Source organism: Chiloscyllium plagiosum, unplaced genomic scaffold (assembly GCF_037043375.1).
Source record: "Chiloscyllium plagiosum isolate Xiang-an unplaced genomic scaffold, Cpla_swu_hap1 HiC_scaffold_51, whole genome shotgun sequence".
Classification (NCBI taxonomy): domain Eukaryota; kingdom Metazoa; phylum Chordata; class Chondrichthyes; order Orectolobiformes; family Hemiscylliidae; genus Chiloscyllium; species Chiloscyllium plagiosum.
This window is the reverse complement of record NW_028270189.1, coordinates 27,358,085-27,430,173: the sequence shown is the minus strand read 5'-3', so window position 1 is coordinate 27,430,173 and position 72,089 is coordinate 27,358,085. Positions and strand designations below refer to the sequence as shown.

At 43.1% G+C, this 72,089-nt stretch overlaps 1 non-coding gene across 1 annotated transcript; it reads left to right on the top strand.

The window, feature by feature from the left end:
* The first annotated feature begins 53,177 nt into the window (after positions 1–53,177).
* trnar-acg (transfer RNA arginine (anticodon ACG)) lies at positions 53,178–53,250 on the top strand. Its single transcript has one exon. It is a non-coding gene; the product is annotated as a tRNA-Arg (tRNA).
* The last annotated feature ends 18,839 nt before the right edge of the window (positions 53,251–72,089 follow it).

Genomic DNA, 72,089 nt, shown 5'->3' with positions numbered 1-72,089 from the left:
CGAAACCCTCCTGCACACATTGGACAAAGACTGACCAATCGGAGCTCCTCAAACAATAACATTTCCAATCAATATTTGGAAAGTTAAACTTCCCCACCACAACTACCTTGTTACTTCCGTTCCTATCTAGAATCATCTTTGCAATCTTTTCCTCCATATCTCTAGAACATTTTGGTGGTGACCTGAACTTGCCTGATTTTAATCTCAGCCCATTCTAGTTCAGCAGATTGAGTCAGGTCCTCACTAAATATTCTTTCTGCTACCATAGTACTGCCTTTGACTAAAAATGCCACATCTTCCCTTCTTTAACGACTTCCCTGTTCTGACTGAAAAATCGAAACTGAGGTGCCAGGAAAAACCATTCATTTTTATCCACTCAGGATGTTGGTACCCTTCCGGGTCAGGTGAAGACAATCCTGTTTATGGAGATCCAACCGAATCCAGAATGCTCCCCAACTCTCCAGATATCCAAATCCCTATCAGCTACACCATCCTTACAACCACGCGTTCATCTGCTCTCTCCCTATTTTTTCCCTCACTCCAACGTAGCATGTGTAACAAAGCAGAGAGAACAACTCTGTTTGATCTAGATCTAAGATGTCACCCTGGATCCCTGAATTTCTGCCATACATCCACATCACTTTTATTACATATGTTGTTAGTGCATATGTGAAACATGACCTCGGGCTGCTCCCCCTCCCCTTAAGGATCCTGAAAACACGCTGCGAGACATCACAAACCTTGGTAAACTGGAGGTAACACATCAATCATGAGCCTGCCCTGTACCCACAGAAACTGCAGTCTGTCCCCCTTACTATGTATTCCCCAATAATTATTGCTCTCCTCCCCTCTCCCCTACCCTTCTGATCACAGGGACAAACACTGTGCCAGAGTTCTGTACCCCATGGCTTACCCCTCATATGTCATCCCCCCAAAAAGTAACAAATACGGTATGCTTGTTACAGATGGGCACAGACAAAGTGGATGCCTGCACTGGCTGCCTGTTCCCTTATCGTCTCCCGACTGTATCCCATCGACCTTTTTCTTGTACCTGAAGTGTAACTGCCTCCCTATAACTCCTCTCAATTCACCTCAGACTTCCGAAAGATCCAATGTCCAGCTCCAGTTCCCTAAAGCTGTTACCAAGGAGATGCAGTTGGGTGCACTTCCCGTCGATTCAAATGTCAGAGACATTACTGAAAACTCTTCGCTCACACATTATACAGGAATAACATTCAAATGGCCGACCATCCATTCCTAATATTCTGAATTCACACACACGAACACACATATTCGTGTGTGTGTGAATTCAGAAAATTTGGAATGGATATATATATATATATATAAATGTGTGTGCGCATGCATGTATGTGTGTGTGTGCATATATATATATGTAAGTTGCAAAAGAACATTGAATAAAACAGCATTTATTCAAAAAATATCTGATTTTGTGGAGTGTTCTGTCCTTGGGAAATACCTCAGTTACTTAAGACCAGCCATAAAGACACCCTGAGTGAATATCCATCACTCACTAGAGATACAGAGGTGATTTGTGAAGTCGATGACGTTTCTCATGTCGCTGATCCTGCGCTGTGTTAAATTCTGGAAAGGATGTTTAGCCCGTATCATATTTCTGATATTGCTGCAAACTCGCACAGTCCATTAAAACAATCCAAAAATTATTAGGCTTATCTCATTGGACATTTTGCTTGTTATCAGAAAAACTGGAATAGAAATGACAAAGATGTTTTTAAGTACTGCTATGAAGATTACAGAATTCAAACAGGAATTTTTTTCGTGCCTTGTCACTAGATATGGTTGGGGGAGATGAGTGAGCTGCAAATGAACTCACTCCCTTCTCTGGGATTGCAGCCAAATTTTCCAATGCAACAGATGAAAGAACAAGGGTGCATCACATCGGCAGGTCAGTTCCAACTCACGATAGTATAGTTTCACTTTGATTATCGCCACCGTCTAATTTATTAGCTGAGTTGGGAGATCAGGATCCTGACGGTATGCTGAGACATTGCGCAAATTATTCCCACACTGTTGGCATCACTTTATATCATAAACCAGTTATGCAGCAGACTGAGCTAACCGGCTTCCCTTTAATGCTGAGCTAACACAAACTGCTCAGTTCTTTTAAATTTATAGAATTTCACGTAGAACAAGCTGCTCAACCTTTCCTCACAATCAGCTCATTCTACACTTAGTCGTGCTCAGTTGCAGGAGTTATGAAGTTTCTTTCCAATTAACGTTAACCAATTAGAGAGTGTGCACCTTTTGTACCCATTCTAGCCGCCCAGACTCCATATCCCGGTGAAATTCACTCCTTGTGTGTCTTCACGCGTCTTTACAAATGTTTTAGAATCAGCTTCTGAATAATTTTTCCTGAGAAAAAGTAATCATTTTCGAATTCAATAGCTGTAGAAAGAAAAAGAATGCGAGCTCCAAACTTCTCTTTATCATTCATCGCTGGTTTTCAAGTTCTGTACTCTAGATTTAGATCTATCCGAATGAGGGAATTTCCCTCCTGTTTACTCTCACCAAATTCATATCGCCTAGAAACCTTCTATACGGACACAACTCAGTTTTACCTGGTTTCACGCCACATGATCTATTCGTCTTTTCCACCATCCCATGAAACCCCGCTTTGTCTTTTCAAATGGCATTCTCCCCCACTACATCGTTGGCTTCCTTTCCATGTTTCTGTTTCCAAGTAAACGCTGTCTATTCTTCCTGATGTCTTTTCATTCCAGTCATCGCCATCCATGTCTTTTATCATCTCTTTATGTCCCAGTATAGTCCATGTTGAGAAAGGATGCTGGGGCCAAAACAACACATGAAAACCCGCTGTAATGCTGTACACTACAATTACCAATGTAGGGAAAATGGGAGCTAGTTCAGTCAAAAGTGAATCCGTTGGTTGTTGCACAATGGATCAATCACTGATTTGGTCGTGCCTGTTTTTTCCTCACTTTTCTCCCTTGTCTGAACATGTGCTAAAGCAACACAATAAGGGAACATGGAATGCCTACAGTTCAGAAATTGGCTATTCGATACAACAAATGCACACCAATCCTCCGGGAATTAACCCTCACAGAACAATTCCTTACCCTTTTTCTCTTTATTTGCTCCTGAATAAGGCACCTTACTGACCGTCGACCAGTTGTAGGCAAATCATATCTCTGGCGCCATGAGGCAGCAGTGATAACGAGTGAGCCACCTTGCGGCCCTGCACAATTATGCAAGGCACATGCGGACGCGTTTGAAATGTCAAAGACGCTCACTTTTGTTGTTGCCCTTATCAGAAACAATAAATCCAGATTCGCTGACCAAGAAATTAACCCAAACCACAGCGGTGAAAGCGCTGTATCGTAACCACTGGTCGACCAGGAAGGACGGCATGTGCAATAGCGTCTTCTCTTAACAGCATAGGTTTCTTTTCCTGCGATGAGAAATTCCTTCCAAGAAAGAGTGTTTGTGACACCGTCCTTTTACAGCACAGAATAATACATTATGTCAGTGCCAGTCATCAAACATCCAAATATTCTCGTTTCCAATTTCCACTAATTGGCCCACAGCCTGACGTCTGAAATGTTTATCTGAATGAGACTTTCCCTGCAAAGTTTTAATCTCAAACGAACCAGTGAATGACACTGAAGTCAGATACCGTCAAATTTGTTCATGAATTGCGGGACAACTGAACCCCATTTTGACCCATAGAGGGAACTAGACAGACACATCTTTTGAAAGTGACGAACGTCTCAGGAGAGCCCAACTTCCAAAAAATGACGAATTGACCCGTTTGGACTATTCTTTCTTCATGACTCGCTTTAAAACCCGATTCTGTTTACCTAAGCAGAGGGGTAAACAGGCGGGAGGCTGTCCCTCAAGGATTGTCCTAATCGGCAATAATTGATACCAGCTGAATGTTGACTTCTCCAACTCTGAGGCAGCCTGGCAAGCTGTGGTCTTCCAACTTCCTGCCTGTTTAAATGGATTCCAGCAGATTCATGTCTCTACGTAAGGAACAGAAGCATTCAACCACATCCCTGTACGTTTTCGTCCCCCATTGTTTCACCGTTACTTTTCTGCTTTTCATGAATCACATTGTTCTTCCTGCCAAACGAAGACATTCTTCGCATCAGAAGCTTGTCATCCTCATGTTCCTCGAAAGAAAAACACGTATGTGGACTTCCAAACTGAAACAAATGGGGCCGCGGGTGGGGGGGGGGGGGGGGGTGGAGGGCGGTGTGTGCCTATAAAATGACTTCCAGCTATTCCTTCAAAAATACTTCCTAACAACATGGAGAACGCACCTTCGGATGCTTGCTGCAATAGTTTCAAGGAAATTCAGCAAGGCTGTAGTGTGAATCGAGTTTACAACCCCGGGCTCGAACCACTGAGCTATGGCAGCACTAACGTATGAAGAGTTTTGAGACTGACAAAAGATGATGACCTCTAGCAGAAAAACTTCGGTGATCTCATTTTTGTGATACAAGCTTCGTTTTGTGTGACAAAATACGATTTGAAACCCACTTCTTTGATCACTTGTTTGATATAACATATAACACTTTGTCAGCTTACCAATATCTCATAATGTGACAGGGATCAACATTTGTTTAAACTCACACAAAGTAAAAGCTTTGAAGCTTCTTTTATATAAAAGGCACGATGTAGTATTGATACCAGTTCATTACCCTTGATTTCAGCATGTATTGCAGTTTTTCTCAATCACTTGGTGAGTAATTCCTTTCCTTTTGCCTGGTGCGATTTACGTGGCCACGGGAATTCATAATTTATGGCCTTGGCAGGTGACGTTTAGGCACCAAACGTGAAACAGTTCAAATCGAACATGCTCCGGAGCTTGGAATTCGAGGCAATGCAGAATATCTGAGAGTGCACTTTAAAACATAATCTTGGGTGTCGTGTCCGCTGGCTGGGTTGGCATACTATTGACCAGCTCTATTTGCTATTGAGTGGGCTGGAGGACATGACAGTGATAGATAGAAGGAAGACAGTCAAGAGATTTGTAGAAAATGATGAAAAATTTGAAATTTTGCCGCCCGGTGATGGATGAGCAACCCTTGTTGTGAGTACTCCCACATGCTGGAGAGGTATTGGAAGACCTCAGGATTACATCATTGGGTGAATAACCTGCAACTCCTTCCCTTCCACCCTGTGGGAACCCTTGTGGAAAGATAAAGCTGCGAAGGACGCAGTGCACGTCTGGGAAAATGGGCGTTCGTAAAAATGCCATTCAGATAATGCACAATGAAACAGTGAACAGAACGCAAGTACACCCTTGAATAGAAGCAGTGGGAGTTAGACCATAGAACATAGAACATAGAACATTACAGCGCAGAACAGTCCCTTCGGCCTTCGATGTTGCGGCAACCTGTCATACCAATCTGAAGTCCCTCTAACCTACACTATTCCATGTACGTCCATATCCTTGTCCAATGACGACTTAAATGTACTTACAGTTGGCGAATCTACTACCGTTGCAGGCAAATCATTCCATACCCTTACTACTCTCTGAGTAAAGAAACTACCTCTGACATCTGTCCTATATCTATCACCACTCAATTTAATTCTATGCACCCTCGTGGTCGCCGTCACCATTCTTGGAAGAAGGCTCCCCCTGTCCACCCTATCTAAACCCTCTGATTATATTATATGTCTCTATTAAGTCACCTCTCAACCTTCTTCTCTCTAACGAAAACAACCACAAGTCCTCACCCTTTCCTCGTAAGACCTTCCCTTCATAACATGCAACATACGAGTAAATCTCCTCTGCACCTTTTCCAAAGCTTCATCATCCTTCTTATAATGTTGTGACCAGAACTGTATACAATAGTCCAAGTGCGGCTGCATTAGAGTTTTGTCCAGCTGTAGCATAACCTCATGGTTCCAGAACTCGATCCCTCAATTAACAAAAGCTAAAACACTGTATGCCTTCTTAACAAACTTGTCAACCTGGGTGGCAAATTTCAAGGATCTCTCTACCTGAACACCGAGATCTCTCTGCTAACCTACACTACCAAGAAACTTACCATTAGCACAATACTTTGCATTCCGGTTGTTCCGATCAAAAGGAATCACCTCTCACTTGTCCGCATAAAACTCCATTTGCCACCTCTCAGCCCAGCTCGGTAGCTTAGCTATGTCTCTCTGTGAACTACAACATCCTTTATCACTATCCACAACTCCACCGACTTTAGTGTCGTCTGCAAATTTACTAACCCACCCTTCTACGCCCTCATCCAGGTCGTTTATAAACAATAACGAACAACAGTGGACCCAACACCGACCCTGGCGGTATACCACTGGTAACTGGACTCCAGGGTAAACATTTCCCATCAACCACCACCCTCTGTCTTCTTTCAGCAAGCCAATAACTGATGCAAACTGCTGGATCTCACAAAATCCCATTCCTCCGCATTTTGTGCAATAGCCTACTGTGGGGAACCTTATCGAACGCCTTGCTGAAATCCATATACACAACATCAACCGGTTTACTCCAATCGACCTACCTGGTCACCTTCTCAAAGAAATCAGTTAGGTTTGTGAGGCACGACCTACCCTTCACAAAAACATGCTGACTATCCCTGAACAAATTATTCCTTTCCAGATGGTTATAAATCCTATCTCTTATAAACTTTTCCAACAATTTACCAACAACTGAAGTGAGGCTCACAGAGTTAAAATTAACAGGATTGTCCCTACTCCCGTTCTTGAACATAGGAACCATATTTGCTATCCTCAGGTCTCATGGCACTATTCCTGTAGACAATGACGATTTAAAGTTCAATGCCAAACGCTCGGCAATCTCCCACCGGCTTCCCAGAAGATCCTAGGATAAAGCTCATCCGGCCCAGGGGGCTTATCTATTTTCACATTCGGCTGGATTTCTAATACCTCCTCCTTGTGAACCCCAATCCCACCTAGTCTAGTAGCCTGTATCTCAGTATTCTCCTCGACAACATTGTCGTTTTCTAGACTGAATACTGTTGAAAAGTGTTCATTTAGTGCTTCCCCCATCTGCTCTGACTCCACACACAACTTTCCACTGCTATTGCTGATTGGGCAAAATCTTACTCTCGTCATTCATTTATTCCTTAAATACCGTTAGAAAGCCTTAGTGTTGACCATGATTCTATCCGCCAAAAACTTCTCATGTCTCCTCCTGGCTCATCTGAGCTCTCTCTTTCGGTCTTTCCTGGCTAACGTGTAACCCTTAAGCGCCCTAACTGAGCCTTCGCCTCTCATCCTAACATAAGCCTTCTTCTTCCTCTTGTCCAGACAGTCTACTTCCTTCGGAAACCACGGATCCTGCTCTCGACAGCTTTCACTCTGCCTGACAGGTACATACTTATCTCGGAAACACAGTAGCGTTTCCTTGAATAAGCTCCCCATTTCTAATGTGCCTATCCACTGCAGTTTCCTTCTCCATCCTATGCTTTCTAAATCTGGCCTAATCGCATTATAATTGCCTTTCCCCCAGCTGTAACTCTTGCCCAGTGGTACACACCTATCAATTTCTGTGTCAAAAGTAAACATAACAGAATTGTGATCGCTATCACCAAAGTGCTCACCTACTTCCAAGTCTAACAACTGGCCGAGCTCATTACCCAGTACCAAATCTAATGTAGCCTCGCCCCCAGTTGGCCTGTCTACATACTGTGTGAGAAAGCCCTCCTGCACACATTGGACAAAAACTGACCCATTTATAGTACACGCACTATAGTGTTCCCAGTCAATATTTGGAAAGTTGAAATCCCCCATAACAACTACCCTGTCATTCTCACTGCTATCGAGAATCATCTTTGCTATCTTTTCCTCTACATCTCTGGAACTATTTGGAGGCCAATAGAAAACTACCAACAGGTTTACATATCATTTCCAGTTTGTTACTTCAGCCCATATTACCTCGGTTGACGAGTCTCCAAACATCTTTTCTGCAACTGTAATACTGTCCTTGACCAACACTGCCACAGGTCCCCCCTCTTTTACATTCTTCTCTGTTCTTACTGAAACATCTAAATCCTGGAATCTGCAGCAACCATTCATATCCCTGTTCTATTCATGTCTACGAAATGGCCACAACACCGAATTTCCAGGTACCAACCAATCCTGTAACGTCATCGACCTTACTCCAGATGCTCCTGGCGTTGAAGTAGACATACTCCAAACCAACGTCTTGCTTCCCGGTGCAATCTTGCGACCCTGAAACTTGTTTTGGACCTCCCTACTCTCAAACTTTTCGATACTTGAACTACAATTTTGGTTCCCATCCCTCTGCTGGATTAGTTTAAACACACCCCTATAGTCTTAGCGAATTTCCCCCCAGGATATTGGTACCCCTCTGGTTCAGATGAAGACCATCCTGCTTGTACAGGTCCCACCTACCCCAGAAAGATCCCCAATTATCCAATAATCCAAAACCCTCCCTCCTGCACCATCCCTGTAGCCACGTGTTCAATTCCACTCTCTCCATATTCCTTGCATCACGAGCACAACAGCAGGGAGGAATTTGAAAGGACGGATGGAAGTGTATTATGACCGTGACTTCCAAAAGAATAGATTAGAATTTGAGCTGCAGAAGAGCAGAGACGTGGAAGAGTTAATGATGTTAATGAAGTGCAAGTCGGCTGACATGGTGATTTTGGGGATATGTGGTTAAAAACACATCAGGAAGTGAAGTATGTCACCATGGTTATGACGTGCCTGTTCAGACTCAGGCAATTACCAGCAAGGAGATTGAATCAGTGGCGAGGCATTTTCTCCGAGGACTTGGTCGATGATGCCTTCCAGCTCATGTCATCCACTTCCCTCAACTCCGCTCCCAAAACTCCTCTCACCAACTGAGACTAGGACGGAACTCCCTTCAACATCACTTTAAAATCCAGCACCCTCTGGAGACATCATGTCATCCTCCGGTATTTCCGTCAGCTGCAAATGAAACCCATCAACTAAGATATGTTTCCCTCCCCACCCCTACCCACTTTCTGTAAATATCATTCCCTCTTCGACTTCCTGGTGGTGCACGCCCCCGCCAAACCACCTTCCCATCCGCTCCTAGCAAACTTCTCATTCCAACTCGGGATTTGCAAAAGATCCATCCACACCTCCGCCCTCAACTCTGTCCAAGACCCCAAAGGACCCTTCCATGTCCATCAGAGTTTCACCTGCATTTTCACGCATGTCATTTACTGTATCCATTGTTCCCTTTGCAGTCTCCTCGACAATGAGGAGATCGGATGCCTAATTACAGACCACTTCGGAAAGCATCTCCGGGACACCCGCACCAAACAACACCACTGGCCTCTGGCCAAACATGTCAACTCTCCCTCCCACACAGCCAAGTTCATTCAGGTCCAGGGCTTCTGCCGCTCTCATGAACTGTCCTGTCTGTCCATCTTCCTTCCCACCTATCTGCTCAACCCTGCGCTGCGACCGATAATCATTACCCCATCTCCATCCTCCTATCACACTCTCAGCTACTTTGTCCCAGCCACACACGCTCTCATTTTTCTCTCTACCCGCTCGCTTCACGAGCCTCTTTCCTGATGAAGGCTCGAGCCCGAAACGTCGATTGTCTTCTCATTGGATGCTGCCTGCCCTGCTGTGTTCTTCCAATATCACACTTCCCACTCAGTGGCGTCGAGGCAGTGGATTTTGAGTTCGGGACTGAAGTCAGATGCTTGAGTTTTGCAATGATTCAATTGTACGGAATGTCTGCTCCATCAGGACTGGATGCCAGACAAGTCAAGACAGTGTTTGACCTGGAGGGAACAGGGAGGTGATCGTGTTCATATCCACCTGCTGACCCGCTGGTCTCTGTGGTGGAGGCTGTGTGCATGAAAGATTCTGACATCATTCTCTTCAAATTCTTCGTGCCGAAAATCCCTTACCTTCAGACCTTATCTTCCGACAGAATCTAGAGTCTTGTGAAAGACGGTTTCACACTCTCATTTTTCGATAACATCAGATTTGCAGGCTTTTAGAAGGGGAAGATTTACAAACCAACCTCCCCACTATAATCTGAGGAAGCCGCGCAGTTTATCCCAAATACAACTTGATCAGATATCGAACATGAAATGAAAAAGCTCTGGTTACAGTAGGAGAGAAATCGTTCACTTATCGTGTGCTTGGACGAGGCTTCTACCTGTCATCAGACCTGACACACCTCAATTGCAGTCATACTGAGGAAAGACTGGGGAAACGTGGGGATCCACTCCCTGTCTGAGCTGAATTCCCGTGGACGCAATGATACCAGGAACAAACCATTCACCTCTCAGAGTGTGGGAAGGGATTCACTCTGTCTCTGACCTGCTGCGACACCTACTCATTCAAAATGATGAGAAACTATTTCAATGTCTGAACTGCGGAAAATGCTTTAAAACATCCAGCGATTGGAGAACCGAACACCTCGCTCATACTAATGAGGAGCTTTTTATCTCTCCGAACTTTGGAAAATGTTATCAACTCTCTATATGCTTCATCTTTGAGAAATATGCTCACATTAATAAGAGTCCATTAAGAATCATAAAGACCTGACGTGTGATCCACGTGCTCACCCGGAGGAGAGACGTCTCCAGTTCCAAATCTGTGGGACATGCTGTAACGTCCGACCGACCGGATGGCTCATCACCTTTCACATAGCATTAACAGGTCTTTCTAAATGCCCTAACTGCGGGAAGTGCTGCAGTCTTTCCTGAATACTAACGTGTCATCAACGTGTTCACACTGAAGATAGATATTAATCACTACAAACGTTCCTGGGGACAGTATATCATGAACGTCTTCACATTGAGGAGAGACCTTTCAAACATGTAGTTTGTGGAATGTGCTCTCTTGTCTCTGTAGTACTGATGTCCTATCGATATTTTCGAATTGTGAGAGACGTTTCAAGTGTATTTATTCCGGGAATATGTTCAAGCAATCATCTCAACTCTCAGCACACCATCTGTTTTGCAGTTGTCAGCAAGCATTTACCTGCTCCATGTGAGAAAAACAGTTAGGTCACTCATCGACCCTGCTGAGAGAGTAGAGGGATCCCACTGAGGGATGGAATTCACTCACTCATCGACCCTAAAGAGACAGCGTAGAGTTTACATATCTCAACACCGATTGAACTTTGTTCATCACATTCAGGTCTGAAAGCAAAGTTTTAATATTCTAGATAACAATCAAATAAATCAGCTTTGTGTTAAACACAGTATCGAAGGTCATTGGAAGGATGGGATTACAGAGTACGAGAACAATCAGCACAGGTTGTCAAGGAGAAATCACATTTGACAAATATATTATAATACTTTGAGGAGGTAATGAGCAAGTGAGACGAAGTCAAGACTGTGGAGGTGACCGGCTTGAATTTCCATAGACATATGTCGAGGTGCAGTATGGCAAACTGCTAAATAAGAGTCCATGGATTGAGGCTTGGCTGACTGGCAGAAGGCAGACAGTTGGATGAAGAGGTCTCTTCCAGGATGGCAGCCCGTGACTAGTCGAGTTCAAATGAGTCAGGGTTGGCACCACAGCTATTCACATTATGTATGAATGATCCATTCAAAGGAACTGAGGGTGTTGTTGTTCCATTTGAAGAAGACACAATGATAGGTGGAAGGCCAGATCTTATTGATGAAGCGGGCATGCTGCAGAATGACTTGAAAGGAGTGAGTGCTTCGAAAAACGTTGTAGTTGCCATACTTTGTGGAAAATATGAGGTGGGAAGAGTAGAGGCACAGACAATTTTCTGAAAGCAGAAAGAATTCCAAGTTCAATTTTCTCTTATGTTTAGCATGCAGTTTCAGTTGATGTTTAGGAAGGCAAATACAATGTCGGCGTTCAGTTCAAGCAAATTAAAAAGCATGGGCAGAGGTTTAGGCCTCAGTCAATAGGAGTCTCTGGAACATTGCATTTGGAACCTTGAGAGTTGGATTTGGCCCCATATCTAAGTGATGGTATGTTTTGAGTGGTGGATAGGAGGTTTATAATGGCTGACTCAGTGGTGAGTACTAATGTCTTGCAGCCTCCGCGATGTTTGTTCAATACCTACTTTGGACGAATGTGAATTTGGAGTTGGCACATCCTGTCCGTTTCAGCCTGCGTTTCCTCCCCAGACTAAAGATGTGTGGCTGACGTTCTTTCGTCATGGGAAATTCAGAGTTACAGGAATTGGGTAGAGGTGTGAGTTGGGTGCGATTCCCTTCACATGATTAGTGGGGGTTTCTTGGTCCGAATGTCCGGTTTGCACATTTTAGGTATTCCATTAGAACAACATTGATCGCAGGGATTTAGGCCTTGTCATAAGAACTTTTAACGGAGGTGACACCTTCCATATAAACACATGGTTTCAAGTGAACGTCTTGAACGATATAAGGAGTGGAGGGACATTCTTGAGGAGGACATCATAAAGATCAATGGAGAATATTAAATAGCCTCAGACCATAAAGTTAAGCATGATCTAAAGAGATTCTGCAAGTACATTAAGAAATTTAGATCAAATAGGATCACTTAAAGATGAAAAAGCTCTTGATGTCTTGATCCTCAGCAGGTGGAGAAACATATAATGTTCATTTCGCATCAGTTTGCACTGTGGAGAACGAAATGGCTGATACACCTAAATACTGATGTTTTGAAAGTAGTTCACATTGAAAAGGGGAAGTGCTGGAGGACCTGGAAAATATAAAGTTGGATATTTCTGTGGTATCTGATCTCCTGTATTCCGGAAACTTGTGGGAAGTTAGGGAATGAAACTGTTGGGCCCTTCGTAGAAATATTTTTATCATCTATTATTACGAGTGAGGCACCGAATGACTGGGGGATAGCTAATGTTGTGCCTTTGTTTAGAAAGGAATTCATGGAGAATTCTGGGATTGATAGACCTGTGTGTCAGGTTATGGTCGTGGGTAAGTTGTTGGATGCAATTCTAAGCGATAGGTTTTATTTGAATTTTTAGATACAAGGAATGAATCGGGATAATCAGCTTGGTTTTGCACAAAATTGATTGAGTTTTTTAAGGGCGTAACCAAGAAAATCAATGAGGACATAGTGGTAGAGTTTGCTCACTTGGGCTTTAATAAAAGCTTTTACACTGTTCCACATGGTTGACTAATTCATAAAGTTAAATCGCATAAGTTCAATGTAAGGATTCCAATTAGATATAAAATTAGTTCGATACCAGGATGCTGAGAATGGTGGTGGAAGGTAATTTTCAGACTGGAGGACACTTACCAATGGTATTCCCACTGGCTGAGCGCACATTCATTTTATTTTTCGTTTAAATAAATGAAGTACATGGGAAGATAGAAAGCATGGTAAGTAAGTTTGCAAAATTGGTAGTAGAATGGACAATAATAAGGTTCTGAAAGGTTGTGAAGCGATTTTCTCGTCAGGTCAGTTTCTCTCTGGCCTCGAGTTTAAAAAGCGTGTGGGGGAGGAGTTGTGAAGGGCCATTCGTCCATCGTGAAGCGTACGTTATCAGGCATCCATCTATTCTCGTCACAGTTTGCAGCAATGAGATTGTCTATGTGATCTGAAATGACATAACAATGGTAATGAAGGTTGACCTGGTCACACTGTTGTAACCCCTCTGAGGAACGTATTCTCATGTTCAAATACAGACGCAGTCACGCAGGCACATTCCCCGATAGTGACAGAGTCCTCAGGATTATAACCATTCCATGTGCTTTATGTCTACAAGTATCTCCGGAGAAAGGCGGCTTTAAGTGGAATACAAGGCACCTCGCCAGAAAATCTGCACCGTTGCTGTGGATACTGAGCTGAAATGGTCCCACACGCTTCTCATGTGAAACTTTCAATAACACAAATCCCACCAAAACAAGCCCTCTGGCTCCTGGGACCTGACAGGTTAGCACCCAGCAGACATTCCTCACTAAAAACAGCGGACACACGGCAAAATCTAAGCACTTTCATGTCTCGTCTTGTTCTGTTTCTGTCGCTGACACACCTCCAGCTTCCTCTGAACGACTAGTCCCAATGTCAATGAGCTGTTTGATATAAACACAGGCACATCGAGAAAGTAATCTTTATTTCAAAAGCAGAGCCAGGGAATGTAAGCTGCAAGGGCTTGCTCTCTGCTGGGTCATGAAACATCACGGTCTCGTTGTCCTCATTATCATATAGACTGATTCCACAAATATGCAACACAACCGTTATTACCAATTGAAATGTCCTAATGAATACCGTGACTGACAGAAAGATCAGCGGAGAGTAGCTTCGATCCCTTCCTCGCCGAGGGACATTTTGCAAAGAATATCCTGTTACTTGACAAAATGAACTCCTCAAAGCTGGCCATGGAAGTGTCTAGCACAATAATATCCTTTGGCCCATATGTCTGCACCAGTCCAACACAATCCCCTGAACTGTTCTTATCTCATTTGGCGTCAATTGGTTCAGTGGGGCAAGTGTATTCAGTCATGGAAGTGTACAACTAAATGGGTCTTACCTGCTCTGAAGTTTTCTACCTTTTCCATCCTGACAGGCAGTTGGTTGCAGATTCCTTACGTTCCTTATCTGAGTTATCCGCATTTCACTTAATCCTGCGATTTGAATTTCAAACAAGAAAGCAGAGAACAAGCACTCTTCAAGTTCACTGTCGGCTCTCAGTCACAGTCAGCAAAATGCTTAACTGCATGAGGAATCCACATTGCATTTAACGCCCATCGCCTAAACCAAATAGCCACATCTGCAGAAGCGTGCTACTAAGCTGGTTTCAAGTACTCCCTCCCTGTGGAGCTGAGGGACAGGCAATCATTGTTCGGTTTGTTTGAATTCAATCACCACAGTTTCGACAGCGTTAAATGTCAGGACATGTTTGGTCTGTGTAATCAATCTCGATGGTTGAAATGGTCATTCATTTCAAAAGAAAGGGAGAGATTGCTGGAGAAACTAAACAGATCTGGCAGCATCTGGGGAGAGACAAATAGAGACAACGATTCGGAGCTTCTCCAGGAGTTTTTTCCGAACTGTTTTCTCCGACAGATACTGGCAAAACTGCTGAGTTCCTTCATCAGTTTCTGTTTTTGTTTTAGATTCCGAGTGTCCACAATTAGCCAGTCAACAATACAATAACGCATTTGTGGTTCCTCACTGGATTTGGTTTCCGTTTGTATGCATATCCCTGACCCTATTAAAAACCCGAAAGTGCACAGCAAAGGACTCGGATGGATAAGAACACCAGCCGCTCCATGCGTGGGTACACTTTCTCGGTTAACAGCCAAACGAGAGGACGAATTGTTCCACAGAGACTTGGTAGTCCCTTGTAGCAGGCCGCTTGCAGGATCTCCTAAAGCAGACTGTCAGTGAATTCAAGCTTTCGCCTGCCCTTCGCAGAATGAAAATTGTCCCCAATTGGTTAAAGTTTCCAAAATGAATACTGGGGCATTCGTTGTGGACAATAGGAACAGTCTGATCTCATGCTTTGCAAACACACACATGTCACCGGGATATAGCTCTCCTAAAACGGGGAACTTCTCCCTTTGAGCTTTCTGAGGAACATTTTCCTGACGTTGGTAAAAACCCAAAACTGTGCGGACAAAAAACAACAGATGGTGTGAGAACAGTTGTCGCTCTGTTCTTGGGTCGTAGGAGAACAGCAACCTGTCAGTGAAGAGCCGAACGCACTGACTAACATCGTCACAGAGACTGATGAGCCAACGGTTTCAATGACCCCCGAATGCAAGCTGCAGCCTGCTCCTCCCATATTGACAATCATCCTTAATTAGCATTTTTTCCTAAATAAATCCAGGGAAATTCACGGTGAATTCATGGGAATAGTCTGATCCCACCCTCTATAGACGCACCCATGACACCGGAACCAGTTATTCTCCAACCGGGATTGTCTCACTTCCAGCCTTTCAGTGTCCTATCTGTTCCCGCGTTTTCGGATTGCCCTGGAGCTGAGATGAGGTTTGACATCCTGACGTTCAGGAACGAGAATCCTTCACTATCATAGATCATTTCATGTCCAGAGAACATCAGAGTAAAAGTACCGGCCTCCGAAAGAACGGAAAGATTTCTAAACGGTCTCTGCCCAGTTGGCCATTTCACCCTTCACTTTCCACTGAATCCGCGGCCCAAGGATTATCTGAAGATTCAGAAAGCTCGAGTCTGGGATTTCTGTTTTGCTTGTTGACAGTTTTCCCACTTGACAAGTGGCAACATGTTCCCAGAATCTTTTGACAATCCTCTGCTTTGCACCATGTACAGAGATTCACGACACTGGGAATGGTTTGTTTGGAGCAAAGAAGATTAATGGGAAATTTCTTGGGGACGTTTATAATGATGTGGGAGAAAGAGCTGTGGATGGGCGGATTAATGGTCAGGAGGAACTGCTGCCTCTGACCAGGGTAATTGACCAGAGGACGAGGAGTGAAGACGTTTAATGGAAAAAGACAACTTGTTTCAAATAAACTCAGTGAAACCTATATCCCATGCTTTTTCTTTTAGGTCAGGTCCGTTTCTTGTTCAGAACGCAAGTTTCCTGCATGTCAAGAAATGAGCAGACCTGAGAACATATCGAGTTGTTTAGGCGAGATTTCTGGAGTTGCAGCGATAACTCTTCCAACAAGAAAACATGTAAAATCAACTGTGAGGGAAATGTGCTCGGTATTGATGAGAGATAGAATGAATATGAAGGATCCCTTTTCATGAGCAGAGAGATTCACGGCAATGGTCGATTAATAAAGATGCACTTCTGTCGCGCTTTTCAGCTCCACTTTAATCACAGGCACTGAAGCACCTGTGAAGCAGATATGTCATTGTCAATAATAATGTACTAATCAAGGCAGTTCGTTCAAACAGAGGTGAAAAACGAAAACTCAAGACTGGCACTGGAAACGCCAGGGAGATTATGTTTTACTTTAAAAGTTTGTCCTGCTCTTGTTTATATCCAAAATAGTGCAGGATCAGTGATCCTAATCTCAGGGGAAGGCGTTACCCTCTTAAGAAACAAATAAGGAGGATGTTCTCACATTCAGTGGGTAGCAAGTGTGTAGAAGTATTTACAACCAAGGCCTGTCAAGACTGGGTATGTTCAAGGCTTCAATTATCTCTCTGTTAATAGCATGGAGCAAGTGGCAGTGTGAAATGTGTCCAAATTTGCTGACAATACACTCGTGGGAGCGCATGTTATGATAAGATCATGGCAATATGCATAGGCATATAGATAGATTAGGTGAGTGGGGACAAACTATTCAGGTGCAGTTTCATGTCTGGATTATGAGGTCATGCACTTTGGTCGGAAGAGTCAAAAGAGAGACTACTATTAAAATCGAGAGAAAGTAGAAGAAACATGTGACGCAGAGGAATATTATACACGGCACAAAGTTTAGTAACATATTCTTTCCCTGACTAAAAGGATGGCTTCCTTTCCGAATGCTAACAATGAAAGAGATTGTTTCCCAGGAAAGAAAAATAACTGAAACTAATAGCTTAATCGAAAATTTAGAAAAGACTTGAATCGTTCCAATGGATGACGTTGATGTTTATGGCTCGCTAACATTTGTTTCCAATGGGGCTGGGAGTGGGAGTTAGGGGACCCGGGGAGTGGAAGTCAGTTTACCCATGATTACTGTTATCCTTCATCTGTCTACGTCATTTTGTACGTTTTATTTCGCATTTTGGTTCCTGTGAGTGCCCTTGTAAACTATACCCGCTGGTGACTTATTTCCCTGGTTGTTCTCCATCACGACTCGAAAGAATTCAAAATTCTTTTCTCTCTGATTTCGGTGATCTCTAATCAAATGTCACCAGTACCTCGATATTTTCTACGCCTGTCTGCCTTCTTGCAATGTCAGTTGATCCGTCACTGTGTTACTGTTTCACAAATCAAGAACAAATCATACAGCACCAATAGCATCTCGGTTCCGAACGCAGATAACTGCAGCCGCTCCTCAGAGCACTGCCAACTGTGCGATCACAGAAACACACATTGTACAGCCAGGAAACTTAAAACAACAGAAACACTCTTTTGGGTTACGGACCTGGTTATATATCTCAATCAGCAAACGAATTTTACATTGGTGATCTCAACAGTTCCCTCACACAAGGAACTAACTATTGCTGCAGACGGAGGAGAAAGTGAGGACTGTAGATACTGGAGGTCAGATTCGAGAGTGTGGTGCTGAAAAACACAGGTCAGGCAGCATCCGAGGAGCATGATAATCGATGTTTTGGCCGAATGCCTGATGAAGTACACATGTCAGAAACGTCCATTCTCCTGCTTCTTGGATGCTGCCTAACCTACTGTACTTTTTCAGCAACGCACTCTCCATTTCTGCAGACAATCCGAGCTTCGAGCCACGGAATCAGCGACACTCAGTGTCATGAGTCAACCTACTGCGGACACCTGGCAGTGGTGTTTTGTGTCAAGTTGATCTTCATGAATGTGTATCGTGAGTTGTCTGTCCTTTATAATGTTTCCTGCAGTCACTACGTGCAACATTGTTTGTCCAAATTTGTCCTGCAGATGATGGGTATTTGGTCCATTTTTTGGTGAGTTGTTGTCAAACGTGGCTTTCGGTTTATGTTGTCTCATAAATCCGAGTGGTCAGAGGAGTCTGGTTGTACGTGCCGAGACATTTTTTTTACCTATAATGTAGAGTGATTGGTGTGTTGGGTCATGGCATGTCCTCCTTGCGTTGATTTTGGCAAGGGATCTGCGGCAATATCTACTGTTACAAAGTATTTCTGGAGGATCCAGTAAACAACACAACCAGCTGTTCCGAGTAGCAATGCACAGCGATGACGAGGACAACAAATTCGACTGGGTCAACACAAAAATAATAGGACCAGCTAAATAAAGTGCAGCCAGAGAATTTCTAGAATGACGAGACTCATCCAATGACTCCATCAAAAAACAGTTGATCTGGACCCAACATACTGGGACATGCAAAGGACGACAAGAACCAGCAACTGAAAGCTGTGGGAAGGAAATCAAACCAATTCGAAACGCTTCAGGACAGCAGTGTTTCACGCGAGTTTCATCTGCCTTGAGGATATCACCAAGAGAGGGGAGGAAACGGCCGCAAATCAACTTCCCAAAACCACCAAAGATCCTCACACCATCTGCACCCTTCACTGGAACTGCAGATCCTTACACAAACCTTGAAACCCTGAAACAGTCAGAGCCGCCCCAGCGGGAAAATGAACCCTGGCCTCGCACGTGACAACTGAGGTTACCAAACGCCACACGGTGGATGTCAGAGCTAACTGAGCCTGCAATTACTTGTGCATGTTCTTGTCAATAACACCTGCTTGATTATCCTCATCTCAGTTTCCATCATTTAACGTTGTATGCCTTAAGCATTACAAATTCACAGTTAAATATCTCTAAAAATTGTGAGAATTTCTGCCGCTCTGACACATACAAACAGTGATGTCCAGATTCCAACCACTCCCCAGCTGATAAAGTTTTCTATGTACAGCTACTCGAACATTTATGACTCTTATCTTAAATCTATGGCTACCGTTTGATTGATCCCTCCATCATAGGGAACGTTTTCGTTAAGTGCACCCAACCCATTCCACTCATTATTTCCTACATCTCAATACTGTCTCCTCTCAACCTCTTTAGCTCTCAGAAAAACAAGGCCAGTCTAAATGAACTCTATCATAGCTGAAGTTCTTCAGTCCAGACAACATATTGGCAAATCACTTCTGCACCGTTTCCACAGCTGGCATAGCGCATCTTTTATGTGAACTGCACCATTGTACATAATACTCTAGTGAGAGACGAATACAGACTTGAAATAAATGTGGGGAATTCACAAACATTGGTCTTTTCCAATAAAGTCTCTTTCCCTCGAAATTGTTCTGTGTCCTTTCATGAACCCAGTGCTCCAATGAACTCTGGTCCATGCAAATCAAACACTGTACATGAGGATTGATAACCAACCACATTATCTGATTGCATAAAGTGGCTTAAAGGTCCTCATGGTGGTATTCGGGCATGTTCACCTAACAAGAGTGACAGCTGCAACACTAACCTACCGGTGTCAATGTGAAAGTGAATGTTAATTTGTGCAATGCCCCAGAGACATGGGAGGAGGGATGGAAAGGAAGAATAGTGATTGTGAAAGGGAGAAAATTCTCCGAGATTCGACGCAGGTAAAGTTTGAAGCAAATAAATCATCAGCATAGAGAGTATTTTCACATTAAAATTCATTGTTTCCTTTCTGCGTTTGTTTTGCAAGGGTTATGTGAAGTAACATGGAACAAATGCGCATTAATGATGCTCGGATTTGAATGAAGGTTGCTAAGGCCACAATGCTGAGGACGATCACATGAAAAACTCAACAGTAAAAGCAATAAATGCAATGGCTGAGATTGGCGAGGAACATCACCACACGCACAAGAGGACAACGAACTGAGATTGGAATGAATCGTCATCTTCGATGCCCTCATTGGCTGTGGAGATTCCATCATTGAGAATGTTGAAGACTGAGTTCAACAGATTTCTAGCAAAGATGAAATGTACAGGCGATAGTACACAAATTGTTGAAATGTAAGTCTCAAAAACAACGAAGTTTCACATCGTTACTTTATCAGTGCCGCGGGAGAACGTAGTAACAACTGTTGAACACTCACATCACACCGGTTCCCAGGTCTGGAGTCAGAGAAATTTAGTGACGCAGTGGCGAAGATCCGATCGGAAATTGGGAGTGGAATGAACGCGTGAATCTTTACTCTTTCTGCCAGTGACAAAGTCCGTTTGCATGCAGTCCTTCTATGAAGGCGGAGAGGTGCGTGAAACGCCCAGGCTGGGAGCTCCAAACTCGGCTGGAGCAACTTCTGTTGACATGGAATAGGGAGCATTGGGAGAAGAGGCTGGCAGTTCTAACCTCATCTGGATACACTTCAATTGACATGGCGCAGGAAACATTGGGTTGATGGAAAGTACCCTGAGTCATTTCAATCTGAACTGAAATAGTTTTCGGCAGCATACATTTTTGTGGATTGAGGGAGGATCTTACCCAGGGAATTGTCACAATTGTAAATAAACATTTTGCAAAGACTCAGCTCGTGTGGGAGTATCTGTGCATTATGAAATTGACTAAATATCATTGCACTCTGACATTTCTCATATTCTGACACTGCAGTCGGTTAATTTTCTGGAAGGATATTTTAACTTTTTTTGTGTGTGTTATTCAATTTCCTGCAAGCTTGTTCTGGTCTGGTCATTGATGTAAAATAAACAACCAGAAATTAGCATGAAGTTAGGATTTGGTTCGAGGTTCCATCGAATTACGGAAGAACAACAGGAGAGTAGAGGTGAAATTTGTCAGAACAGCAGCGATCAAATTGAGTGGACGGGCAGACAAAGGGTGAAAGGAAGCTTCATGGGGATAAATGTGCTTTCTTTGTAAAGGAAACGTACCGCGTCACAAAATGGTGACAATTGAAGTCAAGCATTGTGGGTGATAATATTTGCTGGTTTTGTGAATGTCTCACTTGCACTGACAGGAATGGAGTGTATAAGTCCTTCGACACAGAGTGAGGCAGGGAGAATGTAAACACAGCAAGCTCCAAAAATGCAGAAATATTTCTTCTTTTCTGAACTTCAGTCCCGGACTAAGATGACCTTTGAAAAATTATTTTACACCATGTCAGAGGAGGATTTACAGATTCGAACACGGAAACCAAATTATGTATCAAGATTAAATCATGCCACTTTATTCGTGAAGACAAAAGCAACATGGAAGTTTTACCTTCTGACTCGCAGTAATTCTTGCACAATATCATAAATTTGTTTCCCATGAAACGGGAACAGCTGCTCTTCCTCTAACTTCCTAAACGTATTAAAACCTTGGTATGTTGAACAAATCACACCTGAATCGTTTTTGATGTCTGTAGAACAACTTCAACTTCTCCACCCTGAACTTAGATATAATATTCCGTATTTCTTTGACTGTTCTGATAAATCTCCTTTTCGATTTCTCCACAGACATTCACATTCTTTGTCGAGATCACCTGTTTGCGCAAACCCAAATGCTGTGTATTCATGTGGGTGATGTCATCACACACAGGCAATTGCTCAGTAACATCACCCTGATTCCTGTGTATTTCCTCAACTGTGAACGTTTGCTTTGACCACAGTGCTTCTGATTTCGTTCGAGCTGCCGGGTCCAGCATTTGATGAGCAAGAGGAAATCAAATAAATTACTTCAGTATTTTTTACTGATAATCTACTGTTACAATCTGACACAACCTTTTGTACTGTCCACTCTACTACCAATCTTGATCTCATCTGCAAACCCACTGACCATGTTTTATACATTTTTATCTAAATCATTTGTATGAATGAAAAACGAAAGTGGGCTCAGTATTGAACCCTGTGGAACACAGCTGGTAACAGTCCTCCAGTCAGAACACTACCTTCCACCACCGTTCATGCCTTCTACCATTAAATTCATTTTATATCTAATTGTAAAGCTTACGTTGAAGTCTATGTTAAAAATTAATCAACCTTGTGGAACCTTTTAAAATGATTTATTACATTCTAACTGAACAATGCCTACCATTTAGTCCTCATCAATATTCTTGGTTACGTCCTCAAAACACCCAACCATGTTTGTGGGACAGAAATTCCCTCGCACAAAACCAAACTGATTAGCCCTATTCATTACTCGGCTCTCAAAATACATATAAATCCGATTGCTAAGAATTGCTTCCAACAACTTACCCACGACCTTAGCAAGCCTCACAGGTATATCATTTTCAGTTTTCTCCATTCATCCGTTCCTCAACAAAACTACACCCTAATTATTGGGCACATCACTCGCAGTAATAGGTGATGCAAATATTTCTACCAAGGGCCCTACAGTTTATTTCCCTGTTTTCCCACAAAGCCCTTGCTGCACGTAATCAGATCCCAGAGAAATATCCAACTTTATATTTTCCAAGTCTTCTGGAACTTCCTTTTTTCAATGTGAACTACTTTCAAAACATCAATGTTTGTAGCCTCCATTTCGTTCACTAATGTGAAATGAACATTTAGTGTCTCTCCCATCTGCTGAGGTACAAGACAAATGTTAGCTCTTGCATCTCTCTGGGATCCGATGTGGTCTCTAGCACTGAATGTACTTATAAAATCTCTTTAGATTATCCTTAACTTTATGTGCTAAGGCTATCCAATATGCTCGCTTTGCCTTCATGATTTCCTTTGAAGAATGCCCCTCCACTCCTCATATTGTTCAAGAGATTGACTTGAGATCGCATGTTTACATGGAAACTGTGATTTTTAAAAAAAAATAAATTCTTAGACGACAAGTCCTTCATCCCTGCGATCAACGTTGTTCGAATAGAATCCTGACAATGTGCGAAAAGGCAACTCAGCCCAAGAAGAACCCATGAAACATACGAAGATCATTGCACATAACCTCACACCTCTACCAGATTCCTGTAACTCTGCATTTCCCATGGCCAAATGACATCAACAACGTATTTTCCTTCTGTGGAGAAAACTCACGTAGACACGGAAACAACGTGCAAACTGCAGACAGTCGCCCGATGAAGCAATTGAACCAGCGTTGCTAAGGCTGGAAGACAGCAGTGCTACCATTGTGTCAGCCATTGACAACCTCCTATCCACCACTCATAATATATCTCCCCTGAGACATGAGGGCAAAAGCTATTCCAGATAATCCAAATGCGTCTGACGAGCGCCTCTTATCGCGTCAGTTGTAAACTTCTGCAGCTGGTTTTTAACTCGCCTGAATGAATGCCGACATTGCATTTACCCTCCGAACGGCCAACAGGACCTGCATGTTAAACATAAGAGAAACCTCAACTAGATTTCTCAAGTGTCTTTAACCGAGGGATCTAGGAAGCCTTTCCCCGTCACAAAATGGTCTATGCCTCTAATAATGCCATTACTTTATGACCTCACTCTTTTCCACACAGTGTTCTAACTGCAACAATTTTTTATCCAAGCATTCAGCAAGTCCATGTCATTCTGCAGCCTGCCCACTTCCTCAAAATCATCTGTCCTTACACCTGTTGTTGTGTATTCTGCAAAATATCAACAACACTCTCAGGTCCTTTGGTCTAATCATTCACTCATAACGGGAATAGTTGTGGTGCCGAAACTGACTCTTGCTGAACCCCACACGTCACGCGCTGTCATCCTGGAAAAGACCCTTTCACCCAACTGTTTTCAGCCAGTCAGCCAAAACTCAAGCCATGCCAGTACTTTGCCCCTGACACCATAGACCCATATTTCACAGCTTCCGATACTGCACCTTGACAAATACCAGCTGCGAATTCAAGCTGATCACATTCACAGAATATACTGTTTCTCACTTGCTCATTACCTCCTCATAGAATTCTATTACATTTGTCCTTAAGAACCTGTGTTGATGCTTCAAGTACTACGGAATCCCATCCTTATATTGACCTCTCGTACGGTATTGAATACAAAATTGTTTTGTTTGACATTTATCTAAAATATTAAAACTTTGCTTTCAGTCCTGAATGTCACGAACAACAAAGTCCAATCGCAGTTGAACTCTGCGTTCTTAGCTCTCTCAGCAGGCTCGATGAGTGAGTGAATTCCTTCCCCCAGTGGATCTCTCTGCGGTCTCAGCAGGGTCGATGCGTGAGCTAACTGTTTTTCTAAAATGAAGCATGTAAATACGTTCTGCCCACTGCAAACTCGCTGGTGTACTGAGAGTTGAGATGATCGTCCAACCGAGTCCCACAATGAAAACAATTGAAGTGTCTCTCAACTTGTGAAAATGTCGATGGAAAATCAGTCCTGCAAAGACTGGAGAGCACATCCCACCACACACCGGATATTTGATAGTCTCTCCACAATGTGAAGACGTTCATGATTAAACGATCCCAAGGAATTTGTATAGTGATTACCACAATCTCAGCATTTAAAGGGTCTCTTCTTTGTGAATACGTTGATGCCATGTCAGTCCCCAGGAACATTTGCAACACTTATCACCGTCTGGGCGTTGAAAAGACCTGTTAGTAATGTTGATGGGACTTCACATCGATCGGACATTTGCAGCACGTCCCACAGTTGTGGAATTGAAGATGTCTGTCCTCTGGATGAGCACGTGGATCGGACGCCAGGTCCCCAGAACTTCTAAAGGATTTTCATTCGTGTGAGCACATTTCCCATGCATCAACTACACAGAGGTATGATAATATTTTCCAAAGTCTGGACAGATGAAAGGTTTCTCATTAGTATGAGTATGGTGTTGGATAATCCAATCACAGGATGTGTTATCGCATTTTCCGCAATCCAGACTTTGAAATGATTTCTCGTCATTGTGATCGAGCAGGTGTCGCAGTGGGTCAGAGAAGGAGTGTATCTCTTCCCCCACATTGAGCTTGTTCCTGGTGACATTGCTTTCATGGGGTTTCAGCTCAGATGGATAAATGAATCATCACTTGTCTGCAGTCTCACTTAAATATGACTACAATTGTAGTTTGTGAGCTCTGGTGGGTGCAGAAGCCTTGTCCACACACACAAGTGAAGGATTCTCTCCCACCGTAACCAGAGCCTTTGCCTTCCATGTTCAAACTCTGATCAAGTTCTATTTCGTATAAACTGCGCGACTTCATCTTATCATGGTGGAGTGATTGTTTATTAAAACTACACCTTCTAATATGCTGTGAAATTGATGTTATATTTTTTTTTAAATCAAGAGAATGGGAAAGAGTCTCTCACAGACTGTGGATTGTGCCTGAAGCTAGGATTGAAGTTAAGGGATTTAGGCACCAACAATTTGACAGGAAATTTGCAAGAATCTTTCAGACACACAGCCTCCACTTCTGCGAAAGAGCAGGTCAACAGGTGGATGTGATCACCATTAAATCCCCGTTCGCTCGAGGTCAAACACTGTCCAGACTTCTCTGATATCATGTCCTGTTGGAGCAGACATTCCCTACAATTGAATTGTGCAAAAGTGAGGCCTCTATCTTCAGTCCCCAACACAAATCCACTGCCTCGCCACTGAGTAGAGATTGTGGACTTGGAAAGGCACAGCAGGGCAGGCAGCACACGAGAAGCAGGAGAATCGACGTTTCAGGCAAGAGCTCTTCATTTGGAATGAGACTTTTGAGCCGAGGAGGTACAGAGACAAATAGTAGGAGTCAAGGTATCTGAGAGTGTGATAGGTGGGTTGAGGTGTGGGTAATGTAAGATTGGTAAGATAACGAGTTTTTTTTTATTCTTTGTTTGTTCAACAGTCTCTTTGGGAATTTAGAATCGTGGGAATGGAGGTGAGGGCATTTGAATGTTCCTCCTGCCGAATGTGGGAGGTGAGGCTCATGACTAGTGTCCCTGCTGACTACATCTGCGGGAAGTGCACCCAAATCCAGCTCCACGAAAACCGCGTTAGGGAACTGGAGCTAGAGCTGTATGAACTTTGGATCATTCGGGAGGCAGAGAGGGTTATTGAGGGGAGTTACAGTGAGGTAGTCACTCCTCAGGTACAAGTAAAAGGCAAAATGGTTACAGTCAAGGGACGGAAGTGCAACTGGCAGGCACTGCAGAGATCCCCTCTGGCCATTCCCCTCAACAATAAGTATATCGTTTTGAATACTATTGTGGGGGACGACTTACCAGGGGAAATCAGTGGGGCACCGGGCTATGGCACAGTGTCTATCCTTGCTGGTTAGAAGGGAAAGGGGGAGAGGAGCAGAGCAGTATTCATTGGGGACTCCATAGTTAGGGGACAGATAGAAAGATCTGTGGGGACGGAAGAGACTCACGGTTGGTGTGTTGCCTCCCAGGAGCCAGGGTTCATAATGTCTCTGATCGTGTTTTTGGGATTCTTAAGTGGGAACGGGAGCAGCCACAGGTCATGGTCTATCGAGCACCAACGATATAGGTAGGAAGAGAGATGGGGATTTAAGGCAGAAATTCAGGGAGCTAGGATGGAAGCTTAGAGCTAGGATGAACAGAGTTGTTGTCTCTGTTTTGTTGCCGTGCCACGTGCTAATGAGGCGAGGAATAGGAAGAGATTGGAGTTCAACACGTGGCTACAGGGATGGTGCAGGCTGGTGGGTTTTGGATTCTTTGATAATTGGGGCTCTTTCTGGGGTAGCTGGGACCTACACAAGCAGGATGGTCTTCGTCTGAACCAGAAGGGTACCAATATCCTGGGGGGGGGGGGGGTTATTCGCTAAGGCTATTGGGGGTGGGTTTAAACTAATCCAGCAAGGGGATGGGAACCAAAATTGTAGTTCGAGTATACAAAAGGTTGAGAGTATGGAGATCCGAAATCAAGTATCAGGGATGCAAGATGGCACCGGCAAGCAAGGTGTTGGTTTGAAGTGTGTCTACTTCAACGCCAGGGGCATCCAAAATAAGGTGGATGAACTTGCAGCATGGGTGGTACCTGGGACGTCAATGTTGTGGCCATTTCGGATACATGGATAGAGCAGGCACAGGAATGGTTGTTGCAGGTCCCAGAATTTAGATGTTTCAATAAGAACAGTAGGTGACACAGTGGTTAGCACTGCTGCCTCACAGCGCCAGACGCCCCAGGTTCAATTCCCACCTTGGGGGACTGTCTGTGTGAAGTTTGCACATTCTCCCCGTGTCTGCGTGGGTTTCCTCCAAGTGCTCCGGTTTCCTCCCACAGTCCAAAGGATGTGCAGGTTAGGTGAATTGGCCATGCTAAATTGCCCCGAGTGTTAGGTGTAGGGGAATGGGTCTGGGTGGGTTGCTCTTCGGAGGGTCGGTGTGGACTTGTTGGGCCTAAGGACCTGTTTCCACACTGTAAGTAATCTAATCTAATCTAAACAGAGAAGATGGTAAAAGTGGCATTATTGGTCAAGGGACAGCATTGCAGTTGCAGAGAGGATGTTTGGGGACTCATCAACTGGGGTAGTATGGACTGAGGTTATAAACAGGAAAGGAGAGGTCATGCTGTTGGGAGTTTTCTATCGGCCTCCGAATACTACCAGAGATATTGGGGAAAGGATAGCAAAGATGATTCTCGATAGCAATGAGACAGACAAGGTAGTTGTCATGGGGGACTTCAACTTTCCAAATATTGACTGAAAACACTATAGTACGAGGACGAAAGTTGGATCCGTTTTTGTCCAATGTGTGCAAGAGGGCATCCTGACACAGTATGTGGACAGGCCAACAAGGGGTGAAGCCACATTAGATTTGGGACTGTGTAATGAGCGCAGTCAGGAGTTAGAGTTGGAAATAGGTGAGCACTTTGGTGATAGCGATCACAATTCTGTTATGTTTACTTTAGTGATAGAAACAGACCGATACCTACCACTGGGCAATATCTACAGCTTGGGAAAAGGCAATTACGTTGCGATTAGGCAAGATTTAGGAAGCATCATATGGGGAAGGAAACTGCAGGTTTTGGGCTCATTAGAAATGTGGAGCTTAATCAAGGAAAAGCTCCTGAGTGTCTAACATAAGTATGCACCTGTGAGGCATGGAGGAAGCTGTAGAGCGTGGGAGCTGTAGTTTATGAAGGAAGTTGAATCTCTGGTCACGATGAAGAAAGAGGTTTATGTTCGGATGAGATGTGAAGGCTCAGTTAGGCCGCTTGAGGATTACAAGACAGCCAGGAAAGACCTAAAGAGTGAGCTCAGAAGAACCAGGAGGAGACGTGAGACGTTGTTGGTGGATAGGGCCAGCATAAACCCTGAGGCTTTCTACAGGTATTTAAAGAATAAAAGAATGACAAGAGTAAGATTAGCGCCAATCAATGAGAGTAGTGGGAAGTTGTGTGTGGAGAAGAGGGCACAGGGGAAGCACTAAATGAATATCTTTCGACATTAATCTCCTAGAAAACGGCCATGTTGTCGAGGAGAATATTGAGATACAGACTACTAGACGAGGTGGGATTGAGGTTCACAAGGAAGAGGTATTAGAAATCCTGCAGAGTATGAATGTAGATAAGTCCCCTGGGCCGGACGGGATTTATCCTAGGATCCTCTGGGGAGCCAGAGAGGAGATTGCCGAGCCTTTGACATTGATCTTTAAATCGTCATTGTCCACAGGAAGAGTGCCAGAAACAGGAGGATAGCAAATGTGGTTCACCTGTTCAAGAAGGGGAGTAGAGACAATCCTGGTAATTACAGACCAGTGAGCCTTACTTCAGTTGTTCGTAAAATGTTGGAAAAGGTTATAAGAGACAGGAGTTATAATCATCTGGTAAAGAATAACTTGATTAGAGATAGTCAGCACAGTTTTGTGAAGGGTAGGTCGTGCCTCACAACTTTTATTGAGTTCTTTGAGAAGGTGACCAAACAGGTAGATGAGAGTAAACCGGTTCATTTAGTGTATCTGGATTTCAGCAAGGCGTTCGATAAGATTCCCCAGAGTAGGCTGTTGCACAAAATGCGGAGGAATGGGATTATGGGAGATATAGCAGTTTGGATCAGTAATTGGCTTGCCGAAAGAAGACTGAAGGCGGTGGTTGATGGGAAATGTTCATCCTGGACACCAGTTCCCAGTGGTATACCGCAAGGGTCGGTGTTGGATCCACTGCTGCTCTTCATTTTAATAAACGACCTGGATGAGGGCGTAGAAGGGTGGGTTAGTAAATTTGTAGACGACACTAAGGTCGCTGGAGTTGTGGATAGTGACGACGGATGTTGGAGTTTACAGAGAGACATAGATAAGCTACAGAGCTGGGCTGAGAGGTGGCAAATAGAGTTTAATGCGGACAATTGTGAGGTGATTCTTGTTGGTCGGAGTAACCGGAGTGCAAAGTATTGTGCTAATGGTAAGTATCTTGGAAGTGGAGATGTTCAGGAACAGAGATCCTTGAAATTTGCTACCCAGGTTGACAGGGTTGTTAAAAAGGCATACAGTGTTTTAGCTTTCATTAATAGAGGGATCGAGTTTCGGAATCATGAGGTTATGCGACAGCTGTACAAAACTCTGGTGCAGCCACACTTGGAGTATCGTGTACAGTTCTGTTCACCACATTATAAGAAGGATGTGGAAACTTTGGAAAGCATGCCGATTTCCTCGGATATTGCCTGCTATGAAGGGAAGGTCTTACGAGGAAAGGCTGAGGGACTTGACGCTGTTTACGTGGGCGAGAAGAAGGTTGAGAGGTGACTTAATAGAGACATATAAGATAATCATAGGGTTAGATAGGGTGGTAATTATTTCTGATGAAAAAGCGTGAAGTAGTTTTCTCCAGGGCTAATCTGTTTGAGTTTGAAATTCCACTTCTGTGTTTCTCCTTCGAGGAACATGTGGATAACAAGCAGCTGACGCGAAGAATGCTCCAGTTTGGCAGGAAGAGCAACATGAGAGAATAGAAGCCGTAGAGTAACGGGGAAACAGTTGGGGATGAGACGTACGGGAAGCGGCTTAATGCTTCTCTTCCTATGTAACGACAACACAACTAGAGGAATCCAAATTTACCTGTTCCTCCACACATATCATCTATTGCATCCTTTGCACCCGATGTGGCCTCCTCTATATTGGGGAGACAGGCCGCCTACTTGCGGAGCGTTTCAGAGAACACCTCTGGGACACCCGGACCAACCAACCCAACCACCCTGTAGCTCAACATTTCAATTCCCCCTCCCACTCCACCAAGGATATGCAGGTCTTTGGACTCCTCCATCGTCAGACCACAGCGAAACGACGGTTGGAGGAAGAACGCCTCATCTTCCGGCTAGGAACCCTCCAACCACAAGGGATGAACTCGGATTACACCAGTTTCCTCATTTCCCCTCCCCCCAGCCTGTCTCAGTCAAATCCATCAAATTCAGCACCGCCTTCCTAACCTGCAATCTTCTTCCCAACCTCTCCGCCCCCACCCCAGTCTGACCTATCACCCTCACCTTGAACTCTTTCCACCTATCACATTTCCGACGCCCCTCCCCCAAGTCCCTCCTCCCTATCTTTTATCTTAGCCTGCTGGACCAACTTTCCTCATTCCTGAAGAAGGGCTAATGCCCGAAACGTCGATTCTCCTGTTCCCTAGATGCTGCCTGACCTGCTGCGCTTTTCCAGCAACACATTTCCATCTCTGGTTTTCAAGTCTAAAGTGAAGGAAGAAGTAGCCAAATGGTTAAATTCCTAATTTTCTGAAAGTCGGTCCCTACTGAGGCATTTGTCACTCTCGCAAGATGTGTCTGTGGTAATAGAAAGAACTAAAATTCCACCGAATCGTTCAAAAGAATTGACGTCTTCATTGGAATTATCTTGCAAAGCAAGTTGTTTATCTTCTTAAACTCGGTTTTCCTAATATATCTCTCAAAAATGAGCTGTTTCTGAGTACTTTGTAGCCAGAGCATTTGAAAGAAATTAATTCTGTTTGAATTATTTGTGGCACTTTTTAATACACCGATTAATGTCTCCAATCGATGAATGCAACCGAGAATATCAGAGTCAACCTCAGACCGCTGTCAGAGGAGGGGAAGAGAGGAGGGGAAGATAGGAGCATCTCGCACGCAGCGCTTGTGCACATTATCAATTTGAAACCAATCCAATACCTGCAACCCGTGGGAGTTTTAAGGAAACAATTAAAAAGAGCCCCGTTTCAACTCTGTGAATCTTTAGGGGAATGAAGGATGAACTGACCGAATGAGCAGAGACTGTCAAGGTACCTTCCCCTTCTTCAAGGAGCAGGGACATGAACTCTGATGTTCTCGAGGCATGAACTGATCTGAGTTATTGAAGCATTCCCATCAGAGCTGCTCCACTGCCGTTGTTGTCACTCTCAGCAACAATATAACCTGATTCCCTGACCAGGCACCCAACCCTGGCCGCAGTGAAGAAAACACCGACTCTTAACCAATACACCACCAGTGCTGCCTCGCAAGGTGTTGAACTGCTTTTTAATGCCAAAGCATATGGCGTTTAATTTATCAGTACATAAGTTTGAGCAAGTCATCGACTGGTTACAGAATGGAAAGAGGCCCATCATCCAAGTTTTCAGCTCTTGGCCTCTCCCGTTGTTTTCTCAAATGTTTCAAGCACTCGTCGTAATGCTATCATCCAGGCACGTTTTGCAATGTATCCGACTGAAGTTTAAGATGGATAACCTGTGTTCACACCCCGTCGGTGATCTAAACCCCATTTCACTTACAGAGGCAAACACACAGACACGTTCTGGCGAAGTGACTGTGGCCTTTGGAGAGATCAGCCAGAAAATAGGATTGCACTCAATTGGCTTATATTGTCTCATTTCAAATTTCAACACCAGAGTTTGGTTTCAGCAAAGAAAGGAAGCATTCAGCCATTCCCCTGTCTGTGTTCCTCCCCTACCTAAGCATTGAACTACGGAGCCAGTGTGCTCTGAGAGAAGGATCCTCACTCTTTAGAAAAAGCAACATAATAGATGATTGGATAGCCCGTGCATTAGAAACCAGTCGGAACAAAACCAAGACAGAACTGAAGGCATCATGAGCAGAAGGATGGGAGACTGTAATGCCGAATCAGACAGTGTCCATGTTGATAGAAACAGCGACTGTACCTGGAAGTCCAGTCATTTGGATTCCGTGCTCTCACAGCCATGGCCTGCGAATCGTTAGCATTTACTGTTACCAATATGAAATGCTGCCTTCCCCTTAAAAGTAGAATAATGACCTGGACATGCACACATAAATTGTGAAATTGATATAAATTGATGCTTTTTTTCTTCCATATTTGGGCTGAAAGTGTAACATGTAAATACTTAGATGATCATTAAAATCCAATATTCATGCCAGTTAGTGTTGTCACAAAACTACAAAAACCAGAGGAAGAGCTGGGTTTTGCATGACTGAAAGAGGTGATTGCTCCTGCTTTCGACCCACTTTTCATCCCTTTTGTCCCAAGTTCAAGTGCAGAAGCCAAATACTGGCAATCTGATATATATATTTTAAAAACACAGAAAATGCTGGAAGTATTCAGCTTGTCTGGCAGCTTCTGAAAGTGTGGTAGAGGTCAAAACCATCACAACCTGATTGACTTTGCTTTGTATTCACGATAACTAATGTCCAAGTCACAACCCATTCAGACACATTTCCTCATCTTTAAAATGTATGCACGCTTTCAGTTTGCCATGAGAAACGTTTTGTCAATTAATTCAGTACTGACAGGATAACCGTTTAAAGCTGTATGAAACATGTTGCAAACGGTCATACCAGACAAAATGAGGTGCCACGTGAAGAAATATGTGTTTCATTCAGGAAACTTAAAATAGAATTGTTCAAAGAAAATTGTGGTGAACTTTCTGCCGATTTTTTGATGAGGTAAGAAGAAGTCTTGATGATGCTAATCCAAAGCGATCAGATAAATGTAGATTGGCAAAACAAAAGACAAAAGTTCTGTGAGACCGCTGTGCATGAAACCTGGGGATGAAGGAATAGAAGGGATAGTAGCAATATTGATCATAAATTGACTGCGTGAAAGGTTACTGATGAAGGGTGCCTGCCTGAAACTTCGATTTTCATGATCCTCGGATGCTGCGTGACCTGCTGCGCTTTTTGAGCACGACTCTAATGCTGACTCTGATCTCTAGCATTTGCAGTCCTCACTTTCGTCTGCGGGAAAGGGAACAGAGTCATCATTAACAATTGTGTTTTGAACTGGAAGAATTTTTCAAGCGAACTTTGATTGAGCATTAGTGTGTGGATGGTCTGGTCAGATTATTTTAGACAAGCAGCATTCTCTGATTTATCAGACCGCCCAGCGAGCCCATGAGATTCTCTGATTGGTTGGAGGACCAGTGCCTCCAGCTTGGTCCTGTAGGACCGCCTCTTCTTCGCTGTTGAACATTATACGTCATCATTTGGGATGGATCCTGCAGTATGCAGAGGGTTAACATAAACTGTGAGCATGCTCGCGGCGAGTGCTCAATGGAACGAAATGTTGTTGTCTCCAATCGACAATCGTTGAGTGAGGGCTAAAGGGGAGGGAAGCGCCAGATGCTATAACCCAGTTAGAGGTTACAGGTTTGGTCATGAAATGATTCTGGAACCAAACATAGTTTATCTGGGATCGCCAATTAAGCCACAGAGAGCATGAGTCTTCTTCTCAGAAACAGGCCCCCGTCAGCGACCGCCATTCCTGTTTCAGTTTTTTTTTTTTTAATTTATCAGGTTACAGTTGGTTGATCTATCTTTAGTGTGAATAGAGCTGAAAATAAGTGATATTGTTTGAAATGATTGCGGTGGTCCATGAGGATGTAATGTTGTTGGGAGACGCTTGGGAGTGTATTAGTGACTGGAATTGGTGGGAAAGTGTGCCCCATGAACACCTCTATCACTGACCTTGCTGTAAATTTGTCAGAGACGGAAAGAATGGAGCAGGAAGTGGAGGGACAGGACTCCTGAGCAGGATAGCGGTCGCGGGAGTTTTGGAATTTGGGGTCATTCGTGGCCAAACCCTCAACAAAAACCCGACCCATTGCTTTTCTCACTGCTCCCCTTCCCCACACTTTCTTACCACTCCCTCCACCCAGTATTAGCAACATTTTAAAGACGTTTACTTATTTCATACATACTATCTTGTTTTTGTCAGAACATTCAGCAATTTGAGAACTGAATTGAAATTGAGATACAGAACAGCCAGTGTACGAATCTCAAAAGTTACTTTGCACCTCATCGAATTGCTGAAGTTCGTATGCTAAAATTGCTCCCCGGTTACTGTTTGGTAACTACTTACAGAATTATTTTTTAAATCTAGACAATATGTTACTGATATCTGCGTCAGTTAAAAACAATTGGTTTTCATATCCCACCTTTAGCAGAATGGAAATATGAAATATTAGAACTGGCCTGGCTTGTTGTGATGTTTGATCCTTCTCTATAATTCAGTATGATCTTATATGATCACTCCCCACAGTAACCTGCTACTTCTTTAGGCCTACACCTTATGATCCCTCTTGCCTCAAAACTTTAGATATCTTCATCTTGTCAACATTCCACATTCTGGCTTGAATTACGTTCTGTGGTATCACATTTCACTTAGTAACCAGTCTTAAATGGACTACCCATATTCTTAGAAGTGACGCCACCTCCCAACCGTCTATGGTTTGGACGCCCTGGTCATTGAAAGCATCCTTCCTGCATTTACCTTGTTCGTACTTTTTAGAATTTTACTCGTTTCGGTGACATCCTACTTTATCATTCTAAACTTGAGTGATTTTCATCCAAACGAATCCTCATACGTCAGTCCTGTCATCCCATGAATTAGTCTGGTAAACTTTTATTGTGCCATCTCCGAATGGAGAACATCCTTTATCAGATAAGGATCCCTAAACTGCACTCTCGGTTGTGCTGTCAACAAGACCCTGCACAATTTCAGCAAGTCTTCCCTGCTCATGTGTTCAAATCCTCTCAGTACAAAGGCTAACACACCGTTTGCCTTCCTCACCTGCTGCTGCTCCTGCATGCTTACGTTCAGCGAATTGTCTACAAGAAGACGAGATCGCCTTTCCTATTTTAGTTTCGTAAATTCATGCTGGCTCTGTCCAATCCAATTACTGTTTTCCAGTGTTAGGCTAACTTTTCTGTCATTCCATGTTTTCTCGCTACTTCCTTTTATAAATCGTGGCGTCATATTAACTGAACTCCAAGCCCTAGATATTGTTTCAGAGTCGATAGAATATTGAAATATGACAATTAATTTACTCTATTTAGACTCCACACTCTAGTTACAGAACGCATTCACTGCATTTAGGGTGACTTTATGTACACCTCTGTTTGATTCGTAGTTGGTGGAATTTACTGTCTTTAATCTCATCAATTTCCACAACACTATCTCCCTGATAATACTGATTTCTTTCAGTTCCTCCCTCTCTTTTTCTTCCCAGCACTTTAGGAATATTACTTTTATCATCTGTGATGACAGAACCAATATACATATTTATTTGGTGTGCTATATATTTATCCCGCATTATAACATCCTCTGTTTCTCATTGTAAGGGATTTGTTTTCAATAATCGTTTTTTTTTTCAATTCATATACCTTCAGAAGCTTTAACAATTCTTTATATGCTTACTGTTAAACGACATTTTCGTTCTGTATTAATTCTTTCTTCATCTTCTGCTGATGTCTGATGTTTGCTGCTATTTTCAGCCAATTTGTAAGGCTCCTTGAGTGCAATACTATGCCTAATATCGCTTGTTAGCCATGACATGGCCACGTTTCCCGGTTTCTTTGCGTCAGACAGGAGTGAGAAGCAGTTGCAGTTCCTGCAAATGTTTTTGAAGTGCTTGTCATCCCTTTAAGTTCTGTTCCCCAATTCGTTATACCATGCTCACGCTTCATATCAGTATCATTTCTTCTATTTAGATTTCGGCTCATAATCTGAGTCAGCTCTATCACTCTCCACCTTAATGAAGAGTTCTCTCACTGACTTCTTCACTCTTCCTGAGTGACAGCATAGAGATAGATTGTCAATTATTCCTTGACATATATACAAATAAAGCTTTGAAATCAAAGTTGATATATTCCCAGGCCTGCTGACTCATTAGAGACAGAGAGGGAGAGGGAGAGAGAGAGAGATCGCGCGATTTGACTGTTGGTGTTTTAACCTGAGAGTCGTTGTGCCTCAGGCACAAGGTGAAAATGTGGGGACTTCATGAGACCAGTACGAGAACTGTGCACATGCTGCTGCTGTCATTCTTCATCGAAATTTCGTCGACCAGCCAACTAATCAAGGATGCTCTGCCCTCCATTTGTGTCCTTAATGTAGCGACTCAGAAAACCATCTCATACATATACCACGTAAGTCTCCTCCACTGATCTGACTTGCTCAGTCTATGGGCAGGTTGAAGTCACAGGCAATAGCGAGAAGGCCACAAGATAAAGGAGCAGCATTAGGCCATTCAACCCATCGAGACCTCTCCAATATTTGGTCATGGTTGATATGTTTCTCAACCTCATTCTTCGGCTTTCTGCCATCTCCTGTAACTGTTGATCCTCTTATCAATCAGGGACCTATCTATGTCTGTCTTGAAACATTGCAATGTCTTGACCACTAAGCCCTCTACGGCAGAGTTCCAAAGGATGACTAGCCTCTTGCTGAAGAAATTCCTCCGCATCTCACTTCAAAATGGTCATCCTTTCTCTCTATACTGTGCAGTCGGCTCCTGGTCTCTCGTGCTAGTTAAAAAACTTCTCCACAGCCACTTTAATTGCCCCTCTCTGTATTGTTTAAATGTCAATCAGATTCTCCTCAAACTCAGATTCTCCTCAGCCCCCGAGTTTTCAACATTTTATGACAAGCATTTCTTCCCCCCCAGGATCATTCTTTTAAACCTTCTTCGGACCCCATCCAATGTCATCATATCTTCTGGAGTATTGTGTACAGTTCTTGTTTCCTCGTTATGAGAAGGATTTTATTATATTGGAGAGGGTTCAGAAAGTATTTACCAGAATGATGTCATGAATAGAAGTCTTCTGTTATAAAAATAGGCTGTGGTTTCTTTTTCACTGGAGCAGAGGACTTCGACGTTTGGCCTTAGAGAGATTTGTGAAATCACGAGGAGCATAAATAAGAAACTATCAAAGGTGAGGGAGATCGCATCCAGGCGCATATGTTTAAAGTACAAGAAGGAAGATTTATAAAGTACATGAGTGGCAGCTTTTGTTTTACACCCTTTGGTCACTGTGTGCAATAAACCGCTGGAGGAAGTGATGGATGCAACTACAGTTAAATTATTTAACAGTGGAAGTTTGTGCGAAGATTTGTCGCTCGCGTGCTCGTTGTTGTGGTTCTGTTCACCGAGCTGGAAGTTTTTGTTACAAACGTTTCGTCCCCTGGCTAGGCGACATCATCAGTGCTTGGGAGCCTCCTGCGATGCGCTTCTTTGATGTTTCCTCCGGTGTTTATAGTGGTCTGTCCCTGCCGCTTCCGGTTGTCACTTTCAGCTGTCCGCTGTAGTGGTTGGTATATTGGGTCCAGGTCGATGTGCTTGTTGATGGAGCTTGTGGATGAATGCCATGCCTCTAGGAATTCCCTGGCTGTTCTCTGTCTGGATTGCCCTATGATAGTAGTGTTGTCCCAGTCGAATTCATGTTGCTTGTTGTCTGCGTGTGTGGCTACTCAGGATAGCTGGTCGTGTCGTTTTCGTGGCTAGTTGATGTTCATGTATGCGGATTGTTAGTTGTCTTCCTGTTTGTCCTATATAGTGTTTTGTGCAGTCCTTGCATGGTATTGTGTACACTACATTCGTCTTGCTCATGTTGGGTATCAAGTCCTTCGTTCTGGTGAGTTGTTGTCTGAGCGTGGCTGTTGGTTTGTGTGCCGTTATGAGTCCTAGGGGTCGCAGTAGTCCGGCTGTCATTTCTGAGATGCTCCTGATGTATGGCAGTGTGGCTAGTCCTTTTGGTTGTGTTATGTCCTCGTTCCGTGGTCTTTCTCTTAGGCATCTATTGATGAAGTTGCGCGGCTATCCGTTTTTGGCGAATACCTTGTATAGGTGTTCCTCTTCTTCTTTTTACAGTTCTGGTGTACTGCAGTGTATTTAACAGTCATTTGGATAAGTAACTGATTAGGAATGTATTGGAAGTTTTTGGGACAACGGCAGGCAGGCGGGTCTATTTTAATTTGGCAATGAGTTCTGCATGGTATATATGGAGTGAATGGTCTGCTAAACTGCTGTATGACTCTGAAATACCCTTAGACTTCGGACCTAACTTCCTGCAATATTCCAAATGCAGTCTGACCACGACTATATAAATGCTCAACTGGACATCTCTGCTCTTGTATTTGAGGCCCCTTGATATAAATTATAAAATTGAATTTTCCTTCCTGAATTCCAACTGAACCTGCCTGATCTAGGGCTCCCAAGTCACTTTGTCCTTCGGATTTCTAAAGGCTTTCCGTGAACAGAAATCAGTCGAAGCCTGCCTTCTTCCTCTCATACTGCATAACCTGACACATCCCTTTTTGTATTGCATTTGCCACTTATTTGCCCACTCTCTGCGCCTGCCTAGCATCTTATGAAGTTTCCCAGCTTTCTTGACATGACCTGTCTCTCAAACTACGTTTGTGTCAAGTGCAACTGTAGCGAAAATGCACTCTGTTCCTTTGTCCAGATGTTTAACGTGTAACTTGAATAGTCATGCTCTCAACACCGATGGCTGTGCAAGTCTTAAAAAATCAGTAGCTGCCATCCTGTAAAAGACTCCTCTGTTCTCACTCAGCCAGTCAGCCAATCCCCTCCTTGTCACTAACAGCATGCTTTTACCTTATTTAGCAGTCTGCTGTTTGGCACCTTATCACAGGACTTATGAGTATTGAATTAGATCACGTCCACTGGCTCTGCTTTGCCTAACTTACTTGGTACTTCCTCAAAGAGATCTAGCATAGCTGTCAGACATGACGTCCACTTGATGAAGACATGCAGACTTTGCTGTAATTTACCATCCATTTCCAAGTACTGTGCAACACTGTCAGTAGTCTGTGTCTGCCTCTCCCCTTTCTTTCAGCAGGGGTGTTGCATTTAAAAATTTCCCGTCATCTGGGACCCACCCTGACGCCGATGACTCCTGACTGATCACGACCAATGCGTCCACAATCTCCTCAGCAATCTCCTTCAGAAATCAGGAATGCAGTCCATCTGGTCTCAGTAACGTAATCCCTTCAGACCTTGCAGCTTCCCTGGCATTTACTGGTTATTGTTGGCATTTCATTCACTTCTTCCCTACATGTCTATTAATTCACAAATCTTGTTGTTGTCTTTCATTGTGAAAACTGATGCAAAGTACGTGTTCACCTGCACCATTTCGTTGTTCCCCATTACGTCTTCTCCAGTGCACCAATTTGCACTCTTCTCTCTGTTGTCTCTCCACCATTCAGGCGCTCTGCCTGTATTGCTGATGAAGGTCTTTTGCCCGAAACGTCGGATTTTCCTGCTCCTCGGAAGATGCCTGAACTGCTGTGCTTTTCCACCACCACTCTACTCCAGAATCTTGTTTCCAGCATCCGCAGTAATTGTTTTTACCGAGTTGACTTTAACCCTACTGCGAATACTCTTGCAAGGATGCCTGCCTTGAAGAAATTTTCCTCCTCTCTCTACAAGAATCTCAGGGAGTCCTCTTCCACTGCAACTCCCAGGTCATTTCCTCTGCCCGGAAGCTACCTTCTCCCACTCTCCTCACTGACCTGTCACCTTCATCCTCACCACAATCACCTATTGTACTCTATTCTACTTTCTCCCCATTCCCGCACTCCTCACATTTAATTCTCCACCCGTCAGGCTCTCTGCCTGTACTCCTGATGAAGGGCTTTTGCCCGAAACGTCGGAATTTCCTGCTCCTTGGATTCTGCCTGACCTGCTGTGCTTTTCTAGCACCACTCTACTCACGAATCTGGTTTCCAATATCTGCAGTCATTGTTTTACCTTACTATTCTCTCTGTAACCTTTTAAATATGTGAACAAACTCTTGCACCATTCTTTATATTTCAAGTTCACTCACTTACGTACTAAATCTTAATAACTCATCTTGCCATTTCGGTTGTTCTCTGCTCGTTATTGAAGCCTTCCAAATGCTCTAGGTTTCACTAATCTACACCAGATGGTGTTTTTCTTTTGTTTCTGCGCTCTCACTGACTTCTCTTGTCAGTCATGTTTGCTTTATCCTCACTTAAGCATGTTCAGGTGGCGTGAGCAATGGATCCGGTGTTACTCGGCGCTGACGGAGTGCCATTTGGACTTGAGATAACGTCCGCCAACTTCTACAGTACAGCAGAGTACATGGAACAAGACTGTGACCAGGACACAATGATTGTGAATTTCTCTCCTGGACTGGTAGAGAAGGGTTTACAAAACTGCATTTACAGTGAGTTCAGAGGAGAGTATTTACACACACCAAACCCAACCCAAGGTATATTTGTGTCTTCTGAATTTCTTACCTGGATTGACAGTGATGAATTTTAGATACCTCTTTTTGTTATTTTACCATAACTCTTGTCGACTTTGTCTTTGAGTTTTCCACCAATTACCATCCCCAGAGCCTGTGACTGTCACAAATCTACTCCATTTTCCTTCTGCTTCTCAGATCATAAGGATGAGGAAAATCTGCTTCATTTTTATTTCCTGATGTCTGTCTGCACACGCTAAAACATTCATCTACCTCTTTCCCTGCACAAACCCGACAAGCTAAGGTTTTCAGCATAGCCTGTTTTATTAAAAAAAATATTTCAGCTGCTGCAGTATTTTGCTATTATTTCCTTGCAGGTGTTTCCCACAGCACTGAGTCTAAAAGTACAGATGTTCCAACGATTAGCTGCTTTCTTACTGAGTGGTGGATGCAGAAACAGATCCATGGCAGCCTGTGTGAGTCTTTTTTTCTTTAATTTTAGTCGCAATTACCGAATGATTGCAACACAAGATAATTTGGCGCATCGTGCCCATGCTGGTTCCCTGAGCAGATTAGTTCACCCCACTCTCTAGCCCTTTCATGAGCAAGACTGGCTGATATTGTCAATCTCCAATTGCCTATGTAGAAGTCGATGGATTATCTTCTTGAACTGCTGCAGTCCACGTAGTGCACGTGGTCCCAGATTACTGGCAGGTGAGGAGTTACAGGTTAAACACCTGGAAATGATGAAGGAATTGCAATGGATATCCAAATCAAAAACATCAGATTGTAATTCTACCCCGTCTTCCATCTGTCAAAATGTCCAAAATGATTCACAGGAATGTGAAAAGGCAACACTTGACACTGAGCCACATAAAGAGTTATTTAGACACTTAACTGAGCATGTTTGAATTGGTTCTCTCTCAATTATATTCTTCAAATCAATTTTATAGGGTATTAGAAGGATTGATTTGCACTCAGCAAATTTGGATCAAAGATCACAGCAGAGTCTGACGGAGTCACATCATTTATCCTAACCTGAATAGAATGGTGTTCTGAACAGGAAAGGTACAAACTTCGTTCAAAGTCAGGTAAAAACACGTGTTTTTACCCACCAGAGCACGTGTGTGTGGGCGAGGCTTCAGCTGATTATCTGGCCTGGCAAGACGCAAAGCGAATCAGCACAGTGAGATACTATGCAAATGTCAAGATTGTGGAAAAGGAGAAAGTGAGGATCGCAAATGCTTGCAATCAGTGTCGAAGAATGTGGTACTGGAAAAACACAGGTCGTCAGTCAACATCCAATCAGAAGCCCTTCATCGGGAGATTAAATGTCCCAAAAATACGAAACAAGGGACAAAAAAATAAGAACACGAAAGAGGTCGTACTTCAAAAGTTAACTGGACTAAAGTTTTAGTCAATTAGACCAAACAGGCTTCATCCCAAAATGTTGAAGAAAGAGGAAGACAATGAGAGAATGTGGATGCGCTGGGAGCCATCTTTCAAGTTATGTGATCTCTGCAACGTCTCCTGTGGAGTGGAATTCGCGTTGGTACCCCACTGTTTTGCTTGTTCAGGAAGCTTTTTATCCGGTCCCACACAACATCACAAAACACAATGGGGTTGGAGAAAACGTGCCAGCATTCATTAAGGATTGTTTACCAGCTGGAAAGCATAGAGTAGGAATAAGCGCACTTTTTACTCACGTTGGTGTTCTGTTACGGGTGAAGTACCACAAGGATCAGTGACAGCACTGCTGCCTCACAGTGCTCGAGACCGGGGTTCAATTCCATCGTCACGCGATTGCCAACATGAATTGTGCACATTCATAGTGTCTGCGTGGGATTCCTGCGGATGCTGCTGTTTCTGCACACAGTACAAATATTCACGGTTTAAGTGAATTGCCCATTATATCCAAGAATGTCCAGGCTTGGTGGATTGGGCATGCGAAATGCAGCATGATAGGGAGAGAGTAGGGCCTCATTGCATTGCAGAGATTCTATGATTCAATGCTTGAACCAAATTGTTCCCAACCATTATACATGATTTGGACATTTGGATCTCTTGTAATTTTTCCAAACTTGTTGATGACATGAACTGGATCGGAATGTATATTGTAAGGAGAATGGTGGGAGCCTTCAAGTGAAGTTTGACAGCCTCACGAATGAGTCAGTAAATGGCAGTTTATCCATAACACACAATAGCTCCACAAAGAATATCAATAATCTGGTAAAATCTGACTACCTTTTCGCAAAGTATCTTGAATTTTCATCATACCCTTGATGTTCTTTCTGCAAGTGCCTTGCTCAACAACTTTATTAAAAAAACATTGAGAAGCTTTCATGTGAAAGATGTGAAGCTAACTACTTGTCATTCCCTCCTTGACTTCCCTTCTGTTCTGACTAAATAAAACTCACTGATCTGCATGGGTTGGAGAAATTGAGGACTGCAGATGCTGGAGATCAGAGCTGAAAAAGTGTTGCTGGAAAAGCGCAGCAGGTCAGGCAGCATCCAGGGAACAGGAGAATCGACGTTTCGGGCATAAGCCCGAAGAAGGGCTTCCTGAAGAAGGGCTTATGCCCGAAACATCGATTCTCCTGTTCCCTGGATGCTGCCTGACCTGCTGCGCTTTTCCAGCAACACATTTTCAGATCTGCATTGGTTCCCACGATGACTCTCCACTGATTTTATAATTCTCAGATTTGTTTTCAAATCCATCCATGGTCTTACACCCCATTAATCCACCACTGCTTCCAGCCCAACATTCCTCTGTGCTCTTCCCACTCCTCTACTTCTGCTCTCTGTATTCGAACGCTCCTTACTCCCCCACTGCCAAATATGGATTTTACACTGAATGAGAGAGTCTGAAACAGTGTTGCATTGCACTAAACACTACAGGCTACTGCTCTTGGCGGTAATATGGAGTTCTACCTCATCACCATGTTATCCAAAAAAATTAGATCAATTCATTCTCATGACTATGATGTAGATTCCTGCAAAATACTTGACTATTTTCTGTGTGCTGGCAAGTACAGTATCTTTCTCTATCCCCTGTTTCACTTTGACTGTGACATGGCACATTTTACTGCTCCTTTATCCACTTATAACTGTCCTTTGTTTGAGGTCTGTATTTCTGGTTTTGTGTGCGGTGGGCCAGTGACAACCTGATGTGCAATTCCAAATTATTATGAAGTTGAAAGTGTGTGCTGTACCTTTAAGAGAGCTAGAATGTTGTTCTGCACTGAGAGCTTACGAGAGCAGTGTCAGAGTTTACTGGAAAGTTGAAAATATATGACATTTGGCTGTGTAATAGGTACCTGAATTGGTTGCTGTTTGGACGACAATTCAAATTTAACCAACGAGATTCATTTACGTCTCTGTAAATTAAAAGCCAATCGATTTTGAATTTATTATTCTGCCAACATCGAACAAATGAGATAATCCGATTTGGGGGTATCAGAAAGGTAGGCATTTTGAACGTCAGACAGAGTTACTACCATTAAGGGAGAACTACAGGAAGAAAAGAAAAGCCAAAAACAAAAAGACCGATTGCGAAATGAAGGGAAATGACTGGCAATTTGTGCAGCTAACACCAAACGAATGTTTGCATGAAAGCTGCTGGGTTGCGCTGTTGGATCTTATCATCATCACGATCACATGTGCCCCACACGCTGACAATTGATAACTCGGCCGAATCTCAGTTCATCTGCTGCTGAAACTCTCATTTGTTCCCCCTTTGATATCATTATAGGGGACTTTAAATGAAAAGGCTGGCGATTTTGCTCGATTGAAAAATTGCAGTTCTGAGAAATGATGTTTTAAATGAACATCAAACGCGACTGTAAAAATTCAGCGAAGGAACAAAAAATGCAGTGACACTGGTGGAAGAGTGCCACAGAGACCAGAAAAACTTAGTGGTATAGTGGAGCTAATGGCAGTTAATCTCTCAATAATGATCAAATAAAAGGGTAGAAATAACAGTGGATTTTCACAACTCCAACGTAGTGTGTCATTGTAATGCGAAATGATTTTTGAAGTGATTTCAAGAGCACTGTTTTGATCAGTCATGGCAAGACAAACAAGAGCAGCACAATAGGAGGAATGGCGTCGGGAGAGCATCTTGGTAGTAGAGATCAAAAACCAGTCAGCTTAACGTCAGACTGAAGGCACCTCGCACAAGAATTAGACTAGTATTTTTGACAAGGTATGTGTTTATTTTACAATGGCAAACTGGTTAAAAGATAAACGTCTGTGGCATTAATGGAAAGGTAGCAAGTAAGATGCCATACTGGCTTAGTGGCAGGAAATCAAGACGAATTGTTAACATGTAATCTCTGGTCCATGCCAGTAAAGTCTCCGACATGATGATTGATTTCACAACCACCGGGATTGAAATGGATCGAATGGTTTCCTGTTCCCGATGATGGGATAAGACACGTTTACCCATCAAGAGTGACAGCAGCAACACAGACAGAATGGTGCCGATGTGCACGTTAGATTATGGAATGCCTCAGTGAAATGGCAGGAGCGATGTAAAGGAGGTTTAATGGCCTTGTAAGGGAGGGAAATCTCTGAAAGTGCGTGGGTTTGAATTCTGATTTATGAAATGGAGAATTGTTATATTCCACATAAGTAACCAGTGTTGCAGAATATCATATAATCTCGTGTTCCCAGGGCTATACTAAGAGAGACTGAGTGGCGCAGCAGTGAAGTTCAAACTGGAAATTGGCATGAGGATGAGCCCGCTGTGTCGGTATAAAGGTGCATGAAACGCCGGGGCTGGGACTCCAACCTCACCTGTAGTACCTTCTATTGACATGGAGCAAGGAGCATTGTGATATCAGATTGGGATCTCCAACTTATCGGGAGCAGCTTTTGTTGGCATAAAGCAAGGGGCATTGTGGCAGCAGGCTGGAAGTTCCAACCTCACCTGGAGCAGATTGTATTGATAAGGAGCACGGACCGATGAGACGTAAAGTTGGAGAAAGGATACTCAGTTATTTTAATCTGAATTAAAGTAGTATTTCGCAGGACCCATGTTTGTAGATTGAGTGAATATCTGTCCCAGGGAAATCTCGCAAAAAGAAGGGAAAATGTGGCAAGGATTCAGCTCGTGGAGGAGAATCTGTGCAGAAAGAAACGCAGGTAATATTTTCTTTTTCTGCCTTTTATCATAAGACTGACTGCGTATTTGGTTACATTGCAGCAAGTGATTTTCAGCTCGTGCCATGATATTATATTTCCTGAAAACCCATACAAGTCATTAAAGCGAACTAAACTTCCAAAAATTAACGGTATATACCTCGATCAAAGGGAGAGGACAGAGGGTAGTGGTGGAGGGTTGTTTTTCAGACTGGAGTCCCGTGACCAGTGGAGTGCTACAAGGATCCGTGCTGGGTCCTCTACTTTTTGTCATTTAACTGGAGTTGTGTTGGACAGCGAAGAGAGTTACCACAGAACAGGATCTTGACCAGTTCGGCCAATCAGCTGAGAAATAGCAGATGGAGTTTAATTCAGATAAATGTGAGGTGCTGCATTTTGGGAAAGCAAATCATAACAGGACTTCAAGACTTAATGGCAATGTCCGAGGGAGCGTTTCTGAACATACAGACCTTGGAGTGCAGGTTCATAGAATCCTGATGTTTGAAATTTAACTTGAAAGTGGAGTCGCAGGTAGATAGGATAGTGAAGAAGGCGTTTCGTATGCTTTCATTTATTGTTCAGAGTATTGAGTACATGAGTTGGGAGGTCATGTTTCGGCTGTACAAGACATTCGGCAGGCCACTGTTGGAATATTGCGTGCATATCTGGTCTCCTTCGTATCGGAAAGAAGTTACGAAATTTGAAAGGGTTCAGAAAGAAATGAGGAGTCTGTCAATGTTGGATGATTTGCTAAAGAGGGAGTGGCTTAATTGGCTGGGACTGTTTTACCTGGCGCGTCGGAGGCTGAGGCATGACTTATTAGAGGCTTTCAAAATTATAAGGGTCAAAGATATGGTAAATAGAAATAGTCTTTTCCCTGGGGTCTGTGGGTCCAAAATTAGAGGGCATAGTTTTACGGTGAAAGGGGAAAGATATACATGAGACCCACTGGGCAACGTTTTCACACAGAGAGTAATGTGTATGGATGTGCTGCCAGAGGAAGTGGTGGAGGCTGGTACAATTGCAACATTTAAGAGGCATTTGGATGGATATACGAATAGAAAGGTTTTGGAGGGATATGGACGGGGTGATAGCAGGTACGACTTGATTAGGTTTGGATATCTGGTCAGCATGGACGAGTAGGACCAAAGGGTCTGTTTCCATGCTGTGCATCTCTCTGACTCTATGACTCTATTTGATGTTGACATTATGCTCGAGTTTATCTTGATTTATGGAGGAAAAGCTGGAAACTAATGTTGAAATTTACAGGATCAACGATGATCCCATTCTATGACTGAACAGACAAGAGGCTGAATAGAAGCTTCATCATGACAGATATGTTTTCATTATGAATCGCGCTGAAACACAACGTGGGGAGGATTGGACTGAAGCAGTGGTGGTGATTTTCTTTCCTGGTTAAATTTTTGAATATGACTGCTATTTCTCCTGTCCTTGTTAACATCAAAACTCTGAAGCATGAAAGCCTGAAGAACATATGGGGCTATTGGCGCAAAGTCTAACGTGCCTGACTCAAGATCAGAACATTGTAGATTTCACTCCGCTCTAGCTCGAGGTTAACACAGATATTTATTAATCTCACTACCTAATCTTCCTCATTGTTCTGAAGCCGAGATGAATCTTGAGCTCCTGATATGCAGACACGAGAATCTCTTTCAGTACACATCCCGGAGAACATCACAGTCAATGTCGCACAAGTGAGGAAGACCAAATAGTCCCACACACTGCGAATCGGCACTTTTCAATTTCACAGAGCCATCGACCCAATCGCTGCGGCTCATAGTAATGGCAAGGAAACAAAATAAATATCTCAGTCTCATGTTGGTTCATGGAGTGCCGAGGCACCTTCTCCTTCTTTAAGAGGCTGGAACATTGACTCTGATGTTCGTGGAGACATTGATTGATTCGAAGCATTGAAAGGAATCCTATCACAGAAGCCCACGCTGTTGATGCTGAACAAAACAGCCCTTACTGGGAATTGAACGCGGGCTGCAGTGGTAAAAGTGCCAATTCAGAACCACGACACGACCAGGGACGAGTACAACGGTCGGAGGCACGTAGTCTGACAGCCCTCAAATGTGTTGGACGCGTTCTTTGCAGAAATAACCGCTTCACTATCCTCATTCCATTTTCCATCTCTTTGTCTTGTATGCCTTAGCATCACGAATACAGATTGAATATCTCTGAAGGTTGTGTTGATTTCATCACAATGAGTTGCAGATTTATCCACCACCACTACTGGTGGATAAAGTTTTTACTGCTTATCTACTGAAAACCTTCTGCCTCGTACATTTAATCGACACCACTTGGCGTTTGTCCGAGAGGAAACATTTCTTTCAGCCGAACACGCCTTTATCTCTCATTGTTTTGCACATTTCAATCATGTTTCCTCACAATCTCCTCTTCTCCATTGAAATTAGAACAGAAAAACTGATCGTTTCCAAAAAAAAAACAAATACGCATTGTGTCATTTTCCTGAGCCTGATGTTCCAGTGATCTCCAGAACATGTCAGTAAAAATTGCTACATGAACACTGATCTCACAACAGCAGTATGTAAGTGGATCGATTGGTTTTAAGGTCCTAATTGTGGGATTTGGTCACGTTCGCCCAACAACATTGACTGCAGCTGCACAGACTGAACAATGTCAATGCGAGTGCTTGATAGCCAAATGCCTCAGGGAAATTGGAGGAGGAACCTAAAGCAGGGTTACTGATCGTGGGATGGGGAGAAATCTCCGAGAATTGGTGGGTTTGAATCCTGATACAGAGACAGCAGAGATGAGAAAGGGCGAGGGTTTGAAGGAGCAAAATCATCACCTCGACGAATATTTTCATGTCAAAAAAGATTGATTCGCTCCTGCTTTTGTTAAGCATGTCTTACTCTGCATAAAACGGTAACAAGTGACAATACTGGAAGTCAAATTGCAGATGATCTTTCTGCTGCCACTACGCAAAGCGCTAACCACTGCATGATACCGGCACTGCATGGAATAGCATGATGCAAAAAGCAGTAAAGATAGTGGCAGAGGACATGTTAGGAACAGGACCACATGAACAGTAGTAATACTTGACAAACAGTGACTGAGACATGCAAACTCATGGTGAGCTGAATGGTTAACTTCGGTATCTCTAGAGCCGATGGATATTTCATCACTTAGTTTGTTGAAGGTGAAGATTGATATAGTTCTCCAGAAAATGAAAGTATCAGGGAATAGCGCAGGGAATTGCTGGAATGTATTTCTGCAAAAGAAATGTAGTTTACCATCGGTTACTTTAGCAATTTCGTCATACAAGGAAGTGACCATTGCTGTGGAACATCATATAGTGCCAGGTTTCATGCCTGGAATACGAGAAACTGTGCGGTGCAGCAGCGAAGATCAAACTGGAAATGCGGATGAGGATGGGGCAACGGATATGAGTTCAGAAATGAAATCATTGAGTGTGAAGTATTTCACTGAAAGTACAGAGTGAATTGAAATGCCGGGGACTGGGAGTTCCAACATTGCGTGGGGTGGTTTCTATTGACGTGGTATACGTCGCATCAGGCTGGGAGCTCCAACCTCAACTGCAGCAGCTTCCATTGACACGAAGCAGGGAGCACTGGGATATCAAGCTGGAAGTTCCAACTGTATCTGGAGCAGCTACTATTGACATCTGCACTGAGAGAAATGGAGGTAATGTTTTCTCTCTCTGAGCCATCTCATATGGCTAACTCTGCTCTGGGCAGAAGGGGAATTTTTTTGGTCATTTCATTTTATTGAATTTCTTGTAAACTCGCACAGGCCGTTAAAATACGTTCAGACTTCGAAAATCAGCTTGAATACGATGTTGTGATTAGGCATTAGTTGATCAAAAGTGCTGGAGCAAAATCAGTGCAGTGAATTTGAAATTCATCAGATGAGCGGAGATCCCATTGAATGGCTGAGTAGACACAAAGTGAATGGAAGTTTCATGAGGATGAATGTCTTTTCGTTACAAAACCTCCCGCTGCACCAAGAGTGGATCATTGGAGTGAAGCAGTAACGGTGGTTAACTTTCCTGGTTATTCAACTTGTGAACATGAGTACGATTGGTCATGTCCGTGTTTAGATCACAACTCTGCAGAATGCCAACCTCAAGCACGCCCGAGCACAGTGTCACAATGGATAATGCGCATGGTTATGGTCCAGAGATTGTAGTTAAGGTTTCGACTTGGTTCAAGAGCAAGACTGGCAGGCTTCAACTTCACATACAAGTTAATTTACCGCACAATGTAGCACATACAACGGGTCAGTGGCACAATGGATAACATACCTAACTACAGATCTACTGTGTGGAGCTTCGATTCCAACCTGGCTTGCGGGCAGCGCTGACTTTATTGCACTTAAAACGGACTGTTCTGCAGCCGAAATGAGGTTTGCACCTTGAACTGCAGGTACAGGAGTCCCTTCATTAAATACCCCTGCGACCGTCAGAGTCAATATCCCAGAGTCATCACTGGGGGGGAAAGCTGAATTCTTCACTCAGGTTGCCCTCTACACCTTTCAACTTTCCGAGATTCACTGTGGCACCTGCGATTGTGAAGGAAACGAGACACAGAGCCAAGTCTCAGCTTTGACAATTTTGGGAAAACCTTTAGGAAGCGGAATCAGAGGAGAATGGCGAGTGATCTGTCTGAATGAGCAGAGACTGCCGAGGCACCGTCCCCTTTATTTAAGAGTCTGGGACATCGTCTCTCATTTCTCGACGTCATCAATTGATCCGAGGTACTAAAAACACTCCACTTGCAGGGGGTCTGCTTTTGCTGATGTCACTGTCAAGATCAAAACAAACCCAACGCCCGGACTGAGAATCAAAGCCGGGTCACAGCGAAGGAAGCGAAAAAAATGGACCTGCTCGCCCAAAATGGACAGCTACACGAATACCACGTATGTGTAGAATGACAGCCCTCAAGGTCGTTGTACATGCTTTCGTCAGATGCAATCGCTTGACTATCTTTATTCACTTTCATCACTTGGCCTTGTATGCATTAACAACTCAAGTTCAGATCAGTGTATTTTTGAAGGTTATGTGGGTTCAGACAGTGAATCCAGATTCAACCATCCGCTTGCTGATTAGATTTTTCTGCATATCTCCTCAATCCTTTCTACTTCTTAACTTCAGTCTACGCCCCTGTTGATCGGTCAAGAGGAAACGTTTCTTTTAGTCTGCATTGTCCATGTCGCTCATTACTTAGTGCATATGAAACATGTATCCTCACAGTTTCCTCTGCCTTAAGAAAACAACCCCAGTCAAAACAATTTGTCTTCATAACCTAAACTTTTCAACTTGGTAAATTTCTGCACGGTTTCCAGTGCGATCACATGACTATTGTAATGTGAATTGCAGAATTGCACGCAATATTTCGGGGGAACCGAATGAACAAATGAAATAATTGACTGGAGAAAGCCACAGAAACTTCTCTTTTCCAATAAAACATCATTTGCTCAATCCTGCGCTGTGCACTTACCCTGAGCCCGATGTTCCAGTAATCTCTTGTCCGTGTCAGTAAAAGCTGCTCCATGAGGATTAATTACAGAACAGCGGCATCTAAATGGATTGAATTGCTTGAAGATGCCGACCATGGGATTGAGCACTTACACCCAAAACAGTGACCGCAGCAGTACAGAATGAACAATGTAAATGTGAGTATTATATTGCACAATACCTCAGTGAAATGGGAGGGTGGACGTTTAGGCGAATTAGTTCTTGTGGGAGGGATAGATTTCTTCGATAAAGGGTGGTTATGATATGTGAAATACAAAGATGTGAGATAGCGGGTGTTTGAAGAAGGAAACTTATCACCACGTAGAGTATTTTTATGTAAAACATAGATTGATTTTCTCAGCGTTTGCTAAGCACATATTACATGGAGTAAAACGGGTAAAATGCCGATTGCTGTGACAGTGATTCGAACAGAACTTGCTGTGTTGACAATGCCAAGGAAGAACCATTTCATGATCCTGGCGCCACATGGAAAAGCACGATGCAAAAAGCAATAAGGATCGGGACAGAGGTTATGCCAAGAACAGAAACACACGCACAAAGGAATACTTGTCAAACAGTAACTGAGATGTGGGAACTCAGATTCGGTTGCATATATATCGCTTCTATGTCCGGAGCGACTGTAGAGATTGAAACACTGAGATTGTAGGATGTTACGTTTGCGAGATATCTACAAAACTTCAAAGGGTCATGGGATACTGCAGGGTATTGCTGAAATGTATTTCTCAATAACACTGTATTTTAACATCGGTTACTTCACCAATTTCCTCACTTATTGACGTAATCATATAATGGCATGTCATATAATCCCAGTTCAAGGGCGTGGAATCAGAGAAATTGATTTGCAGTGCACCCAAAACTAATTGGAAATGGTAATGGCGTTCAGCGCGAGCATGTGGCTGCGAAAATGCAATCGGTGAGCGTAATGCCATTCTCTGATGATATAGAGGCGCGTGAAATATCGAGGCTAAAAGCTCCCGCGTTAAGGAGAACGGCTTCAATTCCCACGCATCAAGAAGCAGTGGGACATCAGGCTCGGAGCTCCAACTTCACCTGCAAGAACTTGTATTCACATGGAACACGGAACTTTGGGACATCAGCTGGTCGAATAGATACTCAACTATTTTATTCTTAAGTCAGTAGTTTTCAGCAGGATACTTGTTGTGGATTGAAAGAATATCTACAACCGGGACAGTCAAAATTACAAAGAAGAATTCTGCAAAGAGTCAATGCTTGGAGAAGCATCTGTGCAGAGTGATGCAGAGGAATGTTTACGTCATCTGCCGTTTTCATATGTTTGACTTTGCACTGGATTAATTTCCATGAAGGGATTGTTTTGCTCGGTTCACAGTATTCACTTTCCTGCATATTCGCAAAAGTCGCTACTGTACTCGAAACCTCTGAAAATTAACTGGTATATACAATGTGGTGATTCGGCTCACATTCACGTCAGTTATGCTGAAGAAGTGGATTCGAAATTCATAACATCACATTCCATTAAATGACTAAGCAGACAGAGTGTGAATGGAAGCTTCATGAGAACATATGTGTTTTTTTTTGGAAAATTCGTTGCTTTGAAAGGTGATGAAGATTAGACTGAAGCAGTGACAGTGATTATCTTTATTGCTTGTTCAACTGGTGAACATGACTGCTATTAACCGTGTCCGTATTAACATCACGGCTGTTAAAGCTGGGCATCGGGCCAGTGGCGCAATGGATAACGCGCCTGACTACGAATCAGGAGACTGTAGGTTCGAATCCTATCTGGCTCGCCAGCAGTGCAGATTTTAATCCCGCTTAAAAATTGATTTTTCAAAAGCCGAAATAAGGTGTGAGCTCCTCATCTGCAGGAACGAGAATGCCTTCATTAAATGCCCCCGAGAACATGAGAGTCAATGACCCAGAGTCAATGACCCAGCGTCATCACAGGAGGGAAGCCGAATAGTCGCGCAGGTGACTTATGGGCACCTTTCCATTTCATAAAGCCACCAATCGAATAACTGTTGCTCGCAGTGATGCTCTGCTTTGAGCATTTTTCGAAACTCTTTGGCCAGTGGAATCAGAGAAGAATGAAAGGTTAACTGTCCAACTGATCTTTATAGAGTGTGAGTTCTCGAGTCTCCTACCCGCTGACTGATAAAGTTTTCCGACCAGTCTATTCAAAGCTTTCTGCATCTTATCTGAAATCTACCAACCCTGGTGATTGATCAAGAGCAAATGTTTCCTTCAATCTGTAATTCCTTGCTCCTCATTATTTCGTACACGTCAATCATGTCTCCTCTCAATCAGCTCTGCTCTGAGAAAAACAACATTTTGAAAGTCTTGTGTTCACTGAAATTTCTTGCCTGTTTTTAACCGTTCGGTGAATGGAATAGTCCCACTGCAAACATTCAGCACAAACTTTCAGTAAAAGCCACTCAATGCGGGGAACCGTAGTACTGCTCTTTTCGTCAACAATGTGTAAAAGTCCCCTGTAACTTTCGATTTCGCATCCCGTGGGGCTATTTGTCCGTGTTCAACGACGTTTCCCAGGAAGGTGACTTTGGCTTTGGCAGATTCACTTTCAGCTAGGTTTACAAACCAGTTTGACTTCCGAATTCGATCAAAAAAGCCCGATAAATGCTGTAAATATTCAATCCACGAGAGTTTGAAAGTCACCAGGCACAATATACACCAATCAGTTGCGTATTCGGCAATTACCCTGTTAGTTAACCTCTGAAATGTGGCTGAAGTGTTTTTCGTACAAACGGCATTACTTTAAATTTCTGCAGGCCAGTTGGCGTTACAAATTTGCCTTTGATCTTTCTGTCAAAGTTCCCTACCAGTAACCTTTGAGGAAGTCCAACTAAGAAATGCAAGTTGCTCCTCCAATCTTTTCCACACAGTCCTCCAACTGCAGATATGTATACGCATCAGTCTTTCTAACAACATTGATTTTGTGGTAGTCCACACATAACTGTTGGGTCTTTTCTGGCTTTGGCACCATGATGATGGGTGAACTCCATTCATTGAAACTCACTTCGGTTATGCCATATTGGTGCATACGTGACATCTCCTTATGAACTTGTACAACTTTAAAGGGTTATGCCTGCAAGGATGTTACAGAGTCAGAACAGCATCTCCTATATTTACATCATCTACAATTAGATTATTAATTCCCAGTAGATTTCAGCAGATCTCCCCATGCAAGAGTAATAATTCTTTCGATTTTCTTCTGGAAGATAACTGAATAACTTTTTGGACAACTTTTGAATTGTCCAATTTTATTTCAGGAACGTCCAATGCAGAATTCCCTGACATTGGTTCTTCCCAGTGTGTCGTAGTCAAAAACACATTCTCCTCTTGCGTTCGTTCTCTGCCAAAATAAAGTTAGAGCATATTCCCATCACATTCTGTGAGATTCCTTCATGACTGGAGTCCCTATCAAGTAGCTAACCACACTCAATTTCCTCTCAATTTGATAAGGTATTTTAAAACTTGCTTTAAAGTTTCACAGATTAATGAATTTTAAATAATTGCATTAGTCCCAGCGGCAAAATTGTGATTCTTTGATTTCTCATACACTTTCTGCTTCACCATTTGCTGTGATACTTTTAAATACTGTCTCGACAACTTCCCAACATTATTTAGTTCAACTCTAAAATTTGACACATCATCCAAATGCGTGGTCTCTGTAATCGGACTTATTAATTTTTCCTTAATAAATTTTAATGGTCCTCTTACTTTATGCCCAAAATTGGTTTCAGATGGACTTAGTTTGGTGGATTCTTTTGGTACATCTCAGATCGCAAACAGCACTGACGCAACTCCCTTATGGAAATAATCTGGCTACTCCAAACCATAAAACCTCAATATAGTCTTTAATAATTGACGTCACCTTTCCAATGCACCCTGTGATTCTGGATTGTACACAGCAGATTTGAATCGTTTTATTTCCAAGCTATCTAAACACTCTATGAAAAGTTTGGACGTGAAGTTTGACCCTTGAGCTAATTGTATCTCTGATGGTAGTCTTAATCTAGTTTTTTAAAAAAACCGTAATTCGTCCACTATCCTTTTAGCTGTCATATTGCATGATTGAACAACATTTGGAAATCTCCTCAATATATCCTTTCTCTGTTAATTAATGCGTATTCCCATCTTTTATTGGATGTAGGAAAACTTCACAATGAATGAAGACACTGAAGAAAGATTCGTCGAACGCTGGGATAGATATTAAACGTGCAGGCTTTATTATTTCCCATGGTTTTCCTATTAGTTGAAATGTATGACACGAAAATGTCTTTGTATTTTAGCCTCCGTTTTCATCACGTCTACGTACCCTCCAATTTGTGGCACATGCGGCACTCGCAGCACCACTTTTCTATCCCCTACTGGAAAAATAAATTCTGCCCATTTCTCACTTGCTTGAGTATGTGTTGCTCTCCACTTCCTCCTTAACATATCATTTGCTAAGTAATATCACATGGGGATGCATTCACTCTCCTTCCAAGTACATGTCTTCTGATCCAACTGCTTTAATTATTCATCTTTCTGCTGTAACTCAGTAGCATAGTAGAGCTGAATATACTGGCAATTTTTAACGTTTGTCCCCTGCTGTGTCCCACCTACCTGAAAAAAAATTGTAATCATATTTCAGCTTCCATATCCGTGCCTTTTGATTTTTCCTGCTTCAGCTTGTGACTTTGTGATCGCGTTAAGACACAATCTGGGAAAATTCCTTGATAAACGTCCTGCATTGCTGCACTTGCCTGCATCTCGACTGGCTTTTCAACTGGAGTAGGCAGCACGCTTACCGGTGATTGAGCTATATCATTTGCAAGCACAAATTGTATTCTTGGAGCTGAGAGTTTGTCCAGACATCCCAGCAGAAATTCCCCACTCTTTCTGCCCACTCTCGCCTCACTGTACATCACTGAGCAATTTTCCGTCCCACCATGAATTCCCGTATACATAGTTCTTCAGGAGTATATGTTTCTCCCTCCTTCTGAATCACAGACGGGCACGATCCTGTGTCCCTCAATATTGTTCCCTCTCTACCTGCTACCCCTGGCCAAGGTAAATGAACTTTAACTTTGCAGGTATATTGTTAAAGCAGATGTGGCACTTCCCCCTTACCAACCTCTGATCGGCTTGTGCACTCTGATGCAGCTTTCCACCCTCCACTGTGCTTTCTATTGCCACGCCAACAAAACATCCAGGCTTGTTTCGTTTCCCTGCGTCTGAATTTCCAGTGCTTTTCCTAGTTCTCCAACACTGATTTCATGTGGCCTACTTTATTGCAATGAAAACCTCAGATCTTGTACCCTTCAAGAGTTTCCTATTTACTCTGTGATAAGTTATCCTAATGATTTTCACAGAGATTTAACTTTCCCTTTCCACGTATGGATTTCCCTTTGCCCCAGTTTCTATCCTTCAGACTTAAAATGATTCTGGAAACCCATCCCTGTTTTATGGACCACTTCATAACAATCAGCCATTTCAGCTGCTAACATTGCCGTTTTAACAATATGCTCTTCCACAGTAAGCTTATCTTCAGCCTTTCTCTCCAGCCTTTTAAGGTGAATTCCTTTAATAATTGCCAATTTCTGAAGTCCAAACCCTATCTCCCTTTCTCTCCGCTCTGCTGATCTCTCTTCTTCCCTCTTTCTACTTCGAATCGTATCTCAAACTGCTTCAAATCTGGTGTCCTTTCCTTGTCTCTCGAGTCTAACTCAAGCTGCTTCATTTTCAAATAAAGTTTAACCATCTCTACAGATTCTCATGGATTTTCCAGCTTAGTTAAAAGCTGAGCTACTGCGGAAATGATCTCTCCTTTCCTCACAGAAAGAGGCAAATACAACCCCAGTATGTCTGCTAATTCCAGAAGCACGGCCTGAATTATTTTTTTGTAAAACTGCCAACTTTACATCGTCCATAGCAAGACAACTCTTTGTACCGAACTGAGACATTGCTTTCCCAAGCATTGCCTACCCTAATCCAAATCAACACCCGAAATAAAGACGCAAGCACCTATCAGTTGCTCTTTTAATCCATCAACTACCTCCCAATTTGTTATGGACGAGGCTAAACCATTCAAAACGTTATTAAGCAGACAACCCAGACCGTAACGTTATATTTTTTTCGTTAAGCGTACAGTAAAAATTAGCCGAGTAAACTAGTTACAAAAATTATTCACAAAATGACGGATTGAAAAACAAAAAACAGAATATTGGATACCCACAGAACTTACTCTATCCAAAGTAGACTTACTTATGCTGTTCTGAAAATACACAACAATCCCAAAAAAAAGTACCTTAAAAACAGTAAAAATGAAACAGAGGCTTACAGTTAAAAATTAAAAGGGCAGAAGGAGAGAGGTTATTAGTTAGTGCACCACTGCTGCAGGATCTAAAAACCGGAATTCAACTTTTCAGAATGAACACTCTTTTTCCATTTCTAAAACATTAAATCTTTGGCCTTAAGCCTCAGCTGTTTACGGAGAAACGAAAGGCCTCTCAGTGAACACTTTCATCTCTGTAACACTTCATCAGATTTGGAGCCCGAACTGTTTTAAAATGCCTTTGTTAAAAACGATATCAAGAGACATTATCCTTGAGAAAAAGTACGGCTCCGTTTCATTTTAGAAAAGAGAACATCTTTGTGAGAGCCCAGTCCGTCCAAACTATCTTCATAAGTGAAACTCTTCGAACAGACAATATCCTGGTAAATCTGTTCTGCACCGTTTCCAATGCAATCACATCCCTGCTATAATGATAATTGCAGAAAGGCACACAGTACTCCAGCTAGAGCCGATTGAGCAAATGAAATTAACAACTTAGAAAGCCACAGAAACTGCACTTTTCCACTAATGTGACTTTTACACAATACTGCCCCGTGGAGACAGTAAGAACTGCAGATGCGAGAACTCAGGGCCGACAGTGTGGTGATAGAAAACACAGTAGGTCAGGCAGCATGCGAGCAACAGGAGAGTTGATGATTCGGGCATAAGCCCTTCATCAGGAATGAGGTTTGTGGCCGTGGGGACTGACAGATAAATGGGAGGTTCGGGGGTTTGGGGGCGTGATAGCTGTGAATGCGAGGAGTCGATAAAGGTAGAGAATAAGTTACGAGTTCTGACAGGAGGTGGAGCGGCGAGGTTGGAAAAGTGATGTGCAGGTTATGAGGGCAATACTGAGTTGGAATCATGAAACGAGAATAATGTGAGGGAAGGGTGAATGAGGAAACTGGTGATCCCATGTGGCATCAAGGGCCCAAGGGGAAGATGAAGCCTTCTTCTTTCAGTTGTCATGTGTTCAGGGAATGTCAATGAAGGAGGCGCAAGACCTGCATGTGCTTGGCAGATTGAGAGGGGAGAATGAATTTCATCAGTGATGAGCTTCTAACTGCATATACAAACTATCATTATGAACATGTTGTTACATCTTAGGAACAGTATCTAACACTACCCCGCCTGAGGAGAAGGCGAGGATTGCAAATGCGAGAGATTAGAGTCAGGAAGGATGGCGCTCGATAGCACAGCGGTTAGGCAACATCGGAGGACCAGGAGTGTCAATGTTTCCAACATTCCTGACGAAGAACTTCTGCTCGAAACATCGACTTTCCTATTCCAAAGATGCTGCCTTTCCAGGTGCACTTTTCCGGATCCACACATTTAACTCGACACCACCTCAGCTCAACTGCATAGGAACATTAAGATGCACCTGTCATCACTCAGTTGATTCTTCTATCGCATGCGAGACAAACTGCAACATTCATTTCCCCATAAATATCAGGTCATTCAGATCACTAAAGAAAAGAAAAATGCAGAGGCTGAATATCTGAGAGAAAAAGAAATAATTGTTGTAGAATTCAGCATCCTGTCAGTTCAACTGAATGTTTGGATATTAAAATTGGGAAAGGAAAAGAGAAAGCTGCAGTTCAATAACTGCTACGTTCTGTTTCTCAAAAGAAAAAAAGAGTTTCATGAACTGGAATGTTTCGATCAGGCAATGCATGCTCACCTTGTCAAGTGCTGATAGGAATGGAAGAATATATATTTGCTTCGCCACTGCTGACCAGATGAAAAACATAATTTTGCCTTCCGAATCAGTTGATGCTCCTGCATAAAAGTCAATGCGACTCATATCCCAGCACAGCCAGTTCGGTGTGTATTTCAGAGTCCTGCAACATCACATTTTATTTAAAAGATCGTTATTGATTGTTCCTTATAAATATGGCATTCTCCATTTCATTGTTCATTCGACAATATTGTACCCACTCACTTATTCATTGGTACATCACTCAATTTTAGTACCCCTAACGTTCCATTCACGACTTAACTACCAAACTACTTTCACGAAAAAAATGCTTATTTTTAAAACCGAAGACTGAGCTGAAGCAATGCCTGTTGGAAATCAACCATCATTCTCTCACTCTCAATACCTTGTTTAGTGTGTCTCAGTGCCTGTCACCTTAAACCTGTGCCCTCTAGTTCTGAACTTCACCATCCTGCGCAAACGATTTAGTCCAGTTGCCTATCCATGCCCCTCATGATTTTATAAACGGTGAGAACGTTACGCGCTGCCTGGAACATTCCAGCGAAAAAGCCCCTGCCTACCCCTTCTCCACGCTTAATTCAAGCCCTCAGGTCCCCACAACATCCTTGTAACTCATTTGTGCACAGTTTCAATTTTCACAAAATCCTTCCTGTCGAAGTTGACCATCACTGCAAGCAGTATTCTAAATGTGATCGCGCCAATGCTCCATATCGCCACAACATGACATTCCAACTTGGATAATCGACTTTCTGACTAATGACAAAATGCGTGCCAAGTACTTTCTTCACCATCTTGTCTACTTGTGACACCACGTTATCTGCTTTAATAACTTTTGCCTTGACTGATAAAGTTGTGATTGTCACGATGTTCTGCTGCCTTCACGGATATGTTGCCCAACATGCAAAGTCTCTCTGTTCCTCTGGGTTTCCGCGTGTCCTGCCATTCATTGAGTAATCCGTTGATGCGTTTCTTCCAATGTGCATCACCTCATGTTTTTCATGGTTAATTTCAACATCCCCTATCTGAATTTGACATTTGACAAATCCATCTCTGAGCTCCTCCATCCTAAGACCTTCTTCCTTACTATTAACCATTTTACTAATATTTACATCATCGACAACTCTGCTTCTCATTTCTCCAGAATTTGTTCTATATTATTTACACACATCCACAAACGACATGGGACCCAGCATTCATCCTTGTGTTACACCATTGAATACCAGTTCCAATCACACAAACTGCCTTTTATCACCATCCTGTGTCTCCTACCACCACCAAATTAAGTTTGGGTCCAACTTGCCAGGGGACCTTAAATCCCTTTTCACTTTTATCCTCTTACCAGTCTCCAGTGTGGTGTCGTGTTAAAGGCTATGTTGAAATCCACACAAACAACATCAACTTTACTGCGCTCGTTAAAAAACCCGATCAGTTGCCAGTAAAATATATTTAGTCCAATCTGTTAGGCATGACATTCTGTAACGAAGCTGTGATGACTCTTCCTGATGAAACCTTGCATGGACAAATGGCAGTTAACTCTCTCCTTCAGGGTTTTCTCCAAAAGGTTCCCTTTAACTGGTGTGAGACTCACTGCTGTGTGATTCTCTGGTTTATCACACCCAATCTTGCTGGAAAGTGGAACTGCGTTAGTCCAGTCCACTACAAACCGAAAGAGGAAAGTAAAACATTTCCTCCATTGAGACAGAGAGGAACATAAGATACAAGTCCGTCCTGAATTGGGAATATGCCCACTTCAAGCCGCTCAGAACCACGAACACTTCATCAGTCCCTATGTCAAACCTCTTCAGAACATTTCCATCCCACGTACTGCATTCTGTTCAAATATCTTAGCACAAGAGGACTGTTCGCTTGCTGAACAAATAAAGTGATTCACTCAGTTATCCCATTTGCTGACACAACGGTACTGTCACACTGGAAGGAGATCATTCAGATATTTTAACTCGAAAATGCTGTATTAAGCCTTTGTGGTTATAACATATTTTGCTTTGATAGCCACAGCCTATTACAGTGAGAAATGGTGTGAATTTTCTCGAACTGAAAAACATTCACTTAATTCCACCTCTTGTGGAGATTCCTATCTGTTCCCATCTGACATGACGGGGATTTAGCTCCCTGTTGTTAACCATATCCAGAACAGAACTGCGGCACAAATCCAAGCACATGATTTCTTTATTTATTGACCTACGAAGTCGATGCCATTGGCTCACATTGTAATGGGATTCATCAACAAGAGAACTTTTCAGGATTAACACAGTTGTGTCTTATGTGCAGGGGGTCATTACACAAGCAAGTATCAAGCTTCCTCAGGGGCAAGACCAAAAGATGCTGGAAAGAGAAATCGGAGTTAACATTTTAGGTCCAGTGACACCGTCCTTAGCACTGATGGTTTCCAGGAAAAGTTTGGTCTATATGCAGAAGATATGTGGGGGCGCAGTAATTAGGAGGGAACGAGATGTCGGGATAGAGCCGAAAGAGAGAGACTAACAGTTGGTCATACGAATTAATAATGATTTGTTTGGAGCATTAACAACTGTTCACGGAGACTGTTTATGACTAACCATAGGTATTGTGTAATGGCTGCTATACTATAACTAGGCCTGGTGGGTGTGTAAGGGGCCAGGACATGGGAGACTTCAGGCCTCTAAAATGATTGAAATTGATATGGATGGTTGCGGGCTACTCAAGCATAAAATGGTCTGTTACTTTTTCACCATGCGCTGAGCTATGGTGGAACACTGCAGTCAGCCTGAGACAGGGACGTTGGCGAGGAAACATGGTTCTGTGCTAAAGGAGCAGTCAACTGGAAGCTCAGGGACATTTTTGGCGGTAGAACTTTGTATTCTGCAAAACGGTCATTCAATCCAGACTTCATTTCCCAAGGTAGTGGCGACCACAATATGAGCAGTGAATCTATTAGACTGGATTGTGTGAAGTGTAGGGAAAGTGTTGCTTCACCTGGAAGGTGTATTTGAGCACTTGTGTACTAAGCAGGGAGTTCAGAAATGGACAAGTGAGGAGAAGCAAGAAGCAAGAAGAAAGGATAGCGCAGAAGATATTATTAGAGATGTTGTTAATAAATGGGTAAGAAAGCGACCATAAAGACACTATACCTGAATGTTCGTACTTTTTGGAAGAAGGTTGGGGATATAACGGCATAAATTATCACGAACGAGTACAATTTCGTAGACATTGCAGATACATGGAGACAGCATAGTCAAGACAGGGAGGTAAATATTCACGGGCATGAGACAATTTGGCAGGACAGAAATGGTGGTAAGGAAGGTGGTGTAACTCAATCATTCAAGGACAACCTCAGACCGATGCTGACAAATGATATACGTTCTATGGAGAATGACTTTGAATCCATTTGGGAGGAAATTAGAAGTTCTAAGAAGAAAATGTCATTGATTGTCAGAGTCCACCGGCTCCAAATTTTAAGATCACATTGGGGAGGGCAGGAAACAAAGACATAAATAACACCTGAAAAAAATGGAATGGCAATTATCATGCGGGATTTTAATCATCATGACGATCGGTCGAAGCAGCTCAGTCAGGGTAGCCTTGATGAGGAGAGTATTGTGTATCTGCGATCGATTCATTAACTACTGTGCAATGGAACAGGCCAACACGGGGAGAGGCCAAATTAGATTTGGTACCGGGTAATGAACACGGCAAGGTGATAGATTTGTCGGTAGGTGAGCACTTTTGTGATAGTTAGCAAAATTCAATTATGTTTACTTGACCGTTTCAAAGGGATGGGTATACACAGGAGGGCAAGCGCTACTGCTGGGGGAAAGAAAATTGTAATGTGATTAGATAAGATCACGCATGCACAGGTTGGGCAAGGAAACGGCAGGGAATGGGCAGAATAGAAGTGAGCAGCTTATTCAAGGAGCAGGTTCTGTGTGTCTTTGATAAGTATGTCCCTGTCAGAGAGGGAGGAGTGTACCTGTCAAGTGCAGGAGTCATGATTACTGAGGAAGTTCAGGAAAGACCTGAAGAGAGACTGAAGATGAACCAGGATGGGAGCTGAGAATTTGTTGGCAGATAGGATAAGGGAAAATCCTATATCTTTCCATAGTTACGTAAGGACTAAAAGAATGAATGGAATAAAATATGGCCAATGAAGGACAGTCGTGGTAAGTTGTGCGTGGAGTCAGAAGTGATGGGGGAAGCACAAAAGCAATATCTTTCGTCAGGATTCGCTCTGGACAAACAAAACGTTGTAGAGGACAATACTGAGAAACAGTCTACTAGAGGAGATCGGATTGAAGTTCCAAAGGACGTGGTGTTACAAACTCTGAAAATGTGAAAATATATAAATTCCCGTGGGCCGGATGGGATTTATCCTAGGATTCTCTGGGAAACCAAGAATCGGATTTCCGAGCCTTCGACTTTGATCTTTGTGTTGTCATTGTCCAAAGGTATAGTACCAGAACACTACAGGATAGCAAAAGTTGTTCCCTCATTCAAGACGTAGAGAAAACCCTGGAAATTATAGACCATTGACCCTTCCGTCGGTTGTGTGTAAAGTGTTGGAAAAAGTTCTAAGAGATAAAATTTGTAATCATCTTGATTGGAATAAGTTTATGAGGGAAGGTCAAGCCGGTTTTGTGAATGGGATGTCGAGACTCACAAACATTGTTGAGTTCTTTGAGTAGGTCATTAAACTGGATGTTGGTTTGCTCACTGAATTGGAAAGCTCATTTCCAGACATTTCATCACACTACGAGGTAACAATTTCAGTGGGTCTCCAGGCGAAGCACTGTTCATGATTCCTGTTTAAAATGTATATGTTTGGGGTTCTTTGGGTTGGTGATGTAATTTCCGGTGGTGATGTCCTTTCCTGTTATTTTTCCTCAGCTGGTAGTCGATGGTGTGGAGCTCGAAGTGTTTGTTGGAAGAGTTCTGGTCGGAATGCCATGCTTCGAGGAATTCTTCTGCATGTATCTGTTTGGCTTGTCCTAGTATGGATGTGTTGTCTCAGTCGACTGTAATGTTTGTCTAATGTAGTGTTTGTTTACAGTTCTTGCACGGTGTTTTGTAAATGTCATCAGTTTTTGCAAATGGACAAATAGGCAGAAAACGAGCCACTTGGATACATGAACATCAACTAGCCACAAAACGACGTGACCCTCTCTCACTGGTATCCTTACATGCAGATAAGGAAAGTCACCACTTTGACTTGGACAACGCATTCCTCCGAGCACATGTGAAACAGAGACAGACACGAGAATTCCGAGAAGCAGAGCATTCCAACCGGAAATCTATCAAAACGCACATCGAGATAGACCCCATCTACAACCCACTGAGAAAAAGAACAGGAAATGATATCACTACAGGAAATTACATGACCAACCCAAAGAACCCCAAACATGTCAATAGAAAGCAGAAATCCTGAACAGTTCGTCGCCCAAAGGCCCACTGGAGATGTTACCCAGGAGGGTAAAGAAATGTACGGAAGTGAGCCTTCCAGCTCAGCGAGCAAATCTTCATGTGGAAGCTAATCTTGAGCTACAAACTTGTTAAAACTCGCCAGGTGACTAAACAGATAGATGAGGATAATGCCGTTCATGTAATGCATGTTTGAATTTCAGTTAACCGTTTGATAAATTTCGCCATGGTGGATGACTGCACAAAATACTGAGGTACGGGCTTGAGGAGGATTTCGTGCTTTGGACCAGAAATTAGCCAGCTGAAAGAAGACAGAGGGTGTTATTGGATGGGAAAACGTCATCCTGGAATTCAGTTGCTTTTGGTGTACTGCAACGATCTGTTTTGGGTTCACAGCTTTTTGTCATTTTTTATAAACGACCTGGATGGGGGCGTAGAAGGATGGGTTCGTAAATTTGCGGACGACACTAAGCTCGGTACAGTTGTGCATAGTGCTGAAAGATATTGTCGGTTACACAGGGACACAGGTATGCTGCAGAGCTGGGCTGAGAGTTGGCAAATGGAATTTAATGCAGAAAAAATGTGAGAAAGAGCATGGCATTAAAATTAGCACAGAATATAAAGATCGATAGCAGAAGTTTCTATTCAAATAAAAAATGAAAAAGAGTGGCAAAAGTAAACGTTGACACTTTCGTGGATAAGAAGGGGCATTTACTTATGGGATATGCCGAAATAGCCGTGACATTGAACAGGCATTTGCGTCGGTCTTCACAGTGGAGAATATTAATAACATGCCAGTAATTGACAAAGTGATGACGGTTCGTGACGACCTGGGAACAGTCATTATAACAAAAGAGCTAGTGTTGGATTGTTGGAGCTAATTAACATCGCAGGGTGTTAAACGCGATGGTGTGTTAAAAAGAAGTTTGCTGACGGTATTTGTCCAAAATTCGTTGGTCTCTGGGGCAGTCCCAGCTGAGTGGAAAACACAAATGTGACATCACTGTTTAAAAAGGGAGGCAGACAGAATATGAGGAATTAGATCAGATTACTTACAGTGTCGAAACAGGCCCTTCGGCCCAACAAGTCCACACCGACCGCCGAAGCGCGACCCACCCAGACCCATTCCCCAACATTATAGAACTTTGTTTAACCTCTGCAGTGCAGAAATTTCTTGAGTCTATTATCGAGGAAGAAATAGCAGGGCATCTCGACAGAAACTGGACAGACGCAGCATGGGTTAATGAAGGGCAGGTCATGCCTGAAAAATCTTTTCGAGTTCTATGATGGCATTACGAGCATGGTGTATAACGCGACCCAGTGAATTGGTGTACCTAGATTTTCAAAATGCCATCAACAATTTGCGGTTCAGGGGCTGACAGCAAACGGATGCATGCTGTTAAGGGTAAAGTATGAGCATGGATTCAAGATTATTTGTCCAACAGAAAGAGCAGAGCGGGGTTAAATCAGTGCTATTCTATTGTCCATCAACGGTGTGCCTCAGTGATTGGTACTGGGATCACAATTACTTACAACTAAAATGATGATTTGGATTTTGGAGCCATGCGCATCGTGTCAAGGTCTGCGGTTGACACAAAGGTGAGTAGCTGAGCAAAGTGTGCGGAGGACAGTGAAAATTTGCAGAGGAACATTGAAATATTGGGTTAATGGGCAATATTCTTGCGAATGGATTTCCGCATTTGAAGGTGTTCACTGATGACAAGAGACTATGTGGAATAGGATTGTATCGAAAATTCAGAAGAATGAGGCCGGATCTTATGGGAACATATAAAATTATGAAGAGCATGTGTGAGATAGAAGTAGAGAGCATGCTTCCATTAGCGGATGAAACTAGGACAAGAGGGCGCATCCTCAAGATTAGGACGAGCTGAGTTAGGACTGAATTGAGAAGGAATTCCTTCAACCAGAGCAGTACTCTGTAGAACTGCTTGTCCAACGAAGTTGTTGATTATACATCAATAAATGTTTTTTTAAAGCTAGGACTGATTTTTGTTTGAACAATAAAGGAAGTAATGATTACCTTCAGAGGTTGGTTAAGTGGATGCATATCCATGGAAAGAGCAGGCATGATCTTATTGAATGGCGAAGCAGTCTCTAAGGCCCGTATGGCATAGTCTTGCTCCTCGTTCTCATGTTCTATGAATGGATGTGTCACATATTCCGCAATTTTAGGGAAACCTCCATGGGAAGGTGTTGAGAGATAAGGCACAGTGCACGGCGGTCCCGCGGAGGGAATGCTTCCTGGGGAAGGCGGACAAGGGCGGGGAGGGGAATATATGTTTGGTAATAGTATTTCGCTGGAGGTGGTGGAATTAGGAAAATATTTCGTTGATAACTTAGAGTACCATAGCGCTTAAGGTTCCAGACCATGTTCTGAAAAACATGGAATGAGAATGGAACGTTGCTTCATGACGGACATTTGAAAGATGGGTGCAAAGTCCTTCTTTGGTTCAGTGAAAGTCACAATGTCTTTGAGAAGCTAACTTTAGCAGCCAAAAGCATTGTGGCCACAAGAGCAGGTCATAGTCAGAGATTTCCGTGACTCCCGAAAGCCTGTCTGACACATAGCTTGCGACGACACGCCACCTATGATTTGTCACCGGCAGTCTCCACTAACAGCTGTTCACTCTCCGAGCGAGAGCGTTATTCACCTCATTGAGCAAATGTTCTTCACTTTCTTTTGTTCTTTCCTGACCAACTGTTTACACCTTTACAATATAGAATGAGACATGATGGGATAGTTCCTGTTCGTCTGGATGATTGCAGTGTTAAAGAAACAATGCACAGGAGAAGCACAACAGATTAGTCAGCATCTGAGTTGCAAGAGACATTTAAATCACAACCTTCTTGAGGATTCCTTAGTGCAGTTGCAACAAAACTGAAAAGCTCAACACCGTCCAGAACAGAGCAGCTGAATTGAGCACCAACACACAACTAATAAAACATCGACCAACATCCATTCCCTCCACAACCAAACACTCAGACATGCAGTCTGCACCATCCACAATATGCGCTGCAGATATTCACCAAGGCTCCTTTAACAGTACATTACAAACTCACAACTACTTCCATCTAAAAGGAAAAGGGTAGTAGATAGATAGGAAAGACCTACAACCCACTTACCATCCTGCTCTGGAAATATATTGCCGTTCCTCCAGAATCACTGGTTCAAAATTGTGGATTTCACTCCCCTATAATTTGGGTCCACCGACAGCACACGGAAACGATGGTTCAAGAAAGCAACTCATCACCACCTTGTCCAGTCAAATCAGGAATGAACAATAAATACTGACCTATTCTGGAATACCTACACCCGACGAAGAATGAAAATTATACGCTTTGGTGTTTTGAGGAGTTCTCTCTTCCTGAGATATATCTGGTTTTATTTGAGGGGTATCAAAGATGAGGATTTGCTGTTGGGAAACTGAAACGAAGCATCACATCAGAATTTGATGGAGTTGCTCTGTTCCATGTCGCCTGAACCTCACCGGCCTTTGAAAATGAAAGCAGAAAGCTACATTCACAGTGGAGTGAAAGCATTCAATATCTGAACTATCGAGACATAATTGGAGGGACGCTGAGAGAAACTGCGGAAATGTGGTGACGATTCAATTACTTGTCTGTACTGAAAATTCATCAGTGCAACCATACCGGGGAAAAGCCATTCAACTGTTCTGAGAGTGAAAAGGGATTTACTCAGTTTTCTAACTTGCTGACTCACCAGTGGGTTCACACGGAGAAGAAACCATTTAATTGTCCAGAGTATGGAAAACGCTTCAAAAGTTTTCACGAGCTGCTGTACCATCAATGTGTTCATGTTGATGAGAAACCATTCAAGTGTTCTCAGAGAGGGAGTGGGTTCAGGCCGTCATTTGATCTCACTTTACATCTGCGAATCCAGTGGACAGAGGCCGTTCGCCTGTTCTAAGAATGGGAAAGCATTCAGTCAGTCATTCAATCTGCTGAGACACCAGTGAGTTCATACCATTCGTATGAGACCATTCGTCCGCTGCGATTTGAAGTAATTAATTGATTCCGGCAATCTGCTGAAATACAAGAGAGTTCAACTAGAAAGAGACCATTCACCTGCTCTGACGTTTCTCAAACTTACTGAAAGACGAGTGAATTCATATTGGCGAGAGGCCAATGTTCTGAATTGGGGAAAGGATGCACTTAAGCCATCCATCCTCCTGATACACCAACGGGTTCACTGTGATAATAATTTGTTTTAATGACGCAGTGTGGGAAATGCTTTATAAGTTTCCACTAATTGAGGTCGCATAAACATGTTCACGCTGATGAGAACACAATCTTATGCTCTCACTGTAAGATTGTTGTTTCTCTGATATAAGTGAATATACTTCAAAATGTCTTCATTTCGATGTGAAGAGCATTCCGAAATGCTGAATGCATCGAAATAGTTTTTAGTACAAATCCACACTTAATAATGAAGAAAAGGATCAAGAACAGGGCAGTCAATGGATATCTACCAGTCTCCTCCAGTTGTACAGAAATTCGGGGAAAAGAATCTTTGAATTTGATGTGATTGAAAACTGAACAATTAAACATCAGATCAATTGAAGAGATTAAACACATCCAATGAAGTAAACCCCGGCTGACAGAATGAACATAGTTCAATTCTCGATGCAATAACACTATATCGCATTCACATGCGACCTCACTGGATTGTTTGCACTATTACCATCTTTCCAGACCGTAGAGGCTACTGCCTTCATTTGAGAAAGAAGGGACTGTTCGGTGATTTAACCAGGTCAGAGAAGATTTAGAGATAGACAACTTTTAAATTAACCTCAAACCAATGATAGGAATTCGAACCACGTTGCGAGCATCACACTGTTTTATAAGCGAACAAGGCAGCCAACTGAGCGAAACAGATTCCACCTGACTGGGCTGTCACACGTGCGAGTGAGTAATTGAATCCCTTGCTACCCACAGTGCAAATTAACTGCCTCTCCACGCACGGTGGCTCAGTGTTTAGCACTGCTGCCTCAGAGCATGAGGGGCTGGCTTCGATTCCAGTGTCGGAGGCCTGTCTGTGTGGCGTTTGCACGGTCTCCACGTGTCTGCGTGTGTTTCCTCCAGGTCCTCAAATTTCATCCCACAAGACAAACTGGTGCGCCGGTTCGGTGAATTGGCCATGATATATTACTAATACCGTAGGTTAATAGTTGGGGTAAATATAAGGGAGGGCAATGGATTTGAGTGCTTTTTGGAGGGTTTGTGTGAACTTATTGGGCCGAAGGGGCTGTTGCTGCAGTGCAAGGATTCTCATGTGTTTTCTGGTGTTTCGTCACATCATTTCTACTCCTTAAGCTCTTTTCAAAGTCAGACCATTAAAATTTTCTCTCATTTGAGGGAACAAGTCCATATCTGCTGAGATTGGAGACCCGAGTTAATCACTTCCTGGCAAGGAGCAAGTAAATGTTTCTCGCTAGTGTAAATATACTCGTGCTCACTGAATAGAGATGACCAGGTGAATCTCTTCCCACACTCAGTGCAGGCCTCTCTACAGTGTGGCCATTCATGTTTATCTGAACCTTTGCTGATTTAATAAATTCCTTCTCATACACAGAACAGACGAATGGTGTCTCTCCAGTGTCATGTCGATCGGATGACAATAGGCGGTGTTGTGAAGATAATCGCTTACCAAACAGAGAAGACAAATCTTCTCTACCTTTGTTGAAGTCGTTTGCGTGCCATTAGGATTGATCCCCGAGTGAATGGCTTCCCGTCATAGAACAGCTGAGTGGCTTGTCCCCATGTGAACAGGTTGAAGTTGAATTAAGATTTTGAATTTACAACCTTTGCAGATCTGAAAGTTTATTTTTCAACAGTATGGGAAATGACATGCAAACCTGCCTACACACTGCATGGCCAATAAGAACACAGAAAATCAAGCCTGTCCAAGCCATACAAGGAACACCCAAAATGCCTCAGCATTGACTAAACAGGCTGACAAGGGAAACCATACATGATCAGAGTTATTCACAAACCAGGGAATACACTTCCCAAGACAATCTACCAATAAGCTTCCTCGACCCGATAAACACAGCTGAACCAAAGGCCGAAGGGTAATCTAGTACCCCAGTGATATCAAAGCCACATGAAGCTCAGGTCAGCCAGGGATGCACCAGAATACCTTGCTCATCTCTGGAGAGCACCAATGGTATCACCTTACTGCCAAGGAAGGGACATTCTCACATACCCACGAAGAGAGCTCGAACCCCCGATCTCATTCTTGAATTGATTAATGCTGCTGGATGCTTGATTGTGTCCAGATTGAATCAATCACGGCCAGAGCTTGAGCCGTAACCCGGATCCAGCCAGGGGAGAGCCGGACGGGCAAAGGAAGCCTGGAAAAATAGAATGAGAGACTGCTGATGAAATTTTTCGCATCAATCCTAAGAGATTCTTCAGCTCGAAGGAAATTGACCGGGGGTCCACCAGTTCACTTTTTTTTCCGGCCTTGTGGTTTCTGTCTTGTGTCTGCTTGTTTTGCGGTTGCTGACTGCATGTATTGCCAGTTTCAGTTGTCTCATCTCACTGTGTTTATCCATCAGACAAGTGTTTGTTTACAGTGCGGTGCGCGATAATCCTTCATTGCTTGACCTGTCAATCACTCACTGCTTGTGTGTTCTGTGAGTACTCCCTTTGTCTTTCCTCGAAAACTGAAGTGCAATGCTTCGCAGTCAGCGCAGGACGTCCAGTACGCCATGGGGGCAGGGAATTCCACCCACTGCTGGGATGTGCTAGCTGGGCAACCCCAACCATGTGGTGAGAACGGCCCAGGACCGAGGTTGTACAAGACGATATTGAGGAGGCATGTAAGTTTCAATTCCCTACAGTGTAGAAACAGGCCTGTCGACCCAACCAGTCCACCCCGACCCTCGGAAGAGGAAGCCGTGCAGACCCATTTCCCTCCCACCAATGCACCTGACACGATGGGCAATTCAGCACGGCCATTGCACCTGACTTACACATCTTTGTGATTGTGTGAGGAAACCGGAGCACACGGAGGAGTCCCAGGCAGACATGGGGAGAATGTGGGCTGCAAAAATGTGTTGCTGGAAAAGCGCAGCAGGTCAGGCAGCATTCAGGGAACAGGAGAATCGACGTTT